The 71,905-nt window shown below is 40.7% G+C and overlaps 4 protein-coding genes, 1 long non-coding RNA gene, 1 other non-coding gene and 1 pseudogene across 6 annotated transcripts; 2 read left to right on the forward strand and 5 right to left on the reverse strand.

Annotated features, from left to right (window-relative positions):
• Positions 1 to 7,813: 7,813 nt before the first annotated feature.
• On the reverse strand, positions 7,814 to 49,087 carry LOC148068434 (uncharacterized). The gene is made up of 2 exons (XR_015713186.1): positions 49,009 to 49,087; positions 7,814 to 9,884 (listed from the first exon to the last, which is right to left on the reverse strand). It is a non-coding gene; the product is annotated as an uncharacterized LOC148068434 (long non-coding RNA).
• inhbb (inhibin subunit beta B) lies at positions 9,894 to 18,998 on the reverse strand. Its single transcript, XM_087804209.1, has 2 exons — positions 18,250 to 18,998; positions 9,894 to 10,998 (listed from the first exon to the last, which is right to left on the reverse strand). The coding sequence occupies exons 1-2, from the start codon at positions 18,623 to 18,625 to the stop codon at positions 10,193 to 10,195; spliced, it is 1,182 nt and encodes a 393-aa protein (XP_087660335.1). The 5' UTR covers positions 18,626 to 18,998; the 3' UTR covers positions 9,894 to 10,192.
• LOC148068436 (RING-box protein 1 pseudogene) lies at positions 21,079 to 21,674 on the forward strand (annotated as a pseudogene).
• On the reverse strand, positions 21,662 to 29,637 carry klhdc3l (kelch domain containing 3-like). Its single transcript, XM_087804204.1, has 8 exons — positions 29,588 to 29,637; positions 27,653 to 27,847; positions 26,855 to 26,937; positions 26,719 to 26,797; positions 26,362 to 26,402; positions 25,771 to 25,891; positions 24,401 to 24,590; positions 21,662 to 22,849 (listed from the first exon to the last, which is right to left on the reverse strand). The coding sequence occupies exons 2-8, from the start codon at positions 27,819 to 27,821 to the stop codon at positions 22,267 to 22,269; spliced, it is 1,266 nt and encodes a 421-aa protein (XP_087660330.1). The 5' UTR covers positions 27,822 to 27,847; positions 29,588 to 29,637; the 3' UTR covers positions 21,662 to 22,266.
• On the reverse strand, positions 32,725 to 37,799 carry slc10a2 (solute carrier family 10 member 2). The gene is made up of 6 exons (XM_087804043.1): positions 37,408 to 37,799; positions 36,002 to 36,120; positions 35,840 to 35,928; positions 34,812 to 34,987; positions 34,207 to 34,364; positions 32,725 to 33,226 (listed from the first exon to the last, which is right to left on the reverse strand). The coding sequence occupies exons 1-6, from the start codon at positions 37,797 to 37,799 to the stop codon at positions 33,072 to 33,074; spliced, it is 1,089 nt and encodes a 362-aa protein (XP_087660169.1). The 3' UTR covers positions 32,725 to 33,071.
• gtpbp8 (GTP binding protein 8) lies at positions 43,568 to 48,795 on the reverse strand. Its single transcript, XM_087804139.1, has 8 exons — positions 48,671 to 48,795; positions 48,070 to 48,234; positions 47,815 to 47,968; positions 47,219 to 47,317; positions 46,786 to 46,916; positions 46,589 to 46,688; positions 44,538 to 44,659; positions 43,568 to 44,132 (listed from the first exon to the last, which is right to left on the reverse strand). Exons 2-8 carry the CDS (start codon positions 48,222 to 48,224, stop codon positions 44,042 to 44,044), a joined length of 852 nt encoding a protein of 283 aa, XP_087660265.1. The 5' UTR covers positions 48,225 to 48,234; positions 48,671 to 48,795; the 3' UTR covers positions 43,568 to 44,041.
• Positions 49,013 to 49,084, forward strand: trnae-uuc (transfer RNA glutamic acid (anticodon UUC)). The gene has a single exon. It is a non-coding gene; the product is annotated as a tRNA-Glu (tRNA).
• Positions 49,088 to 71,905: the final 22,818 nt, after the last annotated feature.

The raw sequence follows: 71,905 nt of genomic DNA on the forward strand, positions 1-71,905 counted from the left end.
GGCTACAACTCCAACAATGTAAGTCGAGGGAACAAAAGAAAAAAAAAAGGAATTTTTATGAATATAAATATTATCATTTTTGGTAATATTACCAAGAGTATTTAAAGATTAGGATTTTTGGTGTTCACTCCACGGACAAGTCTCCACACAGCTTGAGTCTCAGGAGACGATGTCGCGCGGCTAAATTTAGCTTCAGACTCTTTTTTTGGGAGGAATTCTGGTGACGAATGCGAGCGAGTCAGAACCAGAGTAAACAGTCTGGTGTGCATTTCCCACAAGTGTTCGCCCTGTTTTAGTCCATGTTTAATCTTCGGGAGTAAACAGCAGACGCGTTGTCTTGCCGGGAAACATTAAAAGATAAATTATTAATATACATTAAATAAGTGATTTCAGAGTTTTGAATTACACACTATTACTGTTTTATTATTTATGTCATCAGATACACAACATTAATCACATGTTAGATCTTAGATTAAAATGTTTTACTCAATATTTGCAAGGTAAATATGTTACAAAGTAATACTCTAAAGTAACTAAATAAATAAAAAATACTCTAAAAAACGAATAAAGTATACTCATAAAACACTCGAAGATACTTATTATTGCTAATGGATGTCAAAATAAAAACTAATATAATACTTGTAATTCATCCCAACCCCTGGTCCGGGGGACTGGTACTGGTCCCTAAGGCTTTTGTTACTGGGCCAAAGAGTAACAAATAGTTTTTTTTTTTTTAAATACAGGATTTTCTCTGAAGTACCTTTGACCTGTGATTATTAAACATCAAAATGCATGTTTCAGTCAAGTTTAAGTCAGTCAACTTTAAACTAGTGAAAAGTATCTATGAGATTTATTTTGACCGTTTTTATCTAAAGGTCGATCCGTGAATACATTGAACAAAACTGCAATTCACCACTGATCTGTTTTATTGTTAAATATATAGTGGATTATATTTTTACGATATTTATAGATGAATTCCAAACCAGTGTTATTGTATTTTTACTTACTTACTTACTTACCTACTTATTTACTTACTTACTGACTCACTTACCGTCTTACTTACTTACTTATTTACTTACTTACCTACTTTCTTACTTATTTATTTACTTACGTACTTACTTATTTACTTACTTACTTACTTACCTACTTACGCTCTTACTTACTTACTGACTTACTTACTTACCCTCTTAATTACTTACTTGCTTACTTACTTACATACTGACTGACTTACCTAACTTACTTACTTCCCTACTTACTTACTTACTTAATTACTTACTGACTAACTTGCTTACCGTCTTACTTACTTATTGACTTACTTACTTAATTACTGACTGACTTACCCTCTTACTAACTTACTTACTTACTTAATCACTTACTTACTTACTTGCTTACTGACTTACTTACTTACCCTCTTAATTACTTACTTGCTTACTTACTTACATACTGACTGACTTACCTAACTTACTTACTTCCCTACTTACTTACTTACTTAATTACTTACTTACTTACTTACTTACTGACTAACTTGCTTACCGTCTTACTTACTTATTGACTTACTTACTTAACTACTGACTGACTTACCCTCTTACTAACTTACTTACTTACTTAATCACTTACTTACTTACTTGCTTACTGACTGACTTACCCTTTTACTTACTTACTTACTTGCTTACTGACTGACTTACTCATTTACTTACTTACTTACTTACTTACTTACTTACATACTTACTTACTTACTTACTTACTTACTTACTTACTTACTTACTTACTTACTTACTTACTTACTTACTTACCCTCTTACCTTCTTACTTACTTACTTACCCTCTTACTTACTGACTTACTTACTTACCCTCTTACTTACATACTTACATATTTACTTACTTACTTACTTACATATTTACTTACTTACTTACTGACTTACTTACTTACCCTCTTACTTACTTACTTATATACTTACTTACTTACTGATTTACTTACTTACTTACTTACTTATACTGAACTATAATTTTATCTTATTTACTGATCCCATCATTTATTCTTTGTTTAAAAAAAAACTCAAGCTGCCTTTTTGGCCAAAGGTCAAAGTTGTCGAACAAGCTGGAGGTGTGTGTGTGTGTGTTTGTGTGTGTGTGTGTGTCTTTGGGGGGAGTAGATGATTCCTGGTGAGATGGCGACTGATTGTGGCTCAGGAATAAAAACACGCAGTGAATCGACGTCCTGCTTCGTTGTTCAGAGTGATTGTGGAACTACACATCCACACACACACACACACACACACACACACACACACACACACACACACACACACACACACACACACACACACACACACACACACACACACACACACACACACACACACACACACACACACACACACACACAGGGGCTTTGTGCAGTGTGGGGGAGTCGGAGGTCATGCTGGTGGAAGGTGGGGTGAGGAGGTGAAGTTTTAGGGGGGAGCAGTGACAAGGCTGCAGTTGTTTTGCTGAACAAACCTGACATTATGACACGGCGACGCACAAAAATACACTTCCACGACTCGCCGTGACCTCGCCAGAGAAAAGAGCCTGTGAGCGACGACAACACGGAGAACACGCCGCAACTTCACCCCGTCGGTCAAAGTCAACATCGTCAACTCTTGCCCAAAAATCCTGTCTGGATACTTCATTTAAAACAACGTGCTAACGGGTTAGCATCCCAGGCTAAGCACACAACAGTCACGGCTGTCGCACAACTTTGTCTGATGACAATGAAAACACATCTTGACCAGGTGAGCATCAAAGATTGATAGATACTTAACTATTTACAAACATTATGGCCATATAGTAGAGCTAACACGTTTGCTTTCACGGGAAATGAGCTAGTGCTAAAGGTTAGCAATAGCATGTGGTGAAAATGTTTTTTCAGGCTAACATGATAGCATCCCTTAGCAAAAAGTAGTATTAAGTTAATTCAGTTAGTTAATTTCATCAAGTATACTTAACTATAAGAGCAGTAAGTATACTAAGTTATATGTACTTGTAGTGTACTCAAAATATTGAAATAATTGTATACTTCTTCTCACTAAATTGAAACATTTTAAGCTTAGTTTTAGAAGTATACTCATCTTTATACAACCAGTGTACAAGTACTCCGAGTCTATAGTTTAGTTTACAGAGGTATACTGATAGTACTCTTGAATATTCTTCGTTTTGCTAAGGGATGTCTAAAGCAAGATTTAAGTTTGCTACTTTAACGTTTGTTAAAAATAAGTGTACTCATACTAAACTTGAATACATTTATTTTTGCTAAGGTATGTGAAAAGTAAACTTCAAATACTGGCTTGAATTACAGTATAAAATAAGTTTACTCATAGTACTTTTTACTAAGGGATGTAAAAAGGAAACCTCAAAAAAATTACTTCAGTTATAGTTATAAATAAGTCTACAAATAGTACAGTTGAATATACTTATTTGGGGTGTCAAAGTTTACTTCTTCAATTTAATAAGTATACTTATCGTATACGTGGGTTGCTAATGTTAAACGTAAAAAGTTTGAAATAAGTCCAAAAAATAACTGAAAGGAATCAAAAATAGATCGATAAATGAACTCTGGTCTAAATTTCTTCTTTTCTACTTCTAAATTTTGCACTTCTGAGAGAAAAATAAGCTCCATTTATTCTTTCTCACTCAGCTTTGTAAGCGTTAAGAAAACATGACCGGTCGGTGTTTTCAATCTCAGCCCCGAACATCTGACAAAATCACAATCGTCTTACTAGCTCGAGACGCTAATCCGGGTGAATATTAAAACTCAGAAGTACATAACTGATTGGATTCTTGTTTGTTAACGTCGCAAGAATATGCTTTCAAGTCGTTTTTACTGGCCCGGTAATCCGCCTGTGAGCCCGCGCGCAGGGACCACAGTCCACGTTCCTGCAGGGGTCAAGATGTCACTCCGGCTTGTAGGAGAAGTAAATAAGCCGCCTGTCTCAGGGGCCCCGCTCCATAAATCCTTAGAATAAGAGTTCCCTTACATGATCTCCGCCAAGCCCCGAACAAAAGGTCGCTGAAATCCTCCCCGGCTCTCTCGCAGGCCGCCGCCGCCGCCGCTCCATCTCCACACGAGGCGGATTCTTCTTCCGAAGTGCGCAGGAATGTCGAGCCCCGGGGCCACGCAAAACTCGTAAATTCATTAGTGAATGTGCCGCCGACTAATTTGGAGGAGCGAGCGAGCGCGGCGGCGGCGGCGGTCGAGGCCATAAACCAGCTGACCTCCTCAGCCTGGCAGCTGTCGTGACCTCCACCTGTGGCGGCGTGGGACGCGGCGGTTGAGCGACAATATTTGCTCTAGCTGATAAGCAAGGAGTTGAGGAGGTTGTGAGATCGCATACTTGGGTCTTGTTTGGCGTGCGTGACTTTCGGGAACGGCCGTCGTGTGAGAGCACGCTAGGCCGAGGCGGATCCGGGAAATCTGCGCGTTCGAGATGCACCGACGCCGGGAAGCCACCAGGGGGCCTCGCGACGTGACCGCGAAGCGACCTTTCGTCGCAGAAATGGAAAGTTCTGAAACTAGATTTCGCCTCCAACGTTGTTTGTTTGTTTTGATGTAACATGAGTTTCAAGGTGTCTTTATGAGGTTGTCATAAAAATCTCGTTGAACTGGTCACGACAAGTTTGTAGAGTAGGCGAAATTTTCTCATGATGATGATGATGACGAAATCTTTTGTTTTTCACAGACCTCTGTTTATGTGTTATCTGTTTATCTTTCTTTCCTTTTCTGGCATGTTTTCTCTGTTTTCTCTCAGAATATTATGATAATAAATTATTATTATATTTTTATTCCTTTATTTAAATTGTGTCACTTTTGGTTCTTGTCAATTTATTAATTTTTTTCTGCATTTTCTATTGCCTTGAAACATTAACTTTTTCTGACTCTAGTTAATTTCTTTTTTGAACTGAATACAAGTCATACGAAAGACTCATTTTCCTTTAACAGACATTTAAAAAAACATTTATTGGAGGAGCCTCATTTTTTGAGGCTGATCTTTATTTAATTAACTTTTGTTATTTTTATTCGTATTTTTCGTTTATAGATTGTATATTACGTTTTGATTTAGATTCATTTTAATTGAATTTTATAGGTGTTTCTTTTTATTTTCTACCACATTTTCTATTATTTCCATATTCTCAGTTTTTGTTTAGTCACAATTTCCTGTTATCTGGGAACATTTTTTTTAATTTTCTTTTATTCTTTTGTGGCATGTTTTTCTTCAGCATATTGGAAAATTTGAAACTTCACTTGAAATCTTCATCTTTTTCATGATCAGTTTTTGCAACCCCTTTATTTTCTACCTGTTTCTTCGGAGTCGCGTTTTCTTCTTTTCGTTTCAGCTCGTGTCCGTTACTTCTGTCGTTGCAAAGTCCGGCCTTCAGTCCGGCCGAGCCCTCGCTCCCTCAATCCGATAGAGGTCAAAAGTCACCTCTAAGAAGTTTGTTTGCTAACCGTTAGCATCGCTGACGGACGCAACAAGCTGGAGTGACTCCTGGGATCAACTGGGAAGGAGAGAGAGAAAAAAAAAAACTCAGAGTGGAAGGTTAAACGCCCGCGGCGCTGCCTCATTAACATTCCAGTCAGTAAGACGAGATTTTGGCATGAGACATGACAGCTACACTTCGCTCTCCCCGCAGCCGACATATTTTGCCCGAAATAGTGCAGGAGCCGTCAATAACCGCCGAGTCACTCCTGACAGGTCGCTCGTCTCCTGGGGTTTTGTTTTCTCACCTCTCTCACCCGCTCCTCCCACTCAAAAAAACACCCATTTTTGTTGGGCCCTGCCGGTGATTTATCCGCATGTGTTGTGATGATTCCACGCGGTGGCGTCGGTAGGCGTCGGCACGACATGAGTGTTGACACTGCTTTCAGAAACACTGTCAGAAATGTTGTAACAGGCTTCGCACATGCGCTGCCGGAATGTCGGCGGCCGGTGGCAGCGCGTGCTAATACGCGGTTATCTGTACGCACACGCTAACCGGCGGCGGCCAAGAAAGATTCAGGCAGGTATGCGAAGGTTTTTTTTTTTTTTTGGATGCTGTTAATCATCCCGGGATAATTACCGCTCTGTCGCCGCCGATGCAGCGAGCTGTGTTGTCGGCCACACCTTTTCTTGTTTGGGGAGGATCGGGTTGCACAAAATAATACATCTGTGTGTCAGCGCTGAACCCGTATCCTCCCGCGACACTTTCGTAACCTGCCGCTGAAAAACCGCCAAGATCTTCACCTGCCGTCCCTGAAGAGCTGAGCCAGGAGACACAAACTTGGACTCCAAGCAAAGATCATGATGGATGAAACTCAGTTTTTTTTATTATTGTTAATTGAGTTTTTCTTGTGTTTTTTCAATGCAGTTGTATTAAATAATTAAGTGTGAATTATTTTTGTAAATTTGCTAAATTTTTGTAGCATTTATTAAATATAATACGTATCTGTCTATTTATAAAGAGCGCTAGAGTCTGATTGGTTAGCCTCTCATGAGTGTTACACGGACCTACATCAATTTTCTTGGGTTCAAAATGACCGCCAAAACTTGAGTCTGTACTAAGCCTGCTTTTTTTTTCGTTTTTTTGCCGTATTCTTCCGCAATTACTGAAAACAGTCATGCGCTAACCACTCCCTTATTATTAGTGCGACATTAGCTTACTTAGGCTAATTTTCTTCGTTTCACTCTAAGGAAGGTTGAGACATAAATTAGAGCTCTAGGTAAATATTAAGTTAGTTATAACCTTTTAAAAGTCACAAGTCCTCCAACTTTTTGGGACTTTTCCTAGCCCTTAGTAGATTAAAAAAATGTTTGTTTGGAATCTCTCAAACAACTATGCTAGCATGTAAAGGAACAGGAAAATGTAACTTAAATTACTGAAATTACATGGCCTTTACATTTTAGTATCACTTTTTTTTTTTTAAATCCCCTGGACTTTAACTTGTATTTCATATATAATGATAACATGCTTCCTTGTGTTCATTTGTTATGCGTTTTTTTGATCAATTAATTCATTAATAATTAATTTTTGTTATGAAAATAATTTCCCCTCAGTTTTTGGCTTCCTATATTTGAAATGCTGGTCGAATTTTTATGTTACTTTTTTTCCGAGATTCTCTTATTGTTTTTATTTTCCCTTTGTTTATTTAACTTTTTGTTTTCTATGAGGGGTTTTGTTGTACAGTGATCATTACTCTCGTCATCAGTCATCACAGGAGTGAAGGAAAGACGAGAAGATAAGTGGGTGAGATGAGTGAAGGAGAGACGTTGAGGAGACGAATGAAGGAGAGAAGAGGACAAGATGAGTGAAGGAGAGAATAAAAAGAGACATGTAAAGAGAGAGAGCTGGGGGAGATGAGTGGAGGAGAGAAGTTGAGGAGATGAATGAAGGAGAGAAGAGGACAAGATGAGTGAAGGAGAGAATAAAGACACTTTTAAAGATAGAGATGGACGTGTTGAGTGGAGGAGAGAAGTAGAGAAGAGAATTGGTTGAGAAAAGTAAAGGAGTTAAGGAGAGAAGCGAAGGAGAGAAGCGAAGGAGAGAAGCGAAGGAGAGGAGGAGTGTGTGGAGTTGAGGGAGTGAATGTCTCGGAACTGTCTTTAAAACTTGGAAAGTTTCATCATAACATCATGAAATAAAACTCTATAGTTGACCACACACACTCTTTAAGATCACGTTTTACACATGTTAATAAAACATGTTGTTCATCCACACCTGCTCAAACACACACACACACACACACACACACACACACACATGAATACAAAGTACGAGGACACGTTTGTGTTAGAGTTGCAAAATATTTAAGAAAACATTTTATTTTACATAAACTCATAAACTGTACAGATGACATTTATTCCACTAAATGATTCTTAGACAGGAACTAAAAATAACTTTATTATTAAATAGAAAACTGAGACAAAAATAGAATTAAGATGAAAAACATGGAGCATGTTGCGTTTTGTACAAAACAGAGAATGAAAACAGAGCGTAGAAATGAAATCATATATTGTACCCTGATACAGTCGGCCGTGTTTTTCATCCACAACAACAACAACAATAACAACAACAACATTATTGTACACAACAACCTCGCGGCCGCGCCGTCTTGGTACAACAGCTCCACTCTTGGCCTCTTTGGTTCCAATAATTAGAAATAAATCTGAAACAAATTGAACTTCTATAAAAATAAGTTTTCAATGGCAGTCGTTCTTCTTTTTTTTTTTTCTCTTTTCTTTTTTTTTTTTTCCGCTAATCCCGCAACTTTTCAGTGCAAACGTCACAACAATCATTCGCTTTGGAAAGGAAGCGAAAGATCACATTTCAAGTATCGATAAAGAGTCGAGGACTGAAGCCTGCGGCGGAGCGCGAGCGCCATGTGAAGATTTCCTTCGCTCACGATCGGACTTTTTCGTTCATCCTACGTCTGACGCCAAATATCGTAAAAACCCTCCTGCAAAAACCCCTTCTTCCCACTGACGAGTTCATTTTTATTTTATTTTTTGGTCCTTGATGATGTCAGTGTTAGCAAGCGTTAGCGGTTAGCCCTTGACAAAATCCTGCCACCATTATTTTTCGACAGTTAAATAAAACTTTTTAAATAAAAAAAACAAACTTTTGGCCATGTTTACTCTGGATATTTTTTAAGTTGTTTAAAACTTTTTTTATTATCATGTCAACCATTCCCTCCCTCGCAACAGTTAAATAAAACTTTTCTCTTTTTCTTGACAGTATTATGAATATTTTTCTTAATCATTCAGATAATTACCATGATTTTGTAAAATCTGTGTTTTTGGTGAAACTTTTTTGATGGTCAATTAATTCTTTTGGTAGTTAACCATTGTTTCGCTGCTAACAATTAGCAATTAGCTTCTCTCACAATTATCATTTTTAAATTTTTTTGGACAATTAAAAAAGGTTTTATTTTATTTTGATACATTTTCTTAAAGAGAAAAAAAATATATTTTTAATTACCTTTATCGCTAAGACTCTTTAATTCATAGAATGAACTCATGAGTTAAATTATAAATAAAACTTGATTAATTTACATGTTTTATCTCATTTAAAAATTAAATTAGATTTTTTGATCAAATCAATATATTTCATTTTTCTTTATCCTATGATTCAGCGATTGTCGTGATTTTTTTTCATTATCTATTATTATTTATGAACTTAGTTTTTTGATAATAACGATTGATTATCCTTTATCTGGACCTCAAGTTATTTTGAGAAGAAGTACTAGCTGTTTTTGTATTATCAACGCCAGCTCTTTTTTTGTTGTAACAATTGATTGTCAAGTATTGTTCGAGCGTCACGACCGCGAGGCCTCGTCTTCACATGGCTCCGAGACTCAGATGCAGGACAAAAGAGAGAGACAGAGAGAGAGAGAGAGAAATTTAGAAACAAAAAAAAGAAGTCTGATGGAGTGTGTGGAGTTCAGGGGGGGGGGGAGGTTACGATACATTGCATAGCTCATGTGGCACTTATGTCGCGGTAGGACCGGACACTCGGACCCCCTCCAAGGCATTTCTTTATACAAGTGCTAGTTACGGTGCATCGGGTCTCTGCAAGTGCTGCGCTGTGGTCGAGAGTCCGCCACCGTGACGCCTCCCCGTGTCCGTGGCAGCGCACAAGTGCACTTATGAGATCTGCGGCGTGGAGGGAATAATCCTGTGAGGCTTTAAGCGCTGCTGGTCTAATTCCACTAGAGAGGAGAGTCAGGAAGTGCTGGTGTTCTGAATTGTATAAGCTGATGAGTTGTCAGTGCTTCAAAAAATAAAAAGTAAAAACAGTCACGTGCTCGGCGTTTTGGGCGTGAAGGCGCCGACGTTTTTCCTGTAAGCGCTTTTTTTTTTTTTTCCGTTCAGTCTTCATTCAGGGAGGAGATGCCGACGAGATTTTGGTGCTTTTTTTTTTCCCTTTCCTGTCCCGGGAAAACGCCGGCCGGTCGTCGCGGAGAGGACGGAGCGGGTAGACGGCGAGCACGTCACTCGGGTCCCATAAATACACAACACTCGCACCGACACACACACGAAGGCTGCGCACGCGGATGGGAGATTTTGTACCACAGTGTGTCTGGCGTGCACATACAGTAGCTATAGATATAAGGTTTACGTGTACCGTACGAGGGTTTGTACAAAAGGCCGTTCTGACAAGAGGGTTCGGGCGGGCGGCGCTCAGGCGCAGCCGCACTCCTCCACGATCATGTTGGGCACGTCTCGCTTCACGATGTTGTACTCGTCGTCGAAGTAGAGCATGGACATGGTGCTGAGCTTGGTGGGGATGCAGCAGGAGTTGACGGCGCCGGGGCTGATGCCGCGCAGCCGGTACTGGTTCACCACCAGCGTGTGGAAGGACGACGCCGAGCCGGGGACCCCCGGCATGTACGCCGGGCAGCTCCCCTCGCAGTAGTTGCCGAAGTAGCCGGCCGGCGCGATGATCCAGTCGTTCCATCCGATCAGGCGGAAGTCAATGTAGAAGTGCTGGCGGCAGCAGAGGCCGCCGCTCGTGCCGTCGCACTCCAGCCCGCGCTTGCGGATGCGGTGCTTCCCGTCCACCTGCCTGGCGCGCACCACCAGGAAGGGCCGGTGGGACGGGTCGCCCGGGTCGACCAGCACCGGCGCCACGCCGCCGGCCTCGCAGCCGTCGCAGTGGACCTCCAGGTCCTGCCGCCGGCTTCCCTTCCCGAAGACGGCGCGCACGGCGTCCGACAGGGGGAAGGTGTGCCAGCCGCTGCGCTTCAGGTCCACCCTCTTCTCCACCAGAGCCCAGCGCCGCGTGCCGCTCGAAGTGGCGTCCGCCGCGCCCTTGCCGGTCTCCTGGTAGTGGATCTTCACCGTCACCTTTCGCCGGACCCCCTTCTCCGGACCGGCGGGGAGGACCCGGAAGTAGAGCCAGAGGTTGGCCTGGGACACGAAGAGGTTCTGGTTCCCTTCGTTGGAGATCAGGAAGAAGAGACCCGTCTTCGAGTTGGTTTGTGCGTCTGAAAAATGACGGAGAGGAAGTTGGTCAGAAACAATTTTTCAAGAAATCAAAGCACAAATGTTTAAGACTGTTTACGAACATACAAGTTTTATCTATACAAAACTTAAAGGTGTCATTTTTTAAACTTCATAATGTAAGAATATATTGTGAGAAAATGTAAATTAAAAGAAAAAAAACCCCATTAAATATGTTGTAGTCTGGATCTTTACGCATCTTTACACATCATTAACCCTAACCCTAACCTTAACCCTAACCCTAACCCTAACCCTAACCCTAACCCTAGCCCTAGCCCTAACCCTAACCCTAACCCTAACCCTAACCCTAGCCCTAACTGTGCTTAGGACTTGGCTTTGGAAGAAAAAACTTTAGAAAACGTTTGTTCCCGGCTCAGCTGCATTCATTATTCATGTACAACATACAATATTGTCAACGCTCAACTTCTAAAGTCGTCATAATAGCAGGATAGTGATGCAAAAGGCTAGCTTAGTTAGCTAGTTAGCGGGAAATTAACATCAATACTAAAAGTGGATTCCAAGCTAGCCTTCTTCCTCCTTGAGGTAGGACATGTAAGGGGACAGACTTAAGAACCATGAGTCGTTTCTTGAGTCACAGATACAAGATTAGCGCTATGGAAGTGAAAGACCAGAATCACACTAGTTATTCCTGCTGAGACTTAAAGTCCTGAGACCAATTTTTGCTTCTAAATCTTCGTTAGCTTGTCGTTACACGACCGCCTGGAAGTGACAGGACGGGGGACCAGATGCCGGCGGTCGGATGTCCGCGGACACGGCTAAGACCCCAAGAAAAAAGGGGGGGTTCACCGAGTTCACGGTTAGCACCCCTCTGGACCCCACCCCTTCATCTCCGCCCCCCCTTCAGCACGAGGACCATGAGAGTGACAGCACAAAGCCCCATGTGAGGCTCCGGGAGACGGGCGCGCTGCAGCCGGGCATTCAAACGCGTGGCTTTCCAGCGAAAAAGCACGATCCTGGGGCGAGTCGGGGGGGGGGAGAAGTAAAAAAAAAAAATCAAAGCCATTTACATGACACTGGCCACTTTCTGCGCCGGCACAATGAAGAGATTTGGGGTGTCTAAAAGGTGGCGGTGGGCTCTCCCTGGCGGCGCTTTCTCGCCCCCTCTGAGGGACTAATGATGTCTTCCAAATTGCCCCTGAGGTAACTTGAAAGGCTTTCGGGGAGATTTGGTACATCGTTCTGCGCCTTTGAAAAGCGGCTAAATTACTTTGTTTGCCGACTGATTAGTGTGTGTCAGTGTCAACATGTGGCCACCAAAGACGCCCCCCTCACCCCGGGCCCCCACCAAAGACGGCCCCTCCTGCCCCAACACCAACCCCCTCCTCTTAAAGGCGCCTTCCTCCTGTAAACCACAGCTTTACATTCACGACCTGTTCAGACCAGCTCGCCACTCTGTCAGCGAACGCCACTTCGCACACACCCATCAAGGTTCCCGCGAGGGGGTGCGGGGGGGCAATGGGTTGCCGATGGTGGTGGTGGGGACGGGGGGGGGGGGTCAAGTGCACACGAAAGCCACCTAAACGCCTCCCCCGAGGGCGACGTTCGGCTTGTCAAGAGTTCACACCCTCGCGAGTCCCAACGACTCAGAAAATAGTTTGAACGGTCGCCAGACGCCATCGACGGTGATTAACGACCCGGAGGAGCCTCGGCCGCCGCCAAACAAGAGCACACGTTGTTGCGAACGCATGTTTACACAGTCGAACCACAGTACCGTCTGTGACATCATCGCCTGCGCTTCCCAGGAGAGTGACAGTCGAACCTGACTTGAAGGTTCAGGGAACACAGAATTATTCATTGTTTTCGTCTATCTTATGTGATTTTGATCAACTGTCTCACTATCATTTAACTTTTTAATTTTTAATAAATCTCTTAAATAGCTCCACTGTACTACAGAGTGATATAACAAATAATAAAATCATTGAACACCTTTAAATTAAGACTGTTTTGTTGATGTTAAAGAAAAAGACAAAAAGATGAAGTAGTCATGGACAGGACGGCTGAAACATGATGAGGATGATGAAGGAGGTGAAGAAGAGAGTGCAGACAGGGTGGAGGCGACCTTGACCGAAGCAGGAAGTCAGAGATGAAGAGGTTCGGTGACTAAGAAGGATTATAGAGGGGGACTCTCAGAGGGAGACGTTTGTAGATAAACCAGTGAGGACGGATGATTGGTGGAGAGATGGAGTTAGACTCAGAATGTTGGAGATGAAGAAGAGGAAGGACAGTAGCGATAATGATGATGAAGGTGAGACTAAAAGGATGATGATGATGTTGAGACTATAAAGATGATGATGAAGGTGAGACTAAAGAAGGTGATGATGATGATGTTGAGACTATAAAGAAGATGATGATGATGAAGGTGAGATTAAAAGGATGATGATGATGTTGAGACTATAAAGATGATGATGAAGGTGAGACTAAAGAAGGTGATGATGATGATGTTGAGACTATAAAGAAGATGATGATGATGAAGGTGAGATTAAAAGGATGATGATGATGTTGAGACTATAAAGATGATGATGAAGGTGAGACTAAAAAAGGTGATGATGATGATGTTGAGACTATAAAGATGATGATGATGATGATGAAGGTGAGACTAAAGAAGGTGATGATGATGATGTTGAGACTATAAAGATGATGATGATGATGAAGGTGAGACTAAAAAAGGTGATGATGATGATGTTGAGACTATAAAGATGATGATGATGATGATGAAGGTGAGTCTTAAAAAGGTGATGATGATGATGTTGAAACTATAAAGATTATGATGATGATGATGAAGGTGAGACTAAAAAAGGGATGATGATGATGTTGAGACTATAAAGATGATGATGATGATGATGAAGGTGAGACTAAAAAAGGTGATGATGATGATGTTGAGACTATAAAGATGATGATGATGATGATGAAGGTGAGACTAAACGGATGATGATGATGATGATAATGATGATGGTCAGAATAAAAGGATGATGATGATGATGACGATGATGATGATGATGATGATGATGATGATGATGATGATGATGATGATGATGATGAATGTAATGATGATGATAAGGATGATGATGATGATGAGAATAAAAGGTGATGATGATGATAATGATGATGATGATGATGATGATGATGATGATGATGATGATGATGAATGTAATGATGATGATAAGGATGATGATGATGATGAGAATAAAAGGATGATGATGATGATGACAATGATGATGATGATGAATGTAACGATGATGATAAGGATGATGATGATGATGAGAATAAAAGGTGATGATGATGATAATGTTGAGACGATAAAGACGATGATGATGATGTAGGTGAGATTAAAAAAAGTGATGACGATGATGATGAGAATAAAAGGATGATGACGATGATCAGAATAAAAGGATGATGATAATGATGAAGGTGAGACTAAAAAAGATGATGATATCGATGTTAAGACTATAATTTGAACTAAAATTTCAATATTAGTTTGAACGATACCATTTTTTTCACTTATGTATTTTCTTTCATGTTTTCCTTTTTCCTCCTTGTTTGTTTTGAACCTTCCTTGAGTTATTTTCACCCGCGAGTCACTCTAACGACGACCGGTGACTCGTTGACTCGTTGACTCCTCCGACTCGTTCTCCAGCAACAGATCTGGCCGCCGCCACTCGAGACGAGGCGGGCGCTGGCCTCAACACGCCTGGTCCGACCCGGCTGCAGGAGCGGGACACCTGGGTGGGCCCGGCGCTCGGATCAAGAGCTGCTTCAGCTTGTCTTCACCTGAGCCGGTCGAGCCGAGCGGGTCGAGCTCCAGAACTCATTACTCACGGCTGCCGGGGCCACACGCCGCGAGGAGGGGGCGGAGCTACACGGACGGCGTCAACAAATGAAATACTGACCCCTGATTGGCCGATCCGTCCGTCACTCGTTAGAGAAACACTTGAGTCACCTACGCAACAGTTGTAACAAAAGTGAGTCAGTGTGTGTCTTATTAATTGTTGTGTACATGCCTGGTGAGTCATTTTTCTATTGGTGATTTGTGTGTGTTAGTGGGTAACTGTGTTGCAGGTGTAGTGACTCATGGATACTTTTAGTGAGTCATGTTGTGTAGTTACGTTTTTGTGTTCAACAGATGAAGAATTTGTGAGTATTTTCTATTGGTTGAGTTGTTATTAGAGAGTCATTACAGTGAGTCTTTTTGTGTGCGTAGTTGTTATTGTCTTGAGTCCACTGAGTTGTGTTTGAGTCGCTGATTCACGAGGTGTTTTACGTGTCAGTCAAGTGGGTTCAACAACACAGCAACGATTCGTCTCCGCTTCCTGTCCGCCGTTTTGAATCCGAGGAGTTCAGGGTCAAAGGTCAGTCCCCGAGAGCTCACTTCCACACCAGAGCGAGCGACAGCGATCGACAAGTTTCCACCTGAAGACGCTCGGGAGCCACGAGCGTCTGCCAGCACTTGAATCTCCCACAGTCCTGCAGGCGCCTGAACACATCGTCGTGCTCCGACTTCTCAAACCCGTGTCGGAGCCACGAGTCGTGTAACAACACACACACTCGACACAACCAGTCAACATGTGTGCGGTTTCAGCTGGTAAATACGCCTCGTCATCACTTTTTCTTCCTTTCAGATCCAAATAAACTACACAAAAACAAAAAAAAGAACAAGATTCCTGAAGAACAACACTGTTTGTTTCGGGTGGAAAACACTGACTCAGGATCATAGAAGAGAAAATCTAACAGGTTCAACTTAGAGTACATGGAAGACACACAAGAGTCTCTTCACCTGCGAAGCAGTAGCTCTACTCTGAGTCTCTGCAGGATGACAGAGCTCTTCTCTCCTCAAAGACTCACATTTTTTTACTTGGAATTTGTTTGTTTTTTTGTGTCAACATTTTAAGGAGTTGGCGCTGATGAACTTTAAAATGCAATTTTGCGAAATTACACATTTTTCGACACCATTAAGAGTCATTGATAAATGAGGTCAGAGGTCACGACGGAGGTCGGCAAGTAAGTGACATGTTGATGTTGCTGACGCCGTCTGTGTTTTTCCCAAACAAAAGTATTTGTTACACAGTTTTATAGTGTTGCGCACCTGGAGGATAATAAACATTCTTAAAGCGTTGAGTCAGAATTTTTCTGGTCACAACAACACGGACAACATTTGACGGGAATCTCAGACGACAACAAAGAGTTTGTGAGTCGAGGGAAAAAAAAAAAAAGTTTCCCTTCATGGTCGAGAATATATATATTTTTTAATTCATCGTACAGCGACCGTGGCGTGGAACAGGAAGTGATATTGAATGAGGGAAACCACCAGACAAACTTGTTTTTAAGACATGAATGGAGCTTCAGTTTCTATGGTTTGTAAGGACGATTTATCTAAAACTTTTTTAGGAAACATTTGCTGGATTTTAAGATAAAAACATTTTCCACTTTTTTAGCTTCATAAATGTGAATATTTTTAAGTTTCATCGTACGTCTACCATAGAAGGTAAACAGGATGTAAGTATTTTATGGCCAACCCCACGACTCGACACTGACTTTGTAGAAGTTTACGATCATGTCGGGAAACATTAGATAAGATTGAGGACTCTAAAGACTTTTGTAGATCTCAAAATTGGGGAGAGCCTCGATCATCTTCAAAACCACTTTATCGGTTTCTGACGAAAATCCTTGACTTCAGAGTTCAAATCAAAACACGCGCCCGTCGTCCCCTTAAACCCCATCTTTCCTTCCAGCTGCAGGAACTCGGTGAGCGTCGGGTTCCGACAAGAAGTTTTGTCGCCGCCGCACGTTTCTGCCGGTGACCTGGACCAGAGTCCGAAACCCCGGTGCAAAGCGGCGCATGAATGATTTATGGGAGCCTGACGGCCCATTGAAGGCTGAAACACACACTTGTGAGTGAATGTGGAAAATGTCTGGACAGGATCCAGCGGCACCGTGACTGACAGCTCCTCATGAAAAGCGTCGCGTCCTGAAGTAAACCTGCCAACCTGATCCCGGGGGCCGGAGTTAATTACCTCCCATTAATGAAGTCTTAATTCTCTGTCTTGGGACCCCTTGGGTTCACTGGGTTCCACACCACGAATGGGCGAGGCAGTCAAGTACAGTAAAAGTTATCCATCGACGCTCCCGAGACACCCAATCCTGCCTGGCATCGCCCGCTGGGTACCGCTGTGAAACACAGGCCGTTCCTCCCCTGGCTGTGCCCGAGTATATGTGTTCTCCACAGGCCCCGCGGAGCCCCGGCTGGCAGCGTCCGACCGAAGGGGGTCGCGAGCCAGCTGGCCAGAGAGGGTCTAGGGAGCAGGGACCCGAGCCAGATCTGTGGTACAATGCCACACAAAGGGCTCAAAGGTGTGGGGAAGAATGGGAGCAACAAAAAAAAAAAAAAAACAGAAGTAGAAGAAGCAAAAAAAAGAGCCCAGTGAACCTTTTAGAGTGACAAAAGCATTCTTTACAACACTGCAATATGGGCACAATATCTACCCCCTCCACCACCCCACACCACCCCACACCCTCCTCTCTCTCAGGGCTGCGAGCTAGCATCAACCTCCACCCGCCGCTCACCCCGGTCCAAGACTCAAATGTCTCATGCATTATTCTGAGCATTTTCCTTTTGTTTTCCAGCCTTTTTAACATGGTCCACCAGGAACACGTCGTGCTCTCATAATAATTGCTCCGCTTTTGTTCCCCCTGTCATGGGAGAGGTGGGTGTGTGGGGTGGGGGGCTCGGGTGGGTTGTGTGGGGGTATGGGGGGGGGCGGTTGACGCCGGTCACATTCTGGCTAATTGTACCAAATAAGTGGCAACGATTGTCCCGAGTGCTGGTTCGTTAAAGTAACTAGTTTGAGTCAAAGATTTTTGTTTTAGGGGGTGTAAGGAAGACGAGGGGGGTCAGAGAGAGAGGGGGGGGGGGGTCTCTTAGTTAGATACACATTCTTCGAGGACGGGGTAAATGGCCAATTGAGGGACTTTGTTGGGATCTAAAAGAGGCTTTTATGCGAGTGCGGGCGCAGGCTTTACTGATGAAATTGGATTCAGGGGGTTCTTTTTTTTTTTTTTTGTCCTGCGGGGTAATTTAAGGACTCTTTCTTCAGTTTCACCCGCGCTGATGTCACAACTGTTGTTATACTTGTTGGCGCTTCAGTCAAAGTCAAAAGGTGAAAGGGGGGGTTCACCCGGAGGTCGCCCTTGAATTATTGATGCCCGTGATAAAACCCTACCTGATTCGGCGAAGCTGATAATCTCCGAGGTCTCCGCCTGCACCTCGTTGCTATAGGCAGCCTGTCCGTCAAAGCTGGGGATCTCCACCCGGCCGTCCTCCCGGACCTTCCCGGCGTGAAGCCTCCGCAGCGCCGTCACCATCGCCGCCTTCGGGATGGGATGCGTGATGTTGGGTCTCTCGCGCATCTGCAGCCGGTTCAGTATGTGCCGCTTCACCGCCTCCACGAAGTCCACGTTGACGCGCTCCGCCTGGTCCGGCGCCCTCAAGCCGCAGGAGGCGCACGATTCCTGGGCAGAGTTCTGCGCCTCAGCCGCCGCCGCGGAGCGCACGGACACGACCATCAAACAAGACAGCAGCAGACTGTAAAAGCTCATGTTGGGTCCCTATCGAGCGCTAAGTTTCAGAGAAGGAGTTCCCACAGAGCATCCAAAGTGTGTATCCCAAAAAAAAACCAAAACCAAAAAAAGCGATATTCCAAAAACACCCAGATAAACTCCAGAAGTCCGGCTACCGACACAGCGTCCGCGTCTCCATTCAAACTCTCGCCCCGGGTCTGCGTCTCGGTGCCGGCTCCAGGATGCTGCCGCTCACTGGGACCCGGATCTGTCTTTTGCAATCACGACAAGCGGGGCTCCGCACACCCAAAGTTTTTATACAGGACTCCAAAACCACGTGGGGATTTCCACCAACAGGGCGCAGGGGATTAGAGGTCTCCGGGCGCAGCCACAAGTCCACCAGAGCTGAGATTGTGACAACACTGGGGAGGTTACACCGGGTTTTTTTTCTCCCCCGAGGCTGCGTGTCGTTATTGCGAACTGTGACGCCTCGTCTGATTTAACACCTTTGGCAGAGACGACTCCGCAACACCGACGTCATTAAACTCACCTTCTCGACCGAAGCTCTCACCGATCCACCAAATTGTAGTCATTCACAACAATCAAGCTCGTTTTTTTTTAGAAACTTTAATTTTTTATCAACTTTTTCCAAAAAACGTCTTGAGTCAAAAGCGAAGCAACAGCGACACTCAGCGGTGACTTTTATGTCTACATGAAAACCTGCATCTATTGTAACGCGCAGATCTATCATAAGATGATGGATGATGACAGGATGATAAATGATCTTCGCAGATACACGTTTTAATTGAAGAATTTGATAGGTTAATACAGAGATGGATTCATTTACAGTTCTTGGTGCTGAGTTCTGTTTTTCTATTGGTTATTTTGTTCCTTATTCCATTCTTTTATTCTGTACTGACACCAGGAAAACCCATGATGTGTCCACAAAACTGAAAACAACAGTTTCTTATACTAATAGGTTTAATAGTTGATTCATTTAACACACTCGTTGAATTAATTTAATTATCCTTATTGGATTAGTTTTTGAGCTCGAAAAAAAGCTTGTGGGCGATCGGTTGGATAGATGATGTGTAGATGAACAGATGAACAGACATCAGAACTAAACAACAGGAAGGATGATGGGATGAACTTGAAGTTTCCGCAGTGATTCAACTCTCACCACAATTCTAGTAAAAGAAACTCACCATTTCTCGAAAGTACCGCTCGACAGGAGTCCAACTGTTATCCTAACAAACACCGCCATCTAGCGGGGATTTTGAATCATTACAACCAGTGTGGCCCTCAACGTTAAATTCAATTCACTTTAAACACATAATTATTTTTGTGATAGCGATTTTTTTTTTCAGTCAATCAAACCTTTTTTTTCCAAACTCACAAAGAAACATTTTTTTTGTCCTTGTCCCTGACTTTCACTTTTTTTTCAATTCATTTTCACCTACTATTACTTATTTACTTTTCTTTTTTTAATGGATTTTCCCCCAGTCAAAATAATTCAAGTTTTTTTCTCACTTTTTTCTTTCATCCGTGTTATTTATTAATTAATTACTACATGTATAACGTTTTTATAAATTATTATTTTTAATTATCCATTAAAGTGACGTTAATAATTCATTTTGCTAGGGTTCTGTAAACAAATATACGTTGAAAACGTTCAATATTTTTATTTCTAAAAGACCAAATGACTTCAACAAAACTCATAGGGGAACACGTTTCAAACTTATGTGGCCAGTGACCCTCCAGAAGATGTAGCTGGACGACAGAAAGATCTTGAGAGATCCACCAACCAAAGTGAAAACAAAAAATAAAACGTATGAGCGTCACATCAGGTTTAATTGAATCGCACCAGAACTCCGGTGGTCCCATGACCTAGATACTGGAGGTCTTGCACCGATGGAGGGACACTGAGTGCTTAAAGCTTCTTGGACCTTGACTGAGGTCTAGATTTAAGTTGGTTAGACCTTTTTTTCCGTAGCTGTTACCTCGTTGATGTGAACATCTACCAGGACACCAAGACTCACCGGTGACCAGCCAGGACCCGGACCGCCTCCCTGTTGTCCTCAATTGAGTTATTGGTCTCTCCCAGTAAGTTCTGACCACTGGACTCCAGAGACCTTCTGGCAGGTCTGGCCCTGATGAAGGGGTGTACCCGAGGGTGCACTGGGGCGAACCAGGGCTGCACGGGCAGGATCCGCGGATCTGCAGGGAGGATCCACGGGTGAACCGGGAGGACGGAAGGATGCACGGGCAGGATCCAGGGGTGCACAGGGGCGGCCCAGGGGTGTCTGGGCCTGATCACGGGCGACATGGGTGGAACCCAAATGACCCGCCGGGTCATTGACAGAGAGGGGGAGGGAGGGGTGAGAATCCGGCGTGGGGGACCCCAAGGTCTGACAAGAGCCAGACGCTCCAAACACCAAGGTACCCTGGAGGTCATCGTGCAGGTCAAAGGTCGCATTCATAACCTCGTCATCTTGCCCTGAACCGTGTTGTTGTCAACAATGACTTATAAGGCATCGACAGTCGACTTGGATGTTAGCGAGATCAAAGGCGGACTGGTCAGATCTAAGTACCGCACTGGTCTCTATTTAAGTGGTTTGGACCAGGAAGAAGAAGAAGAAGAAGAAGGTGAAGAACCGTGTTGAAGTCCGTGATATCAGTGTTTAGGAGTCCATCAGCTCCGATCTAGCGTTCCAAGATGGCGGAGGCGACCGACGCGCAGCCGGGCACCTCGGTGGAGACGCCGCGCAGGAAGCGCTTCGAGGTGAGGCGCTGGCACGCCGTGTCCGTGTGGAGCTGGGACATCCCCGTGGACAACTGCGCCATCTGCCGCAACCACATCATGGACCTGTGCATCGAGTGCCAGGCCAACCAGGCGGCCGGGGTGACGGACGACTGCAGCGTGGCCTGGGGCGTGTGCAACCACGCCTTCCACTTCCACTGCATCTCGCGCTGGCTGAAGACCAGGCAGGTGTGCCCGCTGGACAACAGCGAGTGGGACTTCCAGAAGTACGGACGCTAGCGTTACTTAACAGTAGCAAAGAATAAACAACAACAAAGAGGTTATAAAGTGTTTTAGTGTCTTTGTAAAAATGTTAACACTGAGGTGGATCAGTAGAGATACAAACAACTCACATAAACATACACACATTTAAACTTTATAAACATTTCATTTGAGCGCAAACATTTAAAAGCTAGTTTCAGACAAAAAAACACTAAATAATAAAAAAAACATCTGGCTCAGACTTTTCCCCATAAAGATGCATAACATTTTGTTTTTCCAGATACAGAATATTGGAAGTATTTCAGTGCCATCAGAACATCGGATGGTTAAAAGAATAACATTTCAAATGTTTGAACTTCTTTTTGAAAGGTTTTAAAAAAATACTCAAAAGAAAAAACACTTTCATAAAAACGGTATTGATGTTTACTCTAGTGCTTTAGTAAATAAAATAAAAAAACACATTTTTTTTTAACTAGTGAGTACATTTTTATATACATTGTCTCGCAAAACGAGAATTGTAACTATTTTGATTTCTTTTTTAATAAAAACATGTAACTATAACTTTAAATTCTCTGAAGTAAAAAATGTTTTTTGAAGATTTTCCCAAGTATCTTCAGAAGTTTAGTCATATTTCTGGGGCGAGTGTCAAGGTTGTGGGTCAGGAGTCCGACAGGGTCACCTGCCAGAGGCTGATGGGCTGGTGTGTGCTGCTGGGTCGACCGCCCAGGACCAGCAGGAGGTCCGGCAGGTGCTGCGTAACATCTTCCTCCTGCTGCTCGTCGTCGTCGCCGCAGCTCCACTGCCGACAGAAGGCTTTGTTCTCAAACGTCAAACAGCTGACGGTCCGAAGGTCTTGCTTCCCGGACTCGTCCCCGGTTTTGCTGCAATTGCACTTGCTCAAGGATAAGGGCTGCAGCTCTATAGCGCCCCCCTCCGAGCCAAGGTACTTGAGCGAGGAGGGGAAGCATTTGTTCTTGAAGGGTCGGAGCCTTCCGTCATGGAGACCCGGCTGAAGGTCTGGTCCCAGGTCGGCACGGTAACCCTGCCCGAGCCCGACACAGCAGTGGTGGATCTTTTCTGGAGAACCGGACAGCGAGGGCACCAAGGACCAGGTCTGGGTGCTGAGGTTGAACCTCCACAGGCAGTTCTGGGGGGAGTTCTTGGTCTCGCCTCCCCCGAACAGAAGCATGTGGTCCCTGTAGACCACCGCCGAGTGCCCCACCAGCCTGGATGGACCTGATCTGTCGATGACAGGACGAGGCTTTTATGATCAGAGCTTCAACGACATTGGACTTTGATAAAGCTAGCTTTATTTTTAAGTAGCATTTTAGCTGCATTAGCATGTCGGCTAAAATGAAACAATGGTTACTTAAGCTAAAACTACATCAGTAACTAAAGTAATAGCGAGAGTTGGTAATGAGTTAAACAAGCATTAGCATGTCATTTCATTAGCATGTTAGCTACAATATAACAGCCGTTACTTAAGCTAAAACTACATCAGTAACTAAAGTAATAGCGAGAGTTGGTAATGAGTTAAACAAGCATTAGCATGTCATTTCATTAGCATGTTAGCTAGAATATAACAGCCGTTACTTAAGCTAAAACTACATCAGTAACTAAAGTAATAGCGAGAGTTGGTAATGAGTTAAACAAGCATTAGCATGTCATTTCATTAGCATGTTAGCTAGAATATAACAGCCGTTACTTAAGCTAAAACTACATCAGTAACTAAAGTAATAGCGAGAGTAGGTAACAAGTTAAACGAGTTAAACGAGCATTAGCATGTTATTGCATTGGCATGTTAGCTAGAATATAACAGCCGTTACTTAAGCTAAAACAGTAAGTAAGAGCAATATTTTGCAATTTGTTTGACTATCAGCTAAAATGATACAATGGTTATTTAAGCTAAAGATACATCAGTATTTAAAAAAATAGAAAGAGATAGCAATGACGTTCATTAGCATTAGCATGTTAGCTAAAATATAACAACAGTTACTGTTGTACAGCGAAAATACATGAACACTTTTAGTAAGTGTTAGTAATGAGTTAAGCTAGCGTTAGCGCTTCATTACATTAGCACATCAGCTAAAATGAAACAACAGTTACTTAAGCTAAAACTACATCATTCATTCAAGTATGAACAAGAGTTAGTAATGATAATTTAACTAGCATTTGTTCGTCATTAAATTAGCGTGTAAGCTAATATTTAATACTAGTAACATTATCACTTCAGATGCTACAGCAATTCTATAAGAGGGGTTAGTTATGAGTTTAACTAACATCAGCTCTTTAACTTTATCATCATGTAAACTAAAATTGAACAAAAGTTACATTAGCTTGTTGGTTAGCATTTAACCAACACTAGCATTTAAACTATATTCGCCTGTCAGCAAAAATTCAAAGACACTCTAGTCACTATTAACTATTTTCATTTTAATATAGTTATGGAATATTATCACAACAATTTAGCTCTAGCTTAGCTTTAGCTAACCATCAGCCCCTGCTAGACTTCAACTTCTTTTGAGGGTCTGTCCTGACCCGTCTGTCTCGTGGCGTCAAGGATTTTGCTAAACAAGCGTGTGCACTCGGGTAAACAAATCCTGACATGTATCAAATACTTCCCGCTCGTTCTAATTAAACGCTAACATAGCCGCGAGCCACCCGTGACATCTTCCCCAGATGCTGGTGAGAATGTCATGATCTTCACCGTCTTTTTTGTATATGAATATAATAAAACAAGTTATTTAAGAATATAATGAAACAGGCTTCTGTCTCTAGAAACTTCCACTGACTTGGTTCGGAGTGACGTCCATGTGCGGCCGACGCTGCTCCACTTCCAGAAGTCTCTCTGCTCCCTCAAACCTTTCAGACCCCCGAAAATGTACATGCAGCTCTGGTGGGCGGCGGCCGAGTGACCGTGTCTGGGACCCGGACCTGAGGAGGCCTGCGAGGGTCCGCTCAGCTGGGACCACAGCATGGTGTCTGAAAAACACACACACACACACACAACATCTGCTGAACTTTTATAATGAGGTTAGGGCGCCCCCTGGTGGCGAGACTTGCACTTCACTGAAAATACATCAATCAAAACATGTAACCTCACAGTAAGAGCGAATAAAGGTAGATTTGTTTCGTTATTATTCGATTAAAGAATAACTAAGACAACTATTTTCACTTCAATCAGAAGAAAACACACTTTTATCAAAAAGCCTTTTTGGGATTGAAAAATATAGATGCATTTAGATTCAAATGTCCATCACAAAAAATGGCCCAAATACTAAAAGAGGATTTTAATCAAATAAAAGTGTTTGAATAAATTTAATAAATGTATTGATTTTTTTTTATTGAAGAAAATTGTGTTGTTAGTGAACATTAATCATCGAAGCAGCTTCTATTTTTTCTTTAAAACATGTTTTTGATTAAAGCAAATTTTCATATTAATTATTTAGTCTTTGAAGCAACTTTTTTAAACTGGAAATCCTTTTTATTTATAACATTTTTATGTTCAAATGAATAGTAAAGATACAAATCTAGCTTTATATCAGTCACGTTTGTGCAAAAACATTTTAATGAACGTAATACACATTAAAACGTATATGAAATGTAGAATCAATTGAGTAAAACTATATTTGAATTGTTCCTGATCGATCAATTGTTCTCGGGTTGCAGAAAAATAACTTTTATGTTCTCACTGTAAACCAGAGTGTCCTGTGGTTCTCTTTCATACTATACCGTCAGTTTCTATGTTGGCGTGTACATGCTAGCTACATTAGCATTTCACAATTATTTACCCGTATTTTAGTGGTTTAATCTTTTTTATTTTATTTTGCTGTAATGAGGAGTTTGTGTATACAGTGTGTTTGTAAACAAATCATTGTTTATGGTAAATAATGGAATAACAATCTGCTCTTGAATTATTGGAGGCTAATGTTAGCATAGCATCTTTTTCTGATCAGGCAGTTGCTCAGCATAGCTTGAAACTAATATCGTTATGATATCCAGATGTTTATTGCGCTTTTCTTTTAACAGCATCAGTTATAATTAGACAGTAACAGCCAGACTTAAGAGATACACCTTTCTAAAATACAGAAATATATTTTATTAAATTTAAAATTAGATTAATATCAGAATAAGCTATTGTCTTGTTGTTTTTGTGACTCACCTAAATCGAGCGTCCAGAACTCCTGCGAGGACCCCTTCATGTCGATGAGGCCCCCGTACACAAGCATGCAGGAGCCGACCACAACGGCGCTGTGAGCCTTCCTGTTTCCTGGACGCTGAGTCTGAACAAACGCACCACATTTACCCTTTTGTTTTTCACTTTTGAACTACACTTTGAAAATGTTCTCAAGGAAACTGCGTCGTGCGGCGTCGCCGCTGCTTCTTCTTACAGCAGAGACACACAAAGGTGACTGGAATACGCCATCTAATGGACAGTGGCTGACACTACAACGAAAAACAAGTGAGTCTAGGACTTTCAAATAATAGTCAACATTTTCCAAACTCTGCTTACAGTTGCGTAAACGCTAATTACAGTTAAGTAGCTGCACTTTCGTCTTTATGAGCTTGAAGTGGTGGCATTTAAAAGTCAATTAAATAATAAGAGTAATGGAGGCGCGGCGCTCACGACACGGACATAAATCAGGAGCTCAACACAAATCCCTCTCTACTCTAATCAAGACGCATGACTTAATGACTAAATTAAGCTTAGACTCCAGGTGGAGACGCCGCCGTCGAGGTGGTTTGTCTGTACCTGCGGGGTCTTCCCCTGCCAGATCGCCCACTTCTGCTTGGCTGCAACACAACAAGAGGGAGAAGCGAGTCAGGACATGTGCAGGAATGCGGTTCTGGTCGCGCCCTCGTCGTCTCCACGAAGCAGTAACAGTGGAGGGGCCAACGCAACCAATGTTTACGTTCAAGTTCATGTGCGCGTGTTGCCATGACGACCGGTGTGTAATTACACGTAAACAAGACTAGGTGAGCCTGACAATATTCATCTGAGTTTTCCAGGTGGCGCTGAAGTGCAAAACACATTGTTAGTTTATAAGCTATGGCTAGCTAGCGCTGTGGCTCACCACTAGGGGTCAGTGTTTCCACCAGGTAAACTCACCGATGTCAAAGACCCAGATCGGACACCTCCTCTTGCTGTACGCTGAATCCAACATCCCTCCGAAGACGTAGAGGAAACCCTGGAGGAGAGATCGTCATCCGCCAACATCGTGACGACGAGATTTACGGACACGTACCTCATGAGCCACCATGGAATGTTCCTCTAGTTCTTCTGGAGCGGCGTCTCCAACGCAACTGAGCTCCGTCCACTCATTACGAACTGAAGGTTGCAAGACAAAAGGCAGTAGTGAGTAGAGGTGTGAGAAAATATAAATACACTATATACACTTTATATATACTTCATATATATATATATATCGTATTTTTTTGTGATTATGAATCTGGGTTATGAATCATATTCTTATTGTATCATAGTTCATTTATGGTTTATATTTCAATAAAGTTTTTGTAAAATCAAATATTTCTTAATTTACAATTAATGTGAAAATGTTTACTGCGTCAAGTAATATTTTGTTTTTATCATAGTTATTTTATGGTTTTTATTTTAATAATGAATGTTGGAAATAAAAGAGTTTTTTATTTGAACATGCGAATATCGTCTGGGTTTTATGATTTTTGTGATGCAATTAAGCGTCTGGCCACTAGATGGCAGCAGTCATTACGTCCTCTGCAGCTAAAGAAACAATGAAATCCTGCGAGGACTGAGGACTAGAGGATACAGTCGACTCCAGCCGCTTTTAAAGCTGACATTTGGAAATTTTTTGGATTCAAAACAAATGAAGCAGTTACGACTTTGTCAAGAGTCATGTGGTCTGTAAAGTCTGTAACACCAGAGTCAAGTATTCAGACAGTACTAAAAATGTATCATTGTTATCAATACATGGTATTATTTCTGTATCGTGATACGTATCGCCAGATTCTTGCCAATACACACCCCTAGTAGTGTGTGAGTCTCGCCACTGAGTGCCTCTTACCAACGTTGTACTTCCAGAAGTCTCTCAAGAAGCTGCTGTCTCGTCCTCCCAGCATGTAGACGCTGCCGTCGTAGCTGCAGCAGGCGTGTTTGTACCGGTCACATGGTGACCTGCCCCCCTGGGGGAGCCGCGTCCACAGAGAGGGGGCGCCGTGACTCATGACGGGCATCGTCTGGCTCTCACCGGAGCATTTTTCTGGAAGAGTCACAAACAAGGAACACAGAAATAAGGTTCACTGTGACACAATAACGCCGAGATGATACCCAGACCATCACAAAGTGAACAGAGAAGAGAAGAGAAGAAATTAGCTATTTTGATTTGAATGGTGATATAGGAGCTTTTATTTTGAAAGTCTCAATGAGAAAACTCTTGGTAAGATCCCACCGTGCACATTTGAACCAACACTTTGGTTTCTCTTCATCAAATGTTGCACGTTTGCTATAGTTTTTTAGAGAAAAATTAACTTTTTTAACCTTTTTTAACTGTTTACTGACAAAACCTTGTGACTGTTTACATTTTCTCATACACAGTTTACAGAAGATTGGTGAATCAAGTGAGTTGACAACCTTTATTACGTGGTTATAACCACATTACATGAACATTTCTTTAAGACATGTTTAGAATATTTAGAGTTATTTTGAACTAAGGGTCTGTATCTATGTAAAGTAACTACTGATTATTGATTGATATTTGATTCTTCAAGGTCTTTAGTTGATCAAATTTACGTAAACTTTTTGTATCCGGGTCTGCATTCATGTCACATGACCCAACACGCTGAGTAATTTTCCACCTGACACCTTCACACACATGAATCACAGGAGCCTTATCAATGCGTCACATGATCAAAGAGTTCATAGTTCACCAGTTTTTGGAAGAAGAATCACGGCTGAGTGACGCATAATAATATGTAATACACATTTAACCTTTTCTCTTTTTGACAATAATAGAGAGCCATTTATTTATAATTTTCCGCAGAGTTAATTGTAAATAAACATGATAAATATTAGCAGAAAAAATGTTTTGCAGAAAAAAAAACACCATTATTTTAACTATGTTTACATAGTGTTTCTTAAAGTCCTTATAGAGACTAGTTAACATATACATTCCTCAAATAGTATGTGGACAAAAGAAAGTACTACATTCAATATTTAACTAGTTGAATATTCTCCTAATTTTTGTTGAAATAAGTAAGTAAAGTAAACAAGTGGCAACAAAAGAAAAGCAGAACTTGGTTACCAAGGCTTCATAGCGTCATTGAAACTCGTCAGCACACTTTTTTATTTATTTTATTATTTATTTAGCGTTTCAGGATTGTAGTCACGTGGATGCGGTTCACGTCATGTATCGTGATGATGTCAAAGAAAAACAAAATGTACTTTGTCAAAGGCAGTAAGTCTAATATATTCAATATTTATATGAGAATAAAAAAACAATGTTGCACAATAGATGACTCAAGCTCAGTTTTTTGTTTTCGTTGTGATAGAAAATATATGTATTACACATTAAACTTAATAATAATAATAATAAATGACTGAAACGTGTGGAAGCATCAATTTAACGTATTTATTTTGCGAACGCTTCTCAGAATATAAATACTTAAAGCCATATGGTGTGACGTCATGAGACGGGGGCGGGAACAATCCGTTATTTTCCACAACGGAAACATCATCTTTTACAAACGTACTCGAAATAACTTAAAAGTCGACTTCAGGTTCTAACAACACGTTGTTTGACATTCAAACGACTAGAAAAGCGAGAAGAAAGACGACATCAGCAAAAGGCAGGACATTAACTTTGACGGAACTTTTGTACCTCAAAAATATAAAGACAATTGACGCGCAGTCAGACGATCAGACGCAATACACGTTTGTTAGAAACGGTTTGAGTATTAAAGTCGAAGTAAAAGAGGTTTTTTACGGCGGGTTCGTCACTTACGTTGCAGCTGCTCTTCTTCCTCCCGCGGACGGTTGTTGTAGCGCAGAGACGGTGCGTTCACGGGAAGCAGGGAAACCACAACTTCCGATTATGAGGACGGGGTGGTAAAACAAATATGATGTGATAAAGAATAAACGTGCATTCATGGAAAATAATAAATGTTGATCAGTCAATAAAGATATGAACATTAACAAACACTTTGTAAAAAAAACATTCAAAGGGTGTGTATATTTTTTATATATACTGTAAAAAGTTGTAAAATAAAATGAACACTGATGTGATAATATTCAATAAATAGCATGCCAAGTACAATAGTAAGTAAGTAAGTTAGTTGTAGTTATTTCTAAAGCGCTTTTCTAGACCAGGGTCACAAAAACTTTAACAAACAAAAAACAAAACACAGTTAAAACTATATACTATAAAAGGCCAAGACACATAATACAAACCCAGGAGTTCAAGTAAATGAGGGGAAATCCTGCACAAATAAAAATGTCTTAAGATGTTTCTTGAAGGATGGTACAAATGTACCATCTTTGGCTGATGGTACATTTACCTTATGGGCTGGTCTAGGGCTACGAATGGTGAAGGATTTGTATTCAAATGGCGTATTTGCAACATTTCAAGAGCTCAGTAATACATTCTCCCTACCCAAGAGTCACTTTTTTAGATACCGCCCTTCTATAAAAGGTGCCATCTCTGCCATTTATTCAAACATCTCTGAAATTGATGCCGACTCCACTCATACAGTCAAACATATGTGGGAAATAGATCTTGGTGAGCAGATCACAAATGTGCGCTGGGCAGAGATCTTGGAAAGGGTCCACAAATCCTCAATATGTGCCAGACATGGTTTTATTCAATGCAAAATCCTACACAGGGTTCATTATACAAAGGTTCGCCTGGCTAAAATGTATGATGGTGTCTCTGACGTGTGTGAACGATGCAAACAACACCCAGCAAACTACATTCATATGTTTTGGCTCTGCCCTTCTCTGGAGAAATATTGGAGAGACATATTTGAGTTTCTCACTAATATCTTGGACTGTAACATATCTCCCAATCCTTGGTCTGCCCTCTTTGAAATAACACCATCAAATCTCAACCTTTCTACAATGAAGAAGAACATCATTGCCTTTTCCACTTTACTTGCAAGAAGACTTATTCTTTTAAAATGGAAATCTTCTTCACCGCCGACACAGCTGCACTGGATCAGGGATGTTTTGTACCACTTGAAACTCGAAAAACTGAGGCTAACATTATCGGGAGCCGCCCAGAAATTTGAGGCAATGTGGAATCCCTTCATAGAACACACTCAAGAAATCTCATTTGACGCAGTACCCGATTAACAGCCATTTCAATTTTTCTTGGTCTCTCATTGTAATTGCTCTGTTTGTTTGTTTTTCATGACCAAGTACTGATTTGCTTTGTCTTTCTTTTTACCACCTTTTGATTCATGTTTGATAGAAGTGATGTATGTTTTTATATATTTGTAGATGTGCAAAAATGTTAACTGTATTTTGGGAAGACATGTACCACAGTGGTGGGGGTAGGGGGAAGGATTTGATTTGTTGTATGTTTGCCTGTCATTCGTTTAAAAAAATGTGTGTTTATATTTTGAAAATTCAATAAAAAGATGTTTAAAAAAAAAAAAAAAGTTTCTTGAAGTCAGTAGATCATCAAACACAGAGAGAGATGAAAATCGTTCCAAAGCTTAGGAGCAACAGCCTGGAAGGATTTCTCTCCTCTGGTCCTGAACCGTGTGCGTGGAACCATCAGTAGATTCTGATCAACAGACCTCAGAGCCCGAGTAAGGCTGGATCAGATAACGGATGTAAGGAGGAGCCTGACCATGGATAGCTCTGAAAGTAAGAACCAGAATTTTAAAGTTGATCCAGAAAGAAACTGGCAGCCAGTGAAGAGTTTTAAGGAGCCAGGAAATGTGAGTTCTTCTAGAGCAGTGCAGAATTCTGGCTGCAGTTTTGTATTAACTTCAGCTTCTTGTTAAGACATGAAAATAAACTGTTACAATAGTCTAAAGTCATTGTTGAATTGCTGGGATCTGTTTTTCCTTTCTCCACTATAGTCTTTACTTCAACTGTAGAGTGTCTTGAGATAACTTTGTTATGATATGTCTCTTTCAAGAAACGTCTTGTTTCTATTTGTTCAGGCTTTTCCTTGATTTTCTGGAACTCCTGTGTTGTTCTGAGTATTATCTTGACCTTTAAAGTATATACTTTATTGAATTTTCTTTTGTTTGTTTAAGCTCTTTGTGACCCTGGTCTGGAAAAGATATAAAGGTATAAGTACAAATTACTTACTTACTTACTTGCACTTTAGATAAAATTTAATTTAATTTAATTAAACGAGAAGAAGAAGACGTAAACACATGGATTATAAACTCAAGATCATATTGTGACATCATTTTACCAAGTTTAGAGACTTTTCTATTGTGTATGGAAGAAAAACATATTATTCTCTTTTTTGTATACAACTCAATAACAGTCTTTGCATTTGTAGATAAAGTACTTTACTGCATCATTTTTTTTACACATGAAAAAAGCCAGCATCTGTTATTTTCTAAACTAACAGTAAATTATTTTTATCTTTCCAGAAACAAGTTTTTATTTTAATAAGCTTGTTTACAGTTATTTCTGTTAACAATTTAAATTGTTTATGATCATTACTATATAACTAAGCCGAACACATGAATTCTCCTTCATCGTTGTTTAAATATGTTTTTAATTCATTAATAAATGTAGTTGTTGTAGTAATACTATTACACTAAAAGTAAGACTGTTCCTAGTATGAATACGACCACAGGAACTAATACATAGTTTTAATACAACAAACTGTTAAAACTACTAGAAATGGGACTAGTATTATGACTACAAGTATTTAATATACAAAACATAACATTCTACTAATACTACTACAGCAACTACCATGGTGATTCTTTTACTTCCTTTATTGTGATTTATAAAGTAAATGTATTTATTGAACTATACCTGTCTTCTACTACCATAATCTGGATGGATAGTTAGTTTATCAATAACAGGTTTACATTTAAATGTTGTTGACTTTGTATTTAAAATGCACGAAGAGTCAGAAGAAGAGTCAGAATATGAAATACATGTTCAGATCTTTATTTTCCAGGTAACAATCAAAACAATACAAAAAAAAGAAAAATACAGATGGATTTAATTTAAATAAAGTCATATCAAAAGTGCTACAATTATAAAAATGTGTTTTGTATGACAGAAACGTTTATAACGTCGGAGCAATAATACATTAAAGAGTTTTTAAATACACAACATCTACTGCTCATCGCGACAGATCTGATCTGCTGAGAAGTAAACCTTAAAAAAAAATGAACTTTATTCTCCACAACAAAACAAACGGCGGCTGCTGTGGGACCATCAGTTCTCACTCTCGGCCTACAGAGGTCGCTCTTGCTCATCAGTCCAAAAACGTCAGCTGTCGACGCTCACAGCTGCGTTTTCCTAAATTCACCTTCTCCCGAGTCGTAAGCGACGTTATCGATCTCCAGGTGCTTCTCCTTCCCTCTCTCGCCGCCGTCCAGTGACGAGAAGTCATCCGATCCTCCGCCACCGCCGCACTTTCGCTTGTACAGCTGGTACCCTGTCACGTGACCAAGAGAGAAAACCACCGATAAAGACCCTCACGTGACTTGTTGGAGGCATTTAAAGATGTCATGAGTACGTTTGCATAACAGAGCAATCCGAGTTTTAACGAGGCGAAGAGTCACTGTCGCTGTAAAAATCATTCTCACGTCGTAAATGTCCCGCAGCCTTGAACTCACTTTTATAGACGTGACTCAGTTGCATGAAGGTCGACAACTCAATGTGTGAGTTTCACAAGAATATAAATTGATATAAAAGATTTATACGCTTTTTTTTATCGTTATTATTTTAATGTATATGTTTTAAGAGGAAAAACGTTTTCTAATTACTTTTTAAGGGTAGAAAAAAACTTTACAATCTGTTTTGGTCTTTAAACAACAAACGTGTTTTAACATGTGCCTCCAAATAAAATAGTTACTGTAACATCTTAAGACTAAATAAAACGTTTTTTTTCTAAATCAGACCTGGGCAAAGTGCGGCATGGTGGGCCACATGTGGCCCTCTGACTGTATTTATGTGGCCCTCATGAGGCATAAGATTTCGTAGATATAACAATTTTTTTGCGTTTATGGGGGGTTTTCGTTTTAGGACTTTTGGCCTTGGCTCTTATCATTTTTGTGAGTACTTATTGCCCCATGAAAAGAAGTAAGCTTATAAAAAATATTTGTTTTATCAGATAAAAAAAGTGTAAAATACAATAAAATTATAATTGTCGCATAATTGGCTTGATTTTATTACTTGATTTTATCCTTTTCGATCCTTCCTTTTTATCTTGACGGCCCCTCACAACATCGACTGGGCCCCTGAGAAAACACTGATCTAAGTGTATCAATTAATCTAAATTAAGTGAAATTAAATTGCTCATAAATGTACATAAGGTATGCCACTCTTTTCTTATGTGTTTTTCTGACTTTTGTGTGTTTAATAATGTGCAGTGAGCCGCAAGTGCGCCCCCTGGTGTCGAGGATGAAGTCTGACCTCCGACGGAGAGGACCGCCATCACCAGCTGGAAGATGCTGTAGATGAGGGGGAAGGCGAACATCACCTCCAGCTCGTCGGGGCTGAACGACAGCTGGACGATGGTGCTGCACAGCTGAGAGTTCTGGAAGCCCGTTTCCAGGGCGATGGTGCGACACCTGAGCCGGAGTGGAAGAGGAACGAGTCAAGTGGTGTATCTCAAAACATTAAGGAAACTCAGCGTTAAACTAACTAACTTCCTGTCACATGACCTGGTCACTCCTTTCGTCACAAATATCACTTCAACCAAATACCAACGACTACTTTAATATTAATATTACTAGTAATACTCGTTTTGATGTGGTTACTACTACGACTCCCAACACTATCTGTATAACTGCTATGGCCGCCACTACTACTGCGTTGTTTCTAAAGTATTTGGCCATGATGGAAATTAATGCAACTGCCGTCTCCGACCTACTACTGTAAAGCAGTTTGTTATAAAGTTTTATAACAAGTAAAACAATCATCATCACAGAGAATACAAAGTATCTGATAATTATTGCACCATTACAATTCTGACCAAGTACTACATGTAGCACCGGGTACATTAGTGTTTTAAGTACCTGTGCCAGGGCTGCCCGACGAAGCGGGCCATGATGAAGCCCATACCGAAGCCGATGAAGGGGTAGATGACGCCGATGATCCACAGGGACGGAGAGATGGTCCAGGACGACTGGTAGAGGACTCCGCCCACCACGGCGATGATGAGGATGAGGGCGAAGCCGACGAAGGAGCCGACCTGCATCAGTGTTTTAGTTTAGTTTGCAAACCCTCAAGAGAAACAGGCTGAGATGTGCGAGTGTCCACTAGGGGGAGGTAAAGTCCTCTTTGGATCTGGATCCGAGGTGACTCCAGATTTCAAGGACCATTAGGAAATATAAGGTAAAAGGCTGGATCGAATCGCGCAAGAAAAATAGTTAATAAAGAAGTAAAAAATGTCTACTTTATATATGCATAAAAAAAAAGACTAGTCACAAGAAGAAATATTAGAAACCTAGAAGTATACAAAAACTTAGGAAAATATTAAACATAAGATAAAAAACAGAAAATATTTTACAAATCAAAATAAGCAGTTACAGAAAAATAGTCGTGCATTTTAAAACAAAACAGTAAACAGAGGTAGCAAAGCAAACGATAATTTTTCCGACACAAAAAAGCTAAATTAAAAAACGAATTCAACGTTGAATTATTCCTCATTTCAAGGCTTCAATACAAGATGGACGTTACATGCTGACAATATGAAGCTATTTAAATGTTTTCAAGTCTTTTGTATAAACTTCACCTGATATCTAGATAAAAATGACATTAAAAATAAAAGTAATAACTCATGAATTTAATTGAAAACATGCTTATTTTAAAACAAAGATGGCTACAAGAAAAAAATGTTGGGTTAAAAAAGTAAGCTACAAAAACGCAGCTTCATTGCTAAATGAAGACCATGTGGGTAAATAATCACTTGGACATCCAAAGATAAGACGCACATTAAAGAAGCAACAAATTCCGAATTCACACAAAAGTGGGAGAACAAAATGAAAAAGTTTATCAGAGATAAAAGTCTTTGTCCTCGACAGACTCGAGGTCAAAGTCTCACCTTCAGGATTTTCTTGGCCTTCTCAGGCCACCGGCGTTTGACGTACATGCCGAAGCCGATGGGGATCAGCAGGGCGGCCAGAGTGATGCCTGCGGGAAAAAAACCAACAATCTTTACGAGGATTCCACTCACCAGGTGAGTCGGACTGTACCGCAAACTCACCGATGCTGTCGTACGGGATCTGGATGGTGGCCGCCGACGTCCACGTGGCCGTGTAGATGAGCAGGCACAGCGGCATCATGCCCATCGCCAAGATGGAGGAGCACGCCGTCATGCTGATGCTGAGGGGAAGAGACGGAGAGTGAGTCCGTAAGCTTCTGTTTTTCATGAAGCATTTTTACTTCCCGACGTCAAGTCTTTGGTCCAGGGCGACCTCATGTACGAGGGCTAAAGCGCTAACATGTTGCTAGCTTGATGACCTCGCCTGCTCTGATACAAGTCTCAGCTGAATCCATGTTCTGTAGTATTTCATGGGGAAAATAAACTACAACTAACTAGGCTACTTTAGTCCAAACTATGCACCGGTTAGCATCTTGCTCACCGCTAGCTAGCTCCAGTGAACAGTTAGCATATTAGCTTAGCTGGAGCGCTCAGGGTAGCCGATTTATAACTAGCGCAGTTTGACAGGATTTTATTTGATGTCGCATTTTAACACCTGACTGGAATCATCAATAAGTTTTTACTTCCAATTTTACCATGTTTTGTTTTTACTCTATGCTATTTAGTTAATTAAAACCAAATTATTTGACATTTTATCATATTATTAATGGTGTAACATTTTAAAAAAATTGTGTTTTTATGTAAAGCACCTTATTGCACAGAATGTCTAAAAGGTGATTTAAATACAAAATATTATTATTATTACTATAATTACTTACTAACTTACTCTGTATCTTCTCAAAGCGCAGATAAGAACGACAGAGGAAGAAAAAGAGCAACGGGAAGATATTCACTCAAAATTACCTTCTTTTGTTATTGGAATACCTTTGTAAAATAGTATATATAGTATATATAATAGTAATAATATTTTATTTGAATTGTATTTAAAAATAAACCAGGCAAATATACAGCATTTTGAATATACATAGAATATTGCGAGGGAACAAATACTTGTGAAAAAGGTTTTAAAAAGAGTAATTTAAGGCAGAAAAAATACAAAGTATAAAAAAGTTACATTAATGAATAGTACAATTTTTAGAAAAAATTCTAATAATATACATAAAATACATGCGTAAACAAAATAATAGAACAAAAGATGAAGCCATGAGAGAGAAGATACTTAAAATATAAATAGCCACAAAAATAAAAAAGACATTCATATTAAGATGTCAGAAACATTTCAAACAGTTAATATCTATATAAAAACGATGTTAAAAAGTAAACATACTGTATAAACAAAAACTTTTTTTTTCTAATGATGTATATGCAGAAAGAGAAATGTTTGAGTGGTAACAAATGAATAACAAAAACAAGTACAATATTAAAAAAAAGTTGTCAGAATGATTCACAGAAAAATACAGTTTAAAGTTCAAGTCATCTGCTGACACAAGGCATTAGTGTGGTCTCACCTGAGGTCCATGTCTCCGTCCAGCCAGTAGCAGATGATGTTGGACCCGGAGCCCCCGGGACAGCAGCCCATGATGACGATGACGATGGCCTGCACCGGCAGCACGTTGAACGCCGTCGCCAGGGCGAACGCCAAGAAGGGCATGATGCCGAACTGGCAGAGGAACCCGATGATGATGCCCCACGGTTTCCGGAGGTGGCCCAGCAGCTTGTGGGCGTCCACGGTGCAGCCCATGGAGAACATGACCATGGCCAGCATGACGGTGAGCACCGTGCTCAGCACCACGCTCAGGATGGCGTTGAAGTCGCTCGGGTCGTCGACACAGTCGGCCTCGAAGCACACCGTGGCCGCCGACAGGCAGGCGTCGGGGATCTTCGCTACATAGGTGTACATGGTTGCGGGGACTCTGTCCTAGATGAGTCTGTGAGTCTCAAACGCTGTTGGCGAGATGGCAGCCGAGGTCCGACGCTCGCGGCTCTTTATGCGTCAGGGGAGGTGATTTTTTTCCAAAATAAAAAATTAACCAGTTTTTATGGGGCCAGCGTTCAAAAGCGTTTTCGAGTCATTAACCAACCGTCAGCTTTTCTTGCCCTTTGGCCCCTAAACTTTATAAGATGCCTGTGTAACTCGCAACATCGTCACCATCCACACATGCTGGAGATGCTGCAGGTTTCTTGCACTTCTTCCCTGGAACGACCAGGAGACTTGGAGCTGAAGTCCAGACGGAAGTAAAGATGGCGACTGGTTGAGCTCCTTGAAGAGGTCTGGAAGTGGTACCAGCATCGGGACCTACCGGTGAAGAATCTCAGACTCACTGGACGCTCTCAAGTACATAAAACCCCTGATACTCTGATGAGGTCCGATTTAAATTTGAAGGTCAGAAGGTCGAGAGCAATGGGAGAGAGTTTTAAAAGTTTTTTAATGTTGGATATTTTTAAGAAAAATTAAAGTGATAGTTCATCCAAAATATAGATTTCACTCATTTTCTACTCGCCTTAAAGTCGTCTAATGGTTTTGTTTGTTTTCAGAGTAATACGTTCCTTTTTAGAGTTATAGACAAAAGCGTATGTTCATTTTAGTGTAGCGACTGATGCTCATTTGTCGTCGTCTTCATCCAAAAAGACTTGAAAACATTCAAATAGCTTCATATTGTCAGCATGTAACGTCCATCTTGTATTGAAGCCTTGACATGAGGAATAATTTGGATTTGTTTTGTTTTTAGTGTAAAAATACTGACAACAGTGGTGTCTTTACATCTATCCATCCATCCATCCATCCATCTATCTATATATATAGATATTACACATTTACATTGTAATCAACAACTATAATATTTTAAAACAAAATACGCAAATGAAAACTATCACCAACTTCACTTAAATGCAATAATAAAAAAGGAGGAAAAATGTCTATCAAATTGGCATGTGTAGAACACCGTACTGTTGTAGCATCTTCATCACAGAGTTGTGACTAACCACACGTGAATTTGATTACAAATCAACTGAAACGTCATCCCAGAAAATAAGAAAAATAAAAACAACTCCAAATGTTACTTAGTGCAGCTTTTAACCAAACCATGTGGTAAAGGTGTTTACTGCGTGACTGCGTGTTTCTATGTGTTCATGAGCCGGACAAACCTGATCGCAACCGATGATGAGATACTTTTCAACGTAAATTATAATGTGTACATTGCTTAAGGCGTGTACGCCGAAAATACAACAAACAATTAGTTCACATATGAAATAATTGTAGACAATTTATGTGCTACAATATGGCATTCGATCGTTTCTTACAATTGTGAACTTTGTAAAATCTGGGCTCCAACTAGTTAACGGGAGTGATGTTCTGATGAAGCTTCATGAAGCAGTGTCATGTTGTTTAGAGGTCAGTAGGTGGCGCCATCAGTTTAAAAATGATGTTTCATTAGAACATTTGTTCAAAACAAAGGAAAATAGTGCAGAGACCGCCATCTAGTGGACTCTGAAAATAACGACACTGCTTCATGAAGCTTCATCAGACCATCACTAGTTAACAGAGATGTATGCTGGGAGGGACATTTCAACAAGAAGACCAAGAGAACCTGATAGATCCAGAGACGACCAAAGGCATTTTAGAAGGGAGCGTCACCATCACCAAAACAATTTCCCGAAGGAGACCTCCTGAGGGATCAATAAAGTTTTACCTTTATCAGTGACAACAGTGACTATTATCTACTACTATCATTTTTTTTTACATTGTATTGTTGGTATTTTGTAATAATACAAACTATAGATATTTTTGACATTTTTCATGATGATATTTTATTTATTTATTTGTTGTTTTGTTGTGGGACGTTACACATTTCGTGTTTTGCTTCACTTATTGTGTTGCGTGTAAACGTAAATATGAAACACTTGTTCGCCACAAACACTTGTTTGACTAAACAAAAGCTTCTGGTGGTCCACGGGTGGTCCCAAATGAAATGTTGCTTAGGGCCCAATAATAACATGCTCCAGCTCTGGATAGATCAACAGGAGAATCTGATGGACCAGAAATGTCCAAAAGTCTGAGTCCAATTTTATTTGTACTTTACATACATCCTCCAATTTAACTCTCCACTGACATAAGACCCTGGCAGATTTCAGATATGTTTCTCTGGTCTCTACGGGGGGAAAATGTAACCTTTAAAAAACATACATCGCAAAGATGAAAGTCGGATCAACAGCTGCATCTGAATTACTAATATGGTTTCATTTAGCATAACAGCTAACATGCCTTGCTAATTGCTACAAATCCACACCCTGACACCAGAACACCTTGACATCCCTCATTCAGACAGAGTTCGTACAAATAAATAAACACACCTGGAGGAACCTTTTTTAAAATATCAAAGTTTTCAGATTAGCTTCAGGATCTGGACACAACACGTCCTGAAGTGTCACTCAGTGTTCGTACACAACTCTGAGGAACATGGCTAATTAAACGCCTGCACGGATACGCCGCGTGCTGCACACACCGAGGAAACAATAAAACGAGTTTAACGGCGACGGAAAACATTATTACGAGCAGAGGTAAAGTTGACTTGTGAAATGGTTACACAATCGACAGATCCTGCAGCAGGAGGGAAGCCGGGACACGAGGGTGGACACCAGAGTGACGAGAGACCAGCTGAAGATATTGAGACCGTTTGACTGAATACAAATGTTTTTTTCCAAAGACTTCATCGACTGGGTCTGCCCCGGGGCCCCCTCCGAAGTATCTTCTATTAGAGGAGCAGACACCGAGTCACCCTTGTGGGACTGAGCTTCTCGAAAATTCTCATTTTAAATTGCTTTTTAAGTTTTATTACTAATAACGAAACAAAAACAATAATTTAAACAGGATCATATAATGATATAATAATAGAAATATTAGATATAAAGTTATACACTTTTACAGAATTTAACTATCTGAAACGAAAAACTCTGGGTCAAGGTGACCCGACACATTTAGCCACCGGGTCACCGTGACCCAGAGATAACACAGGGGTTAAAAACCATAATAGAATCGGGTGGAAATATATAAATATATAAACAAAAATGGAGTAATTTAGACCAGATCTGTTTTTTCTCTGCAGGATATCTATTTTGAGCTCAGGCATTCAGGAGAGACTCAAATCAGAGCTTCAGTCTGTCAAACTGAGCCTGAGAAACCTGGGTGTTGTATTTGACAAAGACATGTCTCTTGTTCAACACTACAGAAAACTGACCAGAAACGGTTTCCTTCAACTGAGAAAAATCTCTAAACTTAGGAAAATGTTGTCACAACATGATCTGGAGCTTGTAATCCATGCGTTTGTGTCTTCTTGCCTGGACTATTGCAACAGTTTGTTTTCATGTCTAAACAAGAAGGATCTGTCTCGTCTGCAGTTGATACAGAACTCTGCAGCGAGAATTCTGACCCGCTCAAGTAGAAGAACTCACATTTCTCCGATCCTTAAAACTCTTCACTGGCTTCCAGTTTCTTTCAGGATCAACTTTAAAATTCTGGTTCTTACTTTCAGATCTATTCATGGTCAGGCTCCTCCTTACATCAGTGATCTGATCCAGCCTTACACCCCAGCTCGGGCTCTGAGGTCTGTGGATCAGAATCTACTGATGGTTCCACGCACACGGTTCAGGACCAGAGGAGAGAAATCCTTCCAGGCTGTTGCTCCTAAGCTTTGGAACAATCTTCCTCTCTCTTTGCTCTTGATGGATCTACTGACTCCTTTAAGAAACATCTTAAGACGTTTTTATTTGTTCAGGCTTTTCCTTGATTTTCTGGAACTCCTGTTGTGTTATCAGTGTTATCTTGATCTTTAAAGTATAGACTTTATTGAATATTGTTTTGATTGTTTAAGCGCTTTGTGACCCTGGTCTGGAAAAGCGCTATATAAATAAAAATTACTTACTTACTTACTCTGCTCCTCCACATCAAGAGATACCAGCTCAGGTAGTTCAAGCATTTTTTTTTGGGGGGGGGGGATTTTCTCAAGAACTTTATTGCCAGTGATAAAAAAGAGGAATTTATCGTGGAAAGAGCGAGAGGTGTTCCGGGAATGTGGAACTGGGAGGAGACCTCGGAACAGACCCAGGACCCTAGAGGTGCTGAAAGAGGATTCCGGGGTAGAAGAAAAGTCTGGACCTGACATCGTGCTGATCCAAGTTATTAAGTTATTATAAGAATTAGACGATAAATGGATTCACTCACTGTTTTTAATATAACACAGAGCTGAGGCCCTCGGGCGACATCTTGAGCGTCTCTGGTCTCGTACATTAACTGTAGGTCTGGCTTCGCCTCAGGAACGGATTCATAAAAGTCCCGAACAGTGTCTGAGACTCACTGTTACGAGTCACTGAAACTTTATCCCAGCCGTCTTGCCTCAGTGGTCCCCGGGACCTTCGGCACTTCAGGAACGTTCGGGTTATTTATTCCCCACGGAGGACTTTAGGTGCAGTAATTCACAGACCGGTAAAGCATGCATACACTCAGGTGTGTGTGTGTGAATCACAGTCGGGCCACCAGTAGCTCTTCATAAAGCCTTTATCTGCCTCGTCATCTTTCGCCCTCGTACCCGTCGACCCTCCGCCGGCCGTAAAGCATCTCGGAGCTCGGCGCGAGGAAGAGCTCGTTAAGTATTAAGATAGCTAATCGGACAAATCTAGATTTAATGTCTTGTTCCTTGTAAAAGCACTTTTAAGAATCGCGGGTTTATAGAACCAGATGATTAAACGGAACACGTACTAAAAAGTGCGAAGGGGTGACCTTGACCCCCCGGCAGAAGTGGCTCGTATAAAAGAGTTAACGATTATTCGTCAGCTGAAGTTTGTTTTTTCGCAAACTTCCTCTGGTCGCCACGGGCAACGTCTTCCATCATCCGTTAGTGTAAAACCGATAATCAGATCTTTGGTTGTAACTCGTACATCGTGGATCACTTAACAGTCGGAATTTTTGCCCCAAACTTTTTTTTTTTTACATTTCAAGTTGAACTAAGAAATGTAGGGGGTCTAATACCGGTGGAGAGTCAAACTGCTGGATAAGAGGGTAATTGTAAGTGAGTAAAAATTGGATCCGCTGGTGAATTAAGTTTGGGCTAAAATTACAACAACAACAACAATTGGACGCTCTGAAGTTCAGATGCGATCGTTGCAAAATGGTTAAAAAAGGTAATTATTTGTTTTAATATACAAACTCATTAATTTATATATTGAAATAAAGAAATAAATTCAACCTTTCAATATAGAAATTAACGTATTCAATTACCCCCGATAATAATAATTACATTTTTATATAGTTTGAAAGTACATTTTAAAAATTCATAGGCTATAAATTAAACAATATATTTACTTAATTATTCAACTTGCAAAATCAAACTATTAAAAATATACTATTTAATTCAATTGTTAAAACAAATTCATCCCTTCAATTTAGAAATGATTTACTTAAATAATTAAAAAACTGATAAATGAACACCTAAAAAAACCATCAAGAACGTTCCAAGAACCAATGAAAAGATTCAACATTTGAAATGTCACTAAGAAAACATAAAATGATTTTGGGCTCTGTGGCCTTGAGTTTGTGACACATGCAGTCGTATATAGATCTCATATAACAGGTGAATCTCTAGAAAGATGACTCAGCGATCGACTATAAACATTCCTCAGTTTCATGTGGTGACAGAACATCATCAAGGTCAGTTTACATTAAACACCTTTAATGGTGGAATAATAATATCACAAACAGAAGAAGATAAAAATGAAACCCAAGATTTTGTGTGATTTAGTTTCATCGTTTCAGGGAAGAGTTTTTTGCTCAAACTGGACGAATCTGGACAGTTTTGACTTCAAATTATGGTGACAAACTTCCTCTTTCCATCCTTGAGGACGATTGTTTCTGACCCAGCTCCAGGGTTGACTTGTGGTTTGAACTTATTTCCTGATCTGAATCCACTTGTAGACACTTTTTCCAAGACGTTTGTATTATCGTGATGTTTGCAGGGTTTACACGTCTGAGTGACAAACGGACTGAGATGACGATCCAAGGAGTCAGTTCTATGAGTGGATCGGGACTTTTCGTGGATCTGCCAATGATACCTCAGACCGCTCCTCTAGGAGCGCGTTAAGTATCCGGGTAGGTCAGCGGTGAGAAGAGTCCTTCAGGTTGATGGTTCCCGTCACGTGGCAGATGAAACACCTCAGCAGGTGAATCCCAGAGAACTTGAGGGAGCTGCAGAGAAACAGGAAGATGAGTTTTGAAGATAATCAGGATTAACTCTCACACACGTATCAACCGATTTCTTCAACATCTGACTTTAATTTTCTAATTTAAATCATTTATTTTCTTACTCTCACTGGACATAACATGAAGATATCTAAATAATTAATGGTTTACTTCCATTTGTTTGTTCTTTGACTGTTTAAAAAAACTGTTAATTTAATACACACAACCATCATATCAACTCTTTACACTTTACACTTTAATAAAAATTCTTTGATAAATTTAAGAGCTTTTTGTTTAAGTATTTTTTAAATTATATTTAAAATTAGATTAGAATTTTTTTTTTTAATTCATTAATTCATCTCCTCTTGGCCTTTCCATGCATTTCACTCTACTTTTGAGTGGCGCCCTCACCTGGTCAGGAAGGGCTGCGGGAAGCACACGCTTGTGTTGAGCTTGATTATGTCCTGCAGGTTCATGAGGTTTCTCAGAGCTTTGGCTTGTCCTCCACTCTTGTCGATCTTCGTCATCACGATCTGTGGGAGGACAAGACGCGGTCGCATCATAAAGAGTTGAGTTTAAAACCAGGGGCCACATTATATATATCGAAAAAAGGAAACACTATCTGTGAAAACTAAATAAATAAAAGAGAAAAAAACGTTGGTTTTTATGTCATGATAACACAATAACTTTGACCCCATCATGTCTGTACGAGTACAGTAAAAGGGCCACATGCTCCCCAGATCTGTCTTAAAGTTTGAACAAATGAATCGAGCTGCGCTGAGCGGGAGTTGAACAATTTAGAGTCACTTCTGCAGCGGCACAGACGGATCGTCCCCGTGGTCGTAATAATAGTCGTGCTCTTTAATGAACGGATGAATTATTAATCTGACGGAGCTGGACCGAGGTTTTTAAATAGCAGAGTGGGAACGCTCAACATTGATTCACTGTGGACTCAAGAGAGACGGATGTGGTGTCGACACTCGCCGGCTGCTTCTTCTTCTGCTGCTGCTTCTTCTGCTGCTGCTCTCAAGAGGGTTTAGTAGCTAAAGACCAAATTTGATGTTGACTCAATGATTAAAAGAGTCAAAATACGATCCATCTATGATCGTAAGTGGGACGGTGAGGGTTCAAGATGTCTCGGTAGTTTGAGCTCTCGCTTTAAAAATGTTTTTCGCAATAAATTCGTAGTTGATAACCAAAGATTAAAGAGTGCTCAGGGCTGTAAACCCGAGGAAGGCTGGCTGGTTATGACGGGAAGGGTTCTGAGGGAATGTGCAGAACAGCTCTCTGAGGTCTTCACAAAGATCTTTAGCCTGTCCCTGTCCAAAACAAAAGTTCCTCTGGATCAAAGATTTCCTGTCTAACCGCCCCAAGACCGTCAAACTGGGCCCTCATCGGGCTGTGTGCTGAGCCCCCTCCTCTACACCCACTCTTCCAACACCATCATCAAATTGGCGGATGACACAACAGTAGTCGGACTTATCTCAAAAGGAGACGAGACACCCCACAGGGAGGAAGTCCAGAGACTGGCAGCGTGGTGTTCAAACAACAACCTCATCCTGAACACTACAAAAAACCAAAGACCTCATCATAGATTTTCGGAAAAACAGTGTAGACCCCCAAAACCCTACTGATTAAGGGGGACTGTGTGGAAAGAGTTTCAGATTTCTTGGCAAACACAGAGGATTTCTCCTGGTACTACATACACCACTATAGTCAAGAAGGCCCAGCAGCGACTTTACTTTCGGAGGATTCTCAGGAACAACAACCTGGAGGAGAAGCTGCTGCTGTTCTTCCAACATTGAGAGTGTGTTCACCTAGCCTCAAAGAGGGTCATCAACACTGGAAGAAAATGACCGGCTATCTACATCCTAAAGAACCCTTCCCACCATAACCTGTTCCACCTGCTGCCCTCTGGCAGACGGTTGCACAAACAGACTCAGGAACAGATTCTACCCCTCAGCTATATGTGAACTGAATAACACAACTAAGGATCAACAAACACACTAAATCACGCCACATCTCAGAGAACCTTAAAAAAAAATCGAAACAAAATTGCACTATTAATAATCAGACAATATTCTAAAACCTTTTACCTCTGTGCTTCTCTATTTATTGGAACACATTATCTTTATTTGTTGCTTGTGGATTTTGTGTTTTTCCAGTTTTATACATCTTTTTAACGCTTCTTTAATATTTACTACTTGAAATATGTGTCGTAATTTGTACTGTCTGGATGATGAACTTTGTTGTTACATTTTGTTGTACTATGTGGAATGACAATAAAGAGATTCTGGTTCCATCTAGTGGTCTTTTTTTCTAGTTTCCTGTGTCATAATATATAACCTTATAACCTTATTAACACATCACTAATGGTCGTATTACCAGAATTCACATTTTTACTTGATATGCATTTTTTTTATTTCATCCATTAGTAAACTTGTTATTTCTGGAATACGCACCACGTACGGTCGTTTCATCTCCTCACACATCTCCAGAGCTATGAGGTCGTTCTGCTGAAATTCCACACTTCCGTCCACCAACATGAACGTCCTCACGAGGCTGGAGGAGTCACAGCAGTGAGCGGGTCTTGAACAACTTTTATCTCAGACTCACACAAGTGTCGTACCTCACATTAAATAAAAAAAACCATGCTCACTTCTTCCTCGACAGCAGATACGGCTCCACCATGTCCACAAATGCTCTCGGTGCTTTGTGTCCGTAGCCAGGCATGTCCACCAGGGTGAAGGACTTGCCCACTTTGAAGAAGTTCATCTTTTTGGTGTGACCCTGATGACAGAAGAACCATCTCAGTTATAAATATAAGCCACAAGCATCATCTGTCGCAAAAAACGTCTTCTCAACAAACAGCCGCTTAGAAAATAAATCGCTCTGAGACAAATTCTTGACACACATAGTTTCTGACTGACATGTTTTGAATGAGTAAATGAATTTTGTTATTTTTTTGTTCTTCATTTTGTTGTTTTGTTTTGTCGATCATGTTTCATAATGCTCAAAACCGCACTTATACTGTAGATCTGGCCACAATTTTATCGGAGAATCCTGACACACGAGTATCAGTGAAGACTCACCGGAGTTTTGGAGACTCGAACCTCGACCTCGGGTGATAGAGAGAACAACGCCTTGATCAGAGAAGATTTTCCTACGTTGCTTCTACCGATGAAACAAACCTAAATGGGCACAAAAACAAAAGTGATATAAGGGTTGGCAAACAAAAGGAACTCCAAACAAGTTAGTTGTGAACGTGCATCTTCTGTATTTCAGATTAGAACCATGAACTACAATTTTTTTTTTTTTTAAACCCCATTTTCTCCTTTCCTTTGAGCATTTAATATTCTTTTAAATCTAAAAAATATTATGGAGTTTAATTAAAGTATTATTTTTCCTGTGTTCTAATCACATTTTTTAACTTTCAGTATTTTACCAGATTTAAAATAACATCAGTAAACCCATATTTATTTGTTTAAAAAATACTTTTCTAATGGAAAACAATAAACTAAAAAAATAGAAATAAAATGCAGAAGAAAAAACCTCTAAAGGGCAACTCTCCTCGCAATAAAACATCAGGGAAAATATGACAAATGCTCTTTAAAGTCTGATCTCTTCTCGTCTGCTTGCCCCCTGACTTGACATTAGTTCTCTGTCGTCCTCCCACAAGAACTCTTGCCTCAGGCTGCTGGAGCAGCGGCGCGTGGTCGATATGCTCTGCAGAAGTGAAGTAGTCGATCTTGTGAGACGGTGTCGGGCAGTAGATTTTCTCAGCTTTGATGACATCATCGAGTGACGGCTGGAAGAGGTGGAAGTCTGTCGTGTCTATCGAGCTAGAGCGAGCAAATTCTTTTTTAAGTTTTAAAGAAAACAGCAAAAATCTTACAGGAAAACATTTGAAATATTTCTTATAATCTTGTAAAGGTTGACTTACCTGTCCAGGTAGGGCTCCAGGGAACTGATGGGATAAATCACATGTTGCATCTTCTTCTGAGAAAGATCAGTGACTTTCTGAAGGGACGCCAGCTTGTGAATGCATCGCATAGACACGGAAGCCCATGACCGAGGAGACACCCGGACTCCAAACATCCTGATCAGCCTGGGAGGTAAAAACACAGAGAGAAGCTTATAATCTTCTATATTATATATTAAAAGACCAAAGACAGAAGAACACCGTTATTCAACATGTCCTAAGTTTTATTTGATTGAAGCAAAAATTATTTCTGGTTTCCAACATATGTGAGCCAAACAATTTAGTGTCAGTCTATAAATAAAAGTTGTATCCAGTTCTAAAGTTGCATGAACATATATTACATTCAGTGGATGTACATTCATATTTATCGGTGAAAACATTGTACATTAAATGCCACAGCTACAGCCATTGTTGAGTTTTGTTGTTTACATAAACATGTATAGTGTCTTCTTAAACATTTATATCCTTATTTTGAAACGGGACTTATTTTAGCACATAAAAACGCACATGTATCGCATTTATAGGAAACGTTAAAACCCCAAATATACGCTCATCAACCCACCTTAACGACAAGGATCGACTCTGAGACTTTGTTAACAATTATAAGCATTTAGTAAGGTATTGAATGATCTAAATTCATGTATCAACAGCCCATGTTTACGTTCAGGTCACTGGCCGCCATCTTGGTTGCAGCGCTCAATTGCGTCCGACTGAAAAAAAGGTTCCGCTTGAGAAATTTAGAACGGAGTCGTTTATAATAATTATTACTTATATATATATATTTTATATATTGTTTTTATACTATTCTTTGAAATTTTAATATGCAATTCCACTTTCTGCGGCGAATCAAAACGAAAATAATATTGTGAGTCGTAATGACGTCATGTCTGTAATAGTCACCAAGTCCCATATGGTCTAGCGGTTAGGATTCCTGGTTTTCACCCAGGCGGCCCGGGTTCGACTCCCGGTATGGGAACTTCCTTTTATCAATCACAAAGCAAGAATAGGAAAAAAAAACCTCCTGAAATTCCTTTATGTTGCTGGTCAATAATATGTATTATCTAGTTACACATTAACAGGTAATGATAAAAAACAATTAAAATTGCAGTCATTCTGCGTTGAAATGGTTTTGAAGAAGTAAATAAACGAGGTTAGAGGAGTCGGTCCCGTCCATCAATGTCAGCAGGGCGAGACTATTCTCTAAAAATATCTGCTTCACGACTGCCAAAGAGCAAAACACATCTGGACACCATTAAAATACATTATACTTGACACTGAACTCAAAAGAAGCATCATATAATGTATGGAAACTTCGAAGAGGCTATGCTTCAACAAGAAAACTATTTAATGTGGTTTATTATCTGGAGAAAAAAAATGCATGATGCAGATTATAATAGAGCTTGAAGGACAAAGAACACTAGATAAAAAGAAAAACAAGAATAACCAGTAGAGTATCCCAACCTTTTAGAGTTTATGTAGTTTTTAGTGTGGTATTTTGTCTTCTGTGTACATATATGTGGCTTAATGGAAAATGGAGTCATAAAACTGTAAGTATTTTCATGTTGTGTTGCCTGAAATAAAATGTAATAAAGTTATTTAAAAAGCAAAGTAATTCACGGATATTTAAAAAAGGTGTTATTTATATATGATATAAATATATTTAACGTGTGCGGTGACCCACAAGTTTACAAACAAAATTCCAGTTTCCTGAAACAAAATCTGAAAATTAGTTTCAGGAAATAGTAAAAAATGTACAAACTGAAAAAAAAACAATTTCCTGAAACAGATGTTCAAACTATGAAAAGGAGTTTTAATTTCCTAGGACAAATTTACAAAGGACAATAAATACAATTTCCTGAAACAAAATCACAAACTTCGAAAATTAGTTTCAGGAAATAGTAATACATTTTGTAAATTTACAAACTGAAACAGATGTACAAACTTGAATTTCCTTTTGAACAAATTTACAAACACTGAAACTAAATTAATATTTACTGAAACAAATTTACAAATTCTTCTTTTTACAATTTCCTAAAAACACATGTACAAACTTTTTTTTATCAGGAAATTGTAATTTAATTTCAAACTGTGAAACAAAATCACAATTTCCAGAAACAAAATCACAATTTCCTTAAAAAAAAACTGTCCTTGAAACACTTACAAACTCATTAAACATTTTTCTGGAAATTGTAATTTCATGAAACAAAATTACAACTTTGTTTAAGAAATTGTACATTTCATTTGATACTTCTGGTCGACTGTAAAAGTGCCTTAAGCTAGAGGATTTTTTCTTTCAAAACAAAATTGAAGACATTGGGTGAAAAAGAAGAAAAAGTGGTTGCAACAAAATTAAAAGATAAAGCAAAAACGGTGTCCAATTGGAAAAAAAGCTCCACTCCGAGTCTCTTGGAGATAACCAAAGACAAGAAACCAAGAGGAACCTTCATGAAACAGTGTCATTATTTTCAAAGTCCACTAGATGGAGGTCTTTGCACTATTTTCCTTTGTTTTGAACAACTGTTCTAATGAAACATCATTTTAAACTGATAGTGCCACCTACTGACCTCTGAACAACATGACACTGCTTCATGAAGCCTCATCAGACCATCACTTTTCATCCAAGTAAGATCTGATCTTGCGAGAAAAAGCAGGAACAAACATTGATTTGAAGGAGACGAGGAACTTCTCGAACTCAAGGTCACGGTTGATATATCTCGTCCCCCCTCCGATGAGCCTGAAACGACCACGTCTCCTCCCGGCGCTGCTCTAATATTCAGCAGGTCATCTTGACGGTAATTTACGACTGAGAATCCTCTTTTAGAATCGACCACATCCGTCTTCATGATGCATGGGCGAGAGCGACTGAGCCGCAGCAGGTATGAGCCGGACCTGTCAGGAGCGTCCTCCGTCACGGACCTTCTGGGGATCTTTCAGGATTAGAAAGCAAGGAGTCGGCCAAAGAAACGTCTTCATAAATTCGGTGGCAGTGATAAGGCAGGGCCCCGGGGCCCCTCGTCTACGGCCCTGCATTCCTCCTCTCCCAGTAGGAAGTTTCATCAAACGCTGCGTTCAGGTTACACAAGTAATGTTTTGTGTCTTTTCCCTCTCGAGGAGGAGTCCTCGGCTCCAATATTAACCTGACGGAGATGAACGGTGTGAAGGAGTTGTTTTGAAAAGAAGGTGCTTTTCTCACACGTTCTATCAGCGGCTGAGATCAGACGCAGTACCTCTATCCACCGCCGGGGGTCACTGCCGTCCGCTTAAATACACGTCCGTGTTTAGATTTCATTAACGTCACGTGATTGATAATATTTGCACAGAGACAAAAAATGAATTCTTTGCAGTGAAAACATCTGGAGTCTCTCACAGCCTGGGAAAGAACAAGACACGAGAGAAGCGGCTTCAAATACCTCACAGGACTCTTGTGAAAACATACATCGTTTCTAGTTCCACTGCAACTACTACTTCAATGCTTATTACTATCATTATTTTTCGTTAATACTGCCGCAACCTCGACCTTATAGGATTGACTAGGATAAAAGAGACACAATATTAAGGGAAAATACTGGATAAATGAGGAGAATATGAAACAATTACATTTTCTCGTGACTGATGAACAACAGGCCACTATAAAGACAACAAAAACCAGGAAGAAAACAAGTCAACAGATGAACAAAATAAATGTCTCAATATTTATTTGCAGGATTTAAAAAAAGAGATTTATTCAAGAAAAGAGAAATCAATGTAACTGTCTGGTAGCTGTTGATTAAATAAACTAAAAAAACGTAGTAGTTTATAAGAATTGATTTATTTAGGTTATTATGGAAATGTTAAAGTTGCAACATGTTACTGATTTAATGCAACACAACTTAATCAGAAGTGCTAATAAACACAATACCAATGGTATGTGGGTGTATTCACAAATAATACATTACTGGAAAATGGTCCTTAAATTCTTAAATCCCTAATTGTGTATTTTAAATATTTATCCTGCCGACCTTGTTTTATCTTGTTCTATTTTTGTTAAATACATTTGTCTGTTGGAAGTCAAGAGGTGCGAAGCCCAGTCCTGGAAGAATATAAAGCTATATAGAGTCTCACAATGGTTCAATGGACTTGCTTCTTATGTGGCCCTTTTTCAAAAATAAAAATAAAAAATAAACTTTGAATATCTGTCAATGCAACTCTGATCTTATTGGTTCATTTTTCATGTTAAATATATCGCCTTTAAGTGTGTTATTCTAGATTTAAAAGTTATTTAAATTATATATGTATTATTGTATGTGTGAATGGCTGTCAAAGCGCTTTGTGACCCTGGTCTAGAAAGGCGCTATATAAATAGACATTATTATTATTATTATTATTATTATATATTATGTCAGTCGATTGTGTAGAACGAAACAACAGTAGCCACACAAGTGAATAAGGAAACCTTCAAAACCTTTCAGGGTCAAGATGAAACTGCAAAACACTTTGAATCACCGGTGAAATTACTACTTTTTCCTAAAAAATGTCAAAAATATATTTCTGTTCATATTTCCGATAGATAAAAACGTTCCTGTCGTAGATAACACACACACACACACACACACACACACACACACACACACACACACACACACACACACACACACACACACACACACACAAAGAAGAATCAGTGTATTAATGGACATGTTGCAACAACTATTTCAAACGGTTGGAGACATGCTAGTAGCATCAGTCGTAGTATGAGTTAAACATACAAAAATTGTTGTAGAATAAACTCCAAACTACATAAAAAATACTTTTACTTCAGTTTCTTTAATTACTACGACAACTATTGAGAGTATTTCTACATCTAAACTGAGCTCTCGAAGGATCTGAGATGACTGTCGGTGAGAGAAGACAAGTCGTGTTGAATCTCTGCTGGGAAAGTTGAGAGGAGCAGCAGCAGGAGGAGACGTGGAGCGTTTGACGAGGGCGACGAAGACATCATCATCCGTCTCAACCAGGACAATCTATTGTCCACTGATCCGACAGCTGAGGTATTTAACTCTCACATGAGCGGAATCATCTGAATGTGGGGGTCAGTCGTGGGGAACAACGGGCGAGATTCAGCTGTGACACGAGACAAACCAACGTCAATAAACTCAATAAAGTTCCTGCTCAATTATTGTTTTATTTGACTTTTCAGCGCCAGCAAAATAGAAATAAAGACATATTTAGTATCTTAACTTTGTTATTTTTTTTACATTAATGTATTCTAGAAAACAAAAGTTTGCAGCAAAATTCTACTCCATATGATAAAAACAATAAATAAATAAAATATACTTTTGTGATATTTTGTTTTTGCTTTAAATGTATTTTTGAATGAAAAGAAAAACTGTGATTGAAATGAAAAACAACATAATTAGTACATTGAAACAAATATGGATTCCAAAGTAAAGAATATAGATAAATGAATAAATAAAGTATATATACATAAGAAATGTGTATGACTTGGTACATGATCTCTATTTTCATTTCAAATGTATTTTGTAAAACATTAAACAGATATTGAATACGAATTAGAACAAACAAAAAAAACATAAAAAAAATGCATTTAGAAAAATAAATTAACAGGTAAAAATAGAAAAAGTACATATGTACATGTTTAATTATATTCCTTTTTAAATTACTTTGTTTTGCCCTATGAATTTAATATAAAAGTAACCACAGAAACAATTAAATAACCTTATGGGAAATCTTGTGAAAAAATTCCAGACTGTGGTCAATGTCACTGTTGCCTCCCATTGTTGTGATGTTGCACAACACACACACACACACACACACACACACACACACACACACACACACACACACACACACACACACACACACACACACACACACACACACACACACACACACGCACACACACTAAACTGACGCTGATTCATCACGCTGACCTTTGACATGCGGGCCCCAATAAAACGTCTCATTTACATGTTAACCGGCCCGGTGTCCCGGGATCACAGGGGGGACCCACCCCCAGTGTCGCCCCGACGTGTCTTTCACTATTGTTTGCCAGACTTATGAAAAGGTCAAAGGTCGGCACATCCATTCACCTCAGGATCACGGCGGAGGTTTGGCGTCGTCTGCCGGAGATTCATGGATCAGAACCGTCGACACACGTGTGATGACCCCCGACCTTCTGGGGGTTCACACGTGTGGAGACGAGAGGGGGGGGGGAATTTCAAATTAAATGTCCAACAAGCCTCGGCGAGACGTCTCGGAAGAATCCCGGGGCTCCCTCGTCCTCACGCCTGCTTCTCATTATCGGGAATTAGCTCCGATTGACTCCCGCCGAGTTCGTTAGCGAGGGCTTCAGAGCGCTTGTTTGTCTTCGTGTGCACGTCCAGAAATGTGAGCGGCGTTATCGGGTGGGAGGCTCCGGACAAGAGTGATGAGGTACTTAGACGACGCGTCCCACACTGCGGGTCCACACCCTCCAGATTTATGGAGCTGACGATGAACCTCGGCCGCTCTCCTCCATGTTGTTCCTCAGCCCACACGCTGGAGATCATCGTCTTATCTCGGCCCATGTTTGAAATGTCTTAAGATCCAGAAACGGTCGTGTCCGAGGCCTGGATACAGCGATAGGACGGAATAATCAATAATAAAACACTGTTATTATTCCTTTTAATTTAAAATACATCTGTGTGGCTTCTAAAAACAGTCACTTTTTCATGTTTTTACAGAGTCGGAACATGTTTTTATTACATTATCACACCAGTTTGAATTAATTTTTCTTTGTCTTCTATTTGTTTTCATTTGTTCTTAGCGATGACATACATTCAAACTGTGTCATGATTGTTCAAGTGTTGCTAAAAGACGCTTAACGTATGATCCAGAGTGGTCATCAACTTAAGAAAAAAACAACATTTATGAGCCGAAAAATGTCAATATTTGCTAAATAAAGGTCGACCTTCAACGACCTTCTCATTAAATGTGAACTGAAAAAGCTCCCATAATGCTTTGCCTCCCATTTTTGACTAGTAATGGTCTGATAAAGCGTCATAAAGCAGTGTCATTATTTTAAGGGTCCACTAGATGGCATCTCTCTGTTTGTTTTGAACAACTATTCTAATGAACGATCACATCATTTTTAAACTGATGGCGCCACCTACTGACCTCTAAACAACATGACACTGCTTCATGAAGCTTAATCAGACGATCACTAACTTTGACATTTATTTAATATGATCTAGTATTTCAGCGACCAATCAGTCATCAATAAACAGCACAATGTGTAGAAAGGCATCATGGGAGTTCACTGTTGTGTTGGCACCATAAGTAAGGTGCTGTTTTAATAAATTATGTTCGAATAAAGAAAAGTAGTATTGCAGTTTGTAACAATATATTTGATCATGTTCAGTAAAAAAAAGTCTTTAACGGTGAGACCGAGAAGGTGAACTTCAAAATGGCGAGGGAACCCTGTTATATATAATTTGTTCGGCCCACGACCTTGACTGCTAAACTATTATCTCAGGTCGTCGGGGGCAGACGCAGGAGCGAAGAGGTCCAGACTCCATCATCCCCAGAAACCTCTCCCAGAAATCTCTGACATGTGCAGATCGGGTCGGAGGTTCAGACCCATCCCATGGATTCCCAGACGGTGTCTTCACTTTCAACCACTTATTGAATACATGCAATACAACAGGATTTTTACATGCTTTTAAATCCCGAGAGCGCCACCTACTGAGCTCTGAAATAAACAACAGTGTATCACGAAACTTCATCAACCGGCACTAATAGAAAAGTATCCGATTTAAGATGGAGCCACGTTTGTGAGTTAACCGACCTAAACATGTGAAAGATTGATGAGAAACGATCCACACATGCATGTTTAAATAGAAACACAAGAATGGGAGGATGAAGTTACTGTCGGAAGAGTGACATGGAGACATGGAGGGAACAAACAGGAGTGCGAAAGTGATGCATAAAAGGATGCAAAAACTCACATTTGTGGATAATTTTACAGACTAACGGATAAATAAAAGAGAGTGAATTACACTAAACACAAAAACACTGGGTCACGTTTGTGTCACAAACGAGTGTTAAATAAAAACATGATGGATCTAGAAATCAAGTCATAATTTGTGGATCAGGTCCGGGATAATAACAGACGATGCAACAGTTTGGATCGACTCCTGAGCCGCCGCCGACAAGACGTTGTTGGCATTATTGTCGACTCCAGCTTGTGCGTCTCCTCAGGTGTGTCGCCATCAGATGGATCAATTGTTGAGTTCAACCCACTCCCACGGACCCACAGTCTAACCCCCTCCTCTCGCGTCTCTACGGTTCCACACAGATGATTTATTTTTGTTTGTCCTCGCCGCCCCCGGGGTCGCCGCCGAGCTCCATCGCTCAGTCTGGACTCTTAATCCCGCCGACGCAGGAGGACCAGGGATTAAACAACAATGTCTTCTCCTGGTTACAGTCGCCACAGGAAGTACTAACTTAATGAAAACTCCTGATCCTCCAGCCGGACGGAGAATAGAGGGATGAAGGTGCTGAATGAAGGTGGAGATACAGAAAGAAACTCAGGGACGACAGGACACATGCGAATATTCCACAGCTCGAGGATCCAGCTTGTTATTTTATTAAGTTATTATAGAGACCGTGTTGCGGCTGCAGTAGCAGCTCTCCGGGCTTCTTCCTTTGTTGAGTAAAGGAATTTACTCTGGTTATAGGTAGTGATGGTCTGATGAAGCTTCATGAAACAGTGTCATGTTGTTTAGAGGTCAGTAGGTGGCGCAATCAGTTTAAAAATGATGAGATGTTTCATTAGAACATTAGAAGGAAAATAGTGCAGAGACTGCCATCTAGTGGACTCTGAATAAAATGACACTGCTTCACGAAGCTTCACCAGACCATCACTAGTTACAGGACTTATATATTAACTATGTAACAGCTTTTTATAATCATTATGATACATAACTTCATCTTAAAGCACAGAAAATCTGCACCACGGACCGGTATTATGTCGGCATTGCATTCCGGGACAGACTTGCAGATACAAACGGTAAAAATAAACCGTATTAAGTTTGTTTTTAGTCAATTAAACTAGTTGACAAGTGCATTAAATTAAATAAACTTGACTTAAACGTGTCAAGAGCCAGAAGATAATTTTTACTTTGGAGAAAATACGATGTTTTTGTCAAAACACCCCCCGACAAATTACAACAGACAGTAATAATCAATAATACAAATAGTTATTCTTTCTATGCGGCCCCGGAAGGAGCGTCAGAGCGTCACCAGTTCCCGGACCACAGCGTTACAGGATTATTTATATATTTTATGCATTAGTTACAATTATTTTGAGGAATAACTAAACATTCAAAAATAGGCTACATCATCCTACAACATTCTTATTTTTGTTTAGGCAATATTTTACCATAGAGTTCGGTCAGAAGAATATATTAGAATAATATTGAGACTTGAAGATATATTACATTGTATTATGTTAAAAGTCTGGGTATTTATACACACTTATTACAGACCATATTGTTGTTGAGGAGGTGCTTTAGTTAAATGTACAGTATGTATTGTTTATAAACACCCGTATATTTTTTTAAATACCTAGTTAAGTGTATTTTTACGAATTTAACTTAATAAAAAAGGTGAAAAACACCACAAAACCAATCAAAGTTTTGCGACAACTCCACGAAGTAGTGTCCTGTATGTGGGGATTCAGAATATGGTCATTCTATGAATTCCTCTAGAAGTCTCTTGACCTGGACTTGAGCTGGTTTCTGGACCGACTCGGACATAAAGACCTCCAGACTTCCTCTCGCACATTGAAAACTTTATTGAAAACAAGGCGTGATGACGACGAGCCGCGGCTGTCTCTTTACAGCGGTGATGGATGGAGGAGGTCTGGAGGCCCTGAGCCCCCCCACTGCACCCCCCCCACACCCCCTTGAATCTCCCAGTCCTCCCTAAACCCCCAACACTCACTTCATTTGTTCCTCATTCATCCTCCATCATCCATCTGCTCTCACTTGCACTGGTGTGTGTGTGTGATGAATGTGTGTGACGACTATTGTTGGCTGCGAGAGTGAGAAGCATCACATGTGTTTGTGGTTAAATCTTCATCCTCTTCATCATCCTCACTCTCCACATTTATGTTATTATCTTCATCATCATCTCTTGTGTGGACACGGCACGGCCACTACGTCATCATATACCAGCGTGACGTCAGCGAGACATCAAGTTCATGCTTCGCTCGCGTCTTCGTTACCAGGTGTGGCCAGCAGGTGGCAGTAAAGCTCCAGGTAAGAGGCTCACCGGGTCAGACGGTTTCCCGGGAGACACCGGGACTTTTATTTATCTGCTCTTTCATTAACCTGTCCGCTTTTTTAATTAGAGAGAGCTCGAGCCTGGAAGGTTTTCTACATTTGTTAGGAAAATAAATCATTACTAGTTTTAAAAGGAAATTAAATTCACGTTTTTTAGATACTTCAATTCTTCATCCCGAAGACACGCACCAGAAAAATGTTTTTAATGCATTTGGAACAGAAGTTGACCATTTAAAATAAATCAATAAGTAAAAATAGTGAATAGTTAATATATAGTGTATTAAAAATAACTTACTGATTAAATACAAGAAAAGTTTTTAAAAACCCCTTGTCAATTATATAAGTATAATAAATTAAAACATTGGTAATATACTATTAATTTGTAATAAAACATAACTAAAATTAGTAATATATAAAAATAAAAAACTTTGAGAAATGGGTAAATTCAAAATTACTTCAACACATAACTTAATAAATAATATTTAAAATATTAATACTTTCTTAATTATTGTTAATAAATACTTAAAACTTTATAATGATTATTGTGGAACCAGAAACACGGAGAGGAGTGTTTGTCCGTGTGAATGTATTGAGTTGGGTCAGGATTGATCAGTGTGTGAACCCATAAACCCTTTGAAACAAACAAAATAAATTAAATTAAATTAAAAAAGTAATTGAAAAAAAACAACTATTTTAATTTAATTAATATAAGGTAAATCCTATTCATGAAAATATATATATTTACAATAAGATTAAAAATAGTGCAGGAAATTGGTTGCACAATAATAATTTAACAATTATATTATATTGTTTAGGAAAATAAAACAAAATAGAAAAAATAATTCAAGTATATTTAAAAAATAGAAAAGAATATATATATATATATATATATAAAAGGTAAATTAAAAACAATATATATAAAAAATGGAAAATAAAAACGATTAATAAACAATAATAATATTGCATAACAGATAAAAAAAAGTCCATTCATAACTGACCTCATAGGGTCAAACGGGCCGCACTTTAAAAAGAACCATTTTTGCGTTGATCAGAAAAAACACGTGACAATGTCACATCATCAGGTCTTTGGAATGTCGTCACATTATAGTCCAACTATCATAACTATTTTCCAGTCCCTCTGACGTTAATCTCAACTTCGATCTGACAGTCTCCGTCCAGAACTCAGGGTCCGAAGCCCGGCACCACCTCCTGCGCTGTATTTGCCATCATCGTAAATAGAGCAAGATCATGTTCAGGGATTCAAACCTTCCTGGTGATGTCATCAGCCGAGCGAGCCAGCTGTGGTTACGGTGGTTCTGTTGGTCGGCCCAGAATGTGCCGCAGGCCGGTTTGGATCTATAAGTGAAGGTGGCTGGCGAGCGTCAACTCCTAACCGCCCGGAACAACCTCCACCTCCCTGTGGACCCGGGGCCACGTGGACCAGGACTGGAAACAAACAGGAAGAACCCGCCCAGTGCTCGTTGACCTCTCACTGTAATATTTGAACACAAATCAAATTATTAAACTTTCTCCAGACACTTAGTGTAAGATAACAAACTTGAATGTTTCAAAAGGACGAGTCATGTTTGACCTGATGACTCAAGGGTTAAAAATGTCATCATCACACATAATCAAAGCGCTCTGAAGGGACATACCTCCCCCTAGGAAGGTCAACACTTCACAAACACGCCAATTAAAACCAATAAAAAATAATCTTGTTAACTCAAGGTCGACCTCACCAGGACTACATTGAAATCTCTATGACGTCTCAATACACAAGTTTAGTGATTTAATTGTTTTATAAAGTGTAGTTTTTAAGGGCCACTTCTTGGCTCTGTCCCAAATTGTATACTTCTGCACTTCTACACTCAATATTTTGAGTACACAAGTAATCAAAGTGTATACAGTATTTATGAGGTTTTAGGAGGTTAAACCTGGTCAATAACGTGAGAAACTCGAGCCTGGAGGGTTCACTAAGACGTGTAGGTATCTCTGACCTAAGCTGAAGATTTCTAGTCTCCCTGACTCTTCATGAGAACTTCTCACTTCCATGAAGATGGATCTGAAGACGACCAGATCCTCGATGATCCTAGTCTTTTCCCGATCACTCTCCCGATCCAGATCGTCTGCTCCACGGAGAATGTCAACCAGAAATATCTCCCAGTCTGTGGTGCAGCCCTCAGCTGGAGACGTTCAGCCGCTCACCAGCGTGACCGCTAATGGTTCGGATCCCGGGTTTTCGGACCCGTCGTAGGAGTCAATGTGGTCGGTGTTTGATGAGGTGAACAAATCTTTGGCTCACTCGCGGTTCCAGACATGTGTGGAGGAAATTTAACGAGCAGGAAACATATTTCTGGAAACAGCCGCTGAGGTTTGCGATAACGAGAGCCGCGAACGTCGCCCCCTGTAGGTTGATGACGGAGGGACTCGGGAACATTTCCGAGTTCGCGCCGGAGTTATCGGAGGTCGTGAGTAGGTGTCGGAGAGAAGTCCAGACAGATCCTCAGGCTACTTTTCTTTTTGGCCTTGATAACCTTGTCCTCCTCGCTTCTGAGTGTGTGTGTGTGTGTGTGTGTTTTGTCTCATTAACATGTGTTTTGTTTAGACGTTGAAGAGAAGGATTTGATTATTTATTTTGTTCTGTCTCTAGTGTGTCACTATTGTGTCACCCTTTTGTCTCTAGTGTGTCACTATTGTGTCTCTAGTGTGTCTCTCTTGTGTCTCTAGTGTGTCAATGTTGTGTCTCTTGTGTGTCACTGTAGTGTCTCCAGTGTGTTCCTATAGTGTCTCTATTGTGTCACTATTGTGTCTCTAGTGTGTCAATGTCGTGTCTCTTGTGCGTCACTGTAGTGTCTCCAGTGTGTATCTAGTGTGTCACTAGTGTGCCCTCAGTGCGTCTCCAACAAATCACAATTATGTCCTCATTGTGTCACCAATGAGTCAGATTTGTGTCACAAGTGTGTCTTTATTGTGTCACTATTTTGTCTCTATTGTGTCACTATTTTGTCTCTATTGTGTCACTATTTTGTCTCTAGTGTGTCACCGTTGTGTATCGAGTGTCTCACTATTGTGTCTCTAGTGTGTCTTGGTTGTGTCTCTATTGTGTCAATGTTGTGTCTCTTGTGCGTCACTGTAGTGTCTCCAGTGTGTCTCTAGTGTGTCACTACCGTGTCCTCAGTGTGTTGCCCACGGGTCACTATTGTGTCCTTAGTGTGTCCCCAATGTGTCACAGTTTTGTCTCTAGTGTGTCAATAGTGTGTCTCAAGCGTTTCATTGTAGGGGCACCCTAGTGTGTCACTAGTGTGTTCCTGGTGTGTCACTATCCAGTTTGACCCCCTGTCTGTCACATGTGTGTCTCCAGTGTGTCTCTAGTGTGTTTCCAATGTGTCTTTAGTATGCCTCTAGTGTGTCCTTGTTGTGTCTCTAGGTTGTCACTATTGTGTCTTTAGTGTGTCACTGTTGTGTCACTCTTATATCACATGTGTGTCTCCAGTGTGTCTCTTGTGTGTTTCCAATGTGTCTTTAGTATGCCTCTAGTGTGTCCTTGTTGTGTCTCTAGGTTGTCACTATTGTGTCTTTAGTGTGTCACTTTTGTGTCTCTCTTGTATCACATGTGTGTCACTTTTGTGTCTCTCTTATATCGCATGTGTGTCTCCAGTGTGTCCCTAGTGTGTCTCTAGTGTGTTTCCAGTGGGTCTTTAGTATGTCTCCAATGTATCACTTTTGTGTCTCTCTTATATCACGTGTGTCACTTTTGTGTCTCTCTTATATCACGTGTGTCTCCAGTGTATCAGTTGTTTGACCCTACGGTTCCTCACTCACTTGTCTCACGTGTCTCTCACATCCCTGCAATGTTGTCAAGTCTGCCGAAGTCACTCAATTGTGACCAAAACTCTCCTGGACTTGATCTCAGACCTGCAGAGTGGAGCGACTCACAACTCTCCACAAACTCAAGTGTGTGTGTGTGTGTGTGTGTGTCGGCTCTCTGAATGTTTTTGTTTGTCCGCTGTGCCCGGCTCTTGTTCCCCGGGTCAGAAACGTGCTGCTGCAGGACGCCAGCTTTGTTTTGGGAAAAGACGTCAATATGCCGCGTGTCTCTCTGGGGTCCGAGCCTGTGGCCCCGGCAGAACCTCCTCAGCAGGAACGATGCTCCACATAATGGAAAATCAATTGTGTAGCTGTGGCCCCGCTCGGTGGGTCTGCTGGAGTAATGGGTCGGCGGAGAGACGGGCGGCTGATCCCAGCGGTCCTTCTGCTCCGCCGCTGATGTGAAACCGATACCTCCATCAGTTTTCCTGGCCGCATCGACCTGTCGGGACCTTAACCAGGTTTCTGCAAGTAAACTGGATTTGTGTCTCATTCGCAAAAACATTTTGGCTTTTAAATCCACTTGACTTAAACCTCCTTGTTGCCGCGGCAACAAACAAGATTTTCCCCTTTAGTTGCCTGGAAAAACGGGGACCTCTTGAGATGCAACTAGAAGGTCCTCAGACACACAACTCACGCCATTAACACAACAATATCTCACTGAGGCGGGAGCTTTTTCTTTTTATATCCGACACATTGATTCATCGAACCTGAAAAAATACAGTTTTTCACACAAACAAATGATAATAGAAGATAAATAAAAGGCTGACAAAACAAAAACGTTGAGAAAAACATGACTTACTTTTTAATAAAAAAAATAAAGATTATGGACACAAAAATCTAGGAAAAATAAAGGAAAATGTGATTCTAAAAAGAGAAAGAAAGATAAGAAACTAATAGAAAAAGAGATGCAGAAATAGAAAGGAGGAGAGGAGAAGAGTGACGAAGAATCTGAGAGGAAAAAAACGATTTGCTAAAGTCGACAGACTTCAGGAAGTGTGTGAGGGCCCCGGTGGTCCCGAGGTTTTTCAAGTATTCGGGTCATGCGGCAAACACAACATCGGAGGAAACAAACGACGTGCCGGCAGGAAGACGATCGATCCATCGACCCGAACTCTCTCCCTCCATAACACAGCGACTCACACAGGCACATTTATTCCAGCGGCACGACAGGTTTAATCAACGGCTCACAGATGCAGACGCCGTTTATCTCTCCAGACCTCAAAATGGGCCACAACCTGAACCAGAAGCGTCCGGGGTTTCCTCCCCCTTCCTTCCTCCTCCTCCCTTCTTCTTTTTCGCGAGCGTGTGAAGAAACACAACAAGGTTTAAGACGACTACATTCCAGGGTTGAAATCTGGTCGCATCTCTCCCGACCCAATTAACGGGCGAGTCAATAGAGAGCAAATTAAAAAGCCCCCAGGTGGCGGGTCCTCGGCGAGGACTGAATCAGACAGTCAAGGCCGACACAAAGACAGCCCACTACCCCCCCACGGTTCAGTCCAATCCTCCGGAGCTCTGATTAGAGAAGGAGGTTATTTGGACCTTTTTCACGGTGCGGATAAACGAGGGGGTGGGAGGTCCCTTACAGGGCAAAGGGCTGGGAAAGTGTCCGACTTTGGTTCTGGTACCATTGAGGCTGCTCGCTGAGGTGTGAATGGGCCGCCTCCCAAAAACAACACCGACAGAGAAGACATCTAAATGAAAATGGAAAGCCCACGCCAGGAGGTGCAGGAGCAACTCGGACTGGTCTCGTGGATCAATGTCAAGAGTACAAACGTACTCCTGTTCCCCTGCTGGCCCGAGTCTACCTCAGAACCAACATGGCGACCAGTTCCCATCGGACCAGGTCCCACACTCAGGCCTTGTTTTTTCAAGTGGTCTAATGTAAGTGCGACAAGTAGGGATGAGTACCATTAAGTTGTGCCATAACGGCGTCGGTTCTGACATAATCGACAGTAACCAACCAGAAATAAATATTTTGCGCTTGAAAACAACCATTTAACATTTGGAATAACACATACATTCTCTTTACTTTATTTATATCAGAATGAATATTAACACACAGCTCTATTTTTTCAGGTTCTTTAAGTTATGTCAACGTTACATCCTTCGCTTACATGCATGGACGTAAACATTAGCCTTAGCATCGCTATTAAAGTTGCAAACTCAGCAATGTGAAACAGTAGTTTAGGAGGTTGATGGTAAGTCCAGAGCTAAATTATGTTTGTCATAGTTACCTAACCACGTTTAATAATATTCTCTCACTGATCCTGCTTATATCGTATGTTCATCACTGCTTGTGTGGGAGAGGAATGTGGGAAGTAAAGATGTCTTTGGGTCAGGTATGATCTGTGAAGGAGTAAACAACTAACCACGATCTTGAAGATAACCATTGATTGGTGGAAACCTTTGGAGTAAAATAATGATTGGCTTGTGAAACTGAAGATATAAGAGCAAACTAACAGCTCTGTGCTTCAGAAGTAATTCAGACAGATCTCTGTGTAGTCTCTGTTCTTTTCTTACTTGTGCAAGTAAAAACTTGGGACTTTATACCTGATCTGATTTCTTTGTTTAAGTAAAAGCGTACATCAGATTCCTAACCTGACAAAGGTGATATTGTAACACTTTGAATGTGATTAAACCACTTTTATTCGCCTGCAAAGAGGGACACCGGACCTCGGAGAGGAGAGTCCTCGCTAGTGTCGTGGTAATGACTGATGATGATGATAGCGGCAGTCATTCATCTTCGGGTGAGTACCTTAATGTTGTTTGGGTGTAATTTACTCGAAGCGTTCAGGTTATTAAATTAATTTGCCAAATTGATGAACGTCTCAAATAACACTGTAGCTGTTGTGCAATGATCTTAAGCCATTTTCAAAGCAGTGACTCCGTTCACAGGCGAACATGGTTATCCCTCTGCAGTAAAACGGCCAAAAAATGTAAAGGGTTTGCAACTTTAAGTGCTGTTTAGGTGTATCGGATAAAAACTGAAGTATTCCCATACCTAAGGCCAAGCAGCGTTTAAGCTAAACTCAACTAGCACTCAGCAAGTGAACCTTTCTTTGACACAAATTGAAAAGTAAGGAGTTGTTCAAGAACAAATCTGCTGTAAGTGCATCTTGAAGAAAGCATGGTCCGAAACCAAATGTTTACCAAAAGGGTACAAGAAGGTTAAACCTGACTCATGGGTACAACAATAGACTCAGATATAGGACCAATACCTTGTACAATACACATGGTACACTACAGATATATGGTGTGATTGTAGCCTCACACAAAAAAAACAAATTCCTGACAGCAATAGGGATGTGTATTGGCAAGAATTTGGCGATACAATTTGTATCACGGTACAGTACTAAGATTTTAGGAACCAGTATATATTTGTAGTATTGTCTGAGTACTTGACTCTGGTGTTGCATCATTTACAGACCAGAAGTTTTAACTTCTTTTGTTTGTTTTGAAACCAAACATTAACTTTTAAAGCTACTGGAATCGACTGTATCCTCTTGTCCTCAGTCATTTCCGGGGTCTCGCAGGATTTCATCGTTCATTCTATCCATCTTCTTAGGACGTAACGACTGCTTCCATCTAGTGTCCAGGAGTTTAATTGCAACACAAACGCTGTGAATATTTACATGTTGAATTACAATAAAAAAGATCTGATTTTATTTTGTACTCACAAAATCCATCAAAACATGGTGCTGTTAAATATCAACACAGTATCATGTGATGAAATATCGCAATATCTTAGTGTACCAATTTTTTTCTCCCCACTACACAGCAGTTTCTTCAAAGGTTACCTGACCCTGGTACTGTATAATTGGTGAGTGCGAAGTCCGGAATCTGTTTGTGTTCTTTGAGTGTTGCGTGAGAAACCGCGAACACGGAGCGAGTGTTAAGAGGATGTTTTGTGTTGTTGGGAAGAGACCATGACACCTCTCAACGTGGATAATCCTGCTCGCCTAGGATTCTCGTTAACGCTCCCCGTGAAAGGGGCCGTCGGCGTTTAATGGATTCTTGACCTTTAATTCAAGAATCGCACCACAAGTTTCCTGTTCTGAATACCTTCGCCAGCCTCTTAATTAGCTCTGTCATCACGCCACCTCGGCCCCGACCGTTCCCCCTCGTCCAATTTAGCGGCGCCGTGTCAGATCGTACGTTACCCCCCCCCCCACCGCCTGTACCGTTCCTGCCGGAGCTTAATGATCCGACCTCATTTTAGCCAGAGTGCCCTGCGGAGACACCTTTCACTGGGGCCAAACCTTCTCCTGGCGAGATGTGAGGCAGCGAGGGAGCTAAAGTAATTACAGCTGGTCCTGTCTCGCTCTCCGTCTAAGCCGGGGGCTTACCCGGCACAATGGGCCCTTTAGCGGAGAGCCGATCCTCTTTTAGCTCCACGGTTTGGGAGCACGGAGAGCCACAATGCCACTTCCATTAGCGTAATTAGAAGCAGAATGAAGAGCAGTCGGCCGCTCTGTCTCCGCTAAGTTGTTTTTTGTCCCCGTCTTTTTGTCCGACGTGGGACCTCCGGCGGCTCCTCGGCCTCCGTCGGGCACTCGGGCGATAACGTACAAACCCGGAGGCGGCGGAGTCGAGTATCAGATCGCGGCTCCGTTTACGCATTTGTTTGTTTCCCTTTTGTGAGGAGAGAATAATGTAATCTAGTTCCCATGACGACGAGCCCGGCGGGTGAAAGCCTGGAGCGAAGATGATATCGTGCAGCGAGTAAATCAGCGACTAAAAGGCTGTAATTGAATTAAACGTCTTTTTAAAAAGGGAATAAACTCGTTTTTTTGTTAGCGCTGCTAACACTGACGTCTTCCTGCAAGACGATGAAAAGGGACGTATCTGTTAACCCATGAGTCGAGAAGCTGCACCGACCTCTGGGTCGCTTCAAATATGTGGTGGTATGGGGTGTGTTTTGGCATGAATCTGGTGATAAGATACGTATCACGATTCAGAGCCAACGATACAATCTATTGTAATACTGTAGTAACAAGGATATATTTGTAGTATTGTCAAGTACTTGACTCTGGTGTTGCACAATTAAAGACCACATGACTCTTGATGAAGTCATAACTGCTTTTGCTTTGAAACCGAAATATGTCCAAACATGCTGGAGTCGACTATATCCTCTCGTCCTCAGTCATCATAATAATAATTGATCATTCATTTTCAACCGCTTTATCCCTTACCGGGGTCGCGGGGCGACTGGAGCCTATCCCAGTATCATAGGGCGAGAGGCAGGGGACACCCTGGACAGAAGGCCAGTCTGTGGCAATGTTCATGAATAATAATTATAATTATAAATAATGAATTAGCGTTGAATATCGATACGGTATCGACATTTAAGTGTATCCCCCAGTAATTGTTATATCGGTCACTTGTTTATGACTCAGCTGTTGAGTCAGAGGTCTTTATGAGTTGAGAGAGTCTTAAAACTAAAAGGTAAAACTTCAATAAAATAGTTGTTGCAACTCATCCGTTACGATCATCTGCATCTTCTTCTTCCCGTCAGGGAACTCAACAGACTCGAGGTGTAAAAACTCTGTACATGAACCCATGAGTTGGGAAACATGTGGTTATGTCATGACTCGAAAAGAGTTTCCTGTAGTTTAGTGGAAAGTGACACATATTCTTATACAATCAAGGTTTAGTCAACCTGCATCTTTAAAAATATCCATTAGAGGAAATTGTAAACTAATTTGACTTTTAATCATTGAATAACATCCTTTTGAATGTATTTATTTGGCCCCCACAAGGGGTCAAAGATCATGTAGAAACTAGCGATTAAATATTGTATATTATTCATTACAAGCTGGTTAATATAGGGTTTTTCCTCTGCTTTTGTTATTTCTGTGAGTATTTATTGTCCCTATATGGAATCCCATTCCCACCAATAGAAAGAAAATTAATAAAAAATAAAATAGAAACTTGTTTAAGAAAAGTGAACCATTCCTAACCAACCAACAACAAAACAATTTAAAAAGTTTGGTTAATAAGACATTTTGATTAAGAAAAAAGTACTATTAGTCCCTTAATATGACCATAATTTTTATTTTATTTTTATTTTAGGACTTTTCTCTTTGCTTTTCGTTTTTTGAGAATGTTTTGCTCCTCGAAAATATTTATTGAATATGAAAACAAACAAAGAAAAGCCCTTCATGTGAGATTCAAAATAAAAAAGTTAACCATACAATAGGAATTTTACATTAGTAAGTAAGTAATATATATTTGTAAAGTGTTTATCAATTTCTTTTCATTATTTTTGTTTCCTTTTTCACATGATGGCCCCTCACAAAAGCCACCGTATCAAACGTGGCCCCTGAGGAAATTATCCTAAGTGTGTGAGTCTCTGACCTGCCTCTCACACCATCGACTTCCTCCAAAGATCAACACAACGAAAATCGTCTGATTTTAAACACTTTCAAAGTCCAGAACAGGAAGTGAACAGGAAGTGATGTCAGCAGGATGTGTGCGTCGACTGAGTGAACGACCTGAATGACTCATGGCCGCCGTAGGAGGATTTGAAGTCTCTGGTTGAAGATATTTTCTGATGTTGTCACCACACAGGAGTATATCCGATCAAAGCCAACATTTTCTGAGGACAGATCTGAGGCCTGATCCCAGCGGGTCTCGACCCGACGACCTCCTGACCTCTGGCAGCTTACGGGACTTGAAAGAAAGGCCTTGACGTTGATGACCCGCAGGTGTGAAGGGACGCTCTCCACCGAGGGACTCAGGTTGTTGCTGGTATCGTCTTACTGATGGGGGGCGCTGCTGTCAAACATGTTTACGCTAGCCGGGGAAACGGCCGGATAGTCCCGCTGGACTTCAGAGGAGGACTTCAGAGGCTCCGGGCACTCTGGGAGAGATTTGTACCTGAAGTAATCTTCCAGGATTAAACACGAGGCTCGTTCGCCGCGACATATTCGTGAACAATCACAGTTTTGATTCGGCTCAGGAGTCCTGCGGTCCCGCGGGAGGATATTAGCGTTAAAGACTTTTATTATCTTTACATCAACTTCCACTGACGTCAGAGCGCTTTCAGCAAATGTTGATTTTTCTTTTCGGGGTACGCTGTTGTCGGCATGACGACCGCTGGAAACTGTAAATCCACGCTGAGCTCAGCAGCCTCACTCAAGGACGGAGATGTTTACATTCCACTCACGACAAAATGCCCAGAGGAACTTCCTCAAACAAAGAGGTTGTTGGTCCTCGGCATCAATAATATGACTTTCTGTAAATACTGAAAGGTTAGGAGGCGTTTAAATGCTGTTTGAGAGGCAGAGGAGCAAACACACTGTTTGTATTGACTGTTTTATTTAAAACACTAGTACTAGCAAGATATCCTTATGGTTCTTGAACATAGCTCTAGCATGTCTCCCTAGGTAGCTGGGATCTATCCATCCATCCACAGTATCTCTATCCATCCTTCCATCCATCCATCCATCCATCCATCCATCCATCCATCCATCCATCCATCCATCCATCCATCCATCCATCCATCCATCCATCCATCCATCCATCCATCCATCCATCCATCCATCCATCCACAATATTACAGGCTATCTATCTAGTCATCCATCCATCCATCCATCAAAAACATTTCTATCCATCTAAAGTGTATTCATTCAAAGTTGATCTATCCATCCATCAATAGTATATTTACCCATCCATCCATCTACAATATCACTATCTATCCATCTAGTCATCCATCCATCCATATCCATCCAGTCATCCATCTATCCACAATAACTCTCCATCTATTCATACATCTATCCATCCACAGTGTGTCTATCATTCATCAATTTATGATATCTCTATCTATCCATCTATTTATCCATCCATCCATCCACAACATTTCAATCCATGTAAAGTACAACTATCCAAAGTATATTTATCCAACGTAGATCTATCCATCCATCCATCTATAGTATATTTATCCATCCATAATATGTCTATCCCTATCAATCTATCCATCTATCCCAATCTATCATCCATCCTCCAATATATGTATCAATCCCTCCATCCATCCATCCATCCATAATATCTCTATCAATCCATCCATCCACACCATATGCATCCATCGATCAGTCCATCCATCCCTCCATCCATCCATAATATCTCTATCAATCCATCCATCCACACCATATCCATCCATCCATCCATCCATGTACAATATCTGTATCCATCCATCCATCCATCCATCTATGCATTCATCAATTTCAACTTCAACATTTTTAATTGTCTGTACTTTACATTTAATATAAAACAAAAACATTTTTTTCCACAAATTATTTATGCTTTTAAAAGTGTTCATTGAATGTAATTTTCTTGTGAGTACAGTATTTATTAAGTGTTTAATTTCATCTTTTAAATTTAACTCTCTCAATGTTTCACCATCAGCTCTCGAGGTCTTCAGCTGTGCCGTGTCAGCGGTCGTCCCGTTAGCTTCAAGGTCCGTCTCGGCTAACAAGCGAGGGTCCCTCGGCCACCTGGACGTCCGTCAGCACCTCCGGAGCGGAGCTGGACTCAGGGTTGGGGGGGCGTCCACACTTGGGAGCTCGGCGAGGACCTTGTCGTCGTCTCCTCCTCGGCCTCTAATCAGCACTTGGCCGGTCGCTGACAACAGCGACGATGGAGGGCGGCAGAACACAGATGCCGGGGGGGCTCGACACCCAACAGGTGTCGCTCTCAGGTCCGAAGACAGAAGGAGGGAATTTATTTGTCATCGTTGCAGATGTCACAGCGAGGCTGGCAGGGGGCGCCCAGGAGCCTCTTTGGGTTAAACATCTTTTAAGAAACTCTTAATTAGATTAAAAACATGATCAAGATTTTTAGATTATATTGATGACATCACGATTTTTAATCCATTATTCTATACATAAATAACTGTTTTAGAGTCAGAGCCATGTGGAGAAAATTTTCATTTTCGACTAAGACTAAACCGAACCGAAGTGACCGATGTCAATGGTTATGCATTCACGGTCTGAGATTCTGAAGCCATTTTTAACTCAAGTTCCCCGACACCTCCAGGACACCAGGTGGAGCTGTGATCCTCACGGAGGATTAAAATTGAACAACCTGGTTGAAACATTTTTTTCTTTGTTATTCACTACGACTGCATTAGTTTTGAATTGTCGTTGGATGTCTGTGCTCTTTTAAAATAATTTGATCAGTTAAAAAATACTATTGTTTGCCGTTAGAAATATTTTTAGATTTTGATTTTAATAGTTTTTTTTTACCCTCATTAGGGCCTGAATAAATACAGTCAGATGGCCGAATGTGGTCCCCGGGCCACACTTTTATGTTTGTTTTTAATGGCAAAATATATTTTATGCTTGAACTGGTGCTATACTAATTTACAGTCCATTTTTAAGACAGTGAATAGTATAAATTATGATTTTATCTATATTTTTGGAAAATACACGCCTAATTTCTTGTTCCTTCAGGGCCACTGTAGTATTACTATCAATAACACCTGAAATGAAGATAGTAATCGTGATTCTTCAGTCTCTAGGAGCGAAGAAACTGAAAAGTACATCCTGATCACAAAGTGAAAAAATAACAAGACGCGAAGCGGAGAAACAAAAGTTTTG

Source organism: Callionymus lyra, chromosome 12 (assembly GCF_982586985.1).
Source record: "Callionymus lyra chromosome 12, fCalLyr1.hap1.1, whole genome shotgun sequence".
Classification (NCBI taxonomy): domain Eukaryota; kingdom Metazoa; phylum Chordata; class Actinopteri; order Syngnathiformes; family Callionymidae; genus Callionymus; species Callionymus lyra.

Bases quoted from the DNA above. Each gene is read 5' to 3' on its own strand.
- slc10a2 (XM_087804043.1), bottom strand. From the start codon at position 37,799: ATGTACACCTATGTAGCGAAGATCCCCGACGCCTGCCTGTCGGCGGCC. The intron at 34,988-35,839 runs GTGAGACTTTGA...ACACTGATGCAG, and splicing joins AGGCCAAGAAAATCCTGAAG to GTCGGCTCCTTCGTCGGCTT. The intron at 34,365-34,811 runs GTACTTAAAACA...ACTCCGGCTCAG, and splicing joins GTCGGGCAGCCCTGGCACAG to GTGTCGCACCATCGCCCTGG.
- gtpbp8 (XM_087804139.1), bottom strand. From the start codon at position 48,224: ATGTTTGGAGTCCGGGTGTCTCCTCGGTCATGGGCTTCCGTGTCTATG. The intron at 47,969-48,069 runs GTAAGTCAACCT...TGCTCGCTCTAG, and splicing joins CTGGAGCCCTACCTGGACAG to CTCGATAGACACGACAGACT. The intron at 44,133-44,537 runs GTGAGGGCGCCA...GTTTCTCTGCAG, and splicing joins CCGCAGCCCTTCCTGACCAG to CTCCCTCAAGTTCTCTGGGA.
- klhdc3l (XM_087804204.1), bottom strand. From the start codon at position 27,821: ATGCCCGTCATGAGTCACGGCGCCCCCTCTCTGTGGACGCGGCTCCCC. The intron at 26,938-27,652 runs GTAAGAGGCACT...TGCAACCTTCAG, and splicing joins CTTCTGGAAGTACAACGTTG to TTCGTAATGAGTGGACGGAG. The intron at 22,850-24,400 runs GTCAGTGGAAGT...TGTCATCGACAG, and splicing joins TGGACGTCACTCCGAACCAA to ATCAGGTCCATCCAGGCTGG.
- inhbb (XM_087804209.1), bottom strand. From the start codon at position 18,625: ATGAGCTTTTACAGTCTGCTGCTGTCTTGTTTGATGGTCGTGTCCGTG. The intron at 10,999-18,249 runs GTAGGGTTTTAT...GTCATTTTTCAG, and splicing joins TATCAGCTTCGCCGAATCAG to ACGCACAAACCAACTCGAAG.